Source organism: Chelonia mydas, chromosome 25, assembly GCF_015237465.2.
Source record: "Chelonia mydas isolate rCheMyd1 chromosome 25, rCheMyd1.pri.v2, whole genome shotgun sequence".
In the NCBI taxonomy this organism is placed as follows: Eukaryota; Metazoa; Chordata; order Testudines; family Cheloniidae; genus Chelonia; species Chelonia mydas.
This window is the reverse complement of record NC_057858.1, coordinates 6351023-6421215: the sequence shown is the minus strand read 5'-3', so window position 1 is coordinate 6421215 and position 70193 is coordinate 6351023. Positions and strand designations below refer to the sequence as shown.

At 46.5% G+C, this 70193-nt stretch overlaps 2 protein-coding genes across 2 annotated transcripts; both read right to left on the bottom strand.

Moving 5' to 3' along the window:
- Nucleotides 1–12304: 12304 nt before the first annotated feature.
- Nucleotides 12305–34256, bottom strand: LOC102939947 (mucin-16). Its single transcript, XM_043535980.1, has 23 exons — nt 31893–34256; nt 30249–30596; nt 27725–28186; nt 25786–25928; nt 25625–25692; nt 25059–25231; nt 24767–24793; nt 23061–23203; nt 22900–22967; nt 22333–22505; nt 21631–21657; nt 21314–21456; nt 21120–21187; nt 20544–20713; nt 20027–20190; nt 19221–19288; nt 17993–18147; nt 17317–17477; nt 17094–17161; nt 16204–16379; nt 16036–16080; nt 14901–14980; nt 12305–13575 (listed from the first exon to the last, which is right to left on the bottom strand). The coding sequence occupies exons 1-23, from the start codon at nt 34216–34218 to the stop codon at nt 13477–13479; spliced, it is 5355 nt and encodes a 1784-aa protein (XP_043391915.1). The 5' UTR covers nt 34219–34256; the 3' UTR covers nt 12305–13476.
- Nucleotides 34257–52657: 18401 nt separating this feature from the next.
- LOC122463847 (mucin-19-like) lies at nt 52658–67705 on the bottom strand. Its single transcript, XM_043536152.1, has 6 exons — nt 65680–67705; nt 61703–64504; nt 60876–61049; nt 56639–59437; nt 53083–55463; nt 52658–52732 (listed from the first exon to the last, which is right to left on the bottom strand). The coding sequence occupies exons 1-6, from the start codon at nt 67703–67705 to the stop codon at nt 52658–52660; spliced, it is 10257 nt and encodes a 3418-aa protein (XP_043392087.1).
- Nucleotides 67706–70193: the final 2488 nt, after the last annotated feature.

The following is a 70193-nucleotide window of genomic DNA, read 5'->3' as shown; positions in this document are numbered from 1 at the left end:
AGTGCAGAGCTAGGGCTCGGGGGCGAATCCATCCATTGAAACAGCTGTGTGTATAAACCTGGCTCTCCCCTATGTTGTCTGTCCCCACCGGTCACCCAGTCCCAGCGCCTTTAGGTGCTGCCGCGGGCCCGACATGGAGCGAGCCGGGACCTATAGGGCGCTTGGGGTGAAAACGCCAGCTAGAATGGCATGGTTGGAATGTATGGCTGAATAAAACAGCCTCTTGCCCCTGGACTCACTGGGCCAGATCCTGGTGTAACTCGCTGGGGTGGGGTGGGAGGGTTAATGGGTGTTAATTGTTTCCAACAGCAGAGGAGCTGGCCCTTTAATCCAGTTAATTAGTCCACAGCCTCCCTTCTTCACCCCCAGGCTGCAGGGCCATGAGCTATGGTTACACCTGGAGCTAATGAAAAGTCCGTCCACTGCATTCCCCGCTCTGAGGGTCTGAACGTCCCGGGCTCTTTCAATACCAGGCTGCTGTAACAGCAGTGACTGCCCAGAGGGCTCTGAGGGGGTGACGTGGGAGGCGACAGGAGGGAGGCAAGGGTGGGGAAAAGCAAGCACCCCATTGCAAAACCCCTCCTACGCTGAGGGCCCAGCTTTCTGACCTGTGAAGGCTGCGGTACGTTGAAGGCAGACTCAGAGCTGGCCAACGTGGCACAGAGGCACGGTGAAGGCTGCTAGGTTATCCTCATGTCCAACCATCCGTGCAAGAGGCACGCCCAGGAAAAAGAAGGCAAGGCCAGGGCACCGCTGTGCTCCCGGGGCTGCCCCAGAAATGCCCTCTGCTAACATCTCCGCCTTTACCACAGCAACTGCCCTGGGGCCCTGATGTCATACCCAGAGCCCCGGAGCCAGTCGCAGAGGCCAGGCTCGGAGCGTCCTGCCAAACCGGTCAGGCTGGAGCAGGGGAATGTGTTGCTTTCGCCTTCTTCGTGGCTCCACAGCCATGCTCCTTCTCAGCCCCTTGGCTGCGTCGCAGACTTATCCTGGTGACGCTGGGGAGGGGAATGCAAGAGCTGATCTCCTGGAGCGCTGTCCTAGCACCACCCTCTGCCCCCTCTAAGCAGCCTGCTGGAGCTCAGCCCCCATGGGCTCCTGCTCCGACTGGGTGCTGTTCCCCCGAGCTACCTCCCTCGTTCAGTTGCGCAGCGAATACCTCCGGAAGGGGGACTCTGCTCTGTTGTCCTCAGTGACACGCTGCAGCTTCTATTTACCCTTCCCACCCTCCCGCCGCTCCAGGGGCAGCCACTGTTCCCTGAGGACCTGGCAGCCCTAAGGCCATCCGGCGTTGTGTGTTGGCTGGCTGGCTCGTCCCCCATCCCGCTCAGAGGCACAGAATGTCACTCTTCACAGCTCAGGGCCTGGAGGACGTCCGCTCAAGGTGGCTGGCCGGAATGTGCCCCAGGCTGGGAGTAAGTTGTCTTCTGAGGAGCTACAGGAAACTGCAGGGGACTGGACTAGATGACCTCTCGAGGTCCCTTCCGGTCCTATGATTCTATGATGGTTTGAGTGGCGTGCCTCGTAGGCATCCTTGTCACAAGAGTCACCACTGCACATGGCCCTACCAGACCCCTTTTGCTGGAAGCCTTAGCAGAAGGCGAGGGGAGGGCATTCCAGGAAGAATGGGCCCGAGGCCTGGGTCCCTCCAGAGCCACTTTGGCTGGAGGGGACATGGAAAAGCTTATCTGTTCTGTGGATAAAGTGAGGCTCTGAGTCTCCAGGCATCTCTCGCCAGCTGTGTATCCCCATCCCAGTGCTTAATTTGTAATGAAAGAGGTGCCAGGGCTCAAGCCATTCTTCTGCATTCATAACTGATGCACCAATCCCAGAGGGGCTAGGAACTGCCAGGCCTAGAGGTGCCGGGGTTGGGAACTGCCAGGCCTAGAGGTGCGGGGGCTCAGCTCTGGCAGCCCTGGCACAAATTAAACACTGTCCCATCCCATCAACTTTTAATTGAAGTGGCGTAGTGGAGAGAGAGGAGAAGCCCCACTGAAGTGAGGTAGAGTTCAGAGTGGGTGCCCGGGCAAGGGAATGGGTCCAAACTCGATGCCAAGCTGATGAAACACAAAGTGGTGGTCGGAAAGGGAGAAAGGACCGAGTGGGAGGGAGGGGGATGGGATTGCTGGTGTTTCGGCGAATAGAGTGTGAAAACGAAACCTAGGAACTAGAGAGCATGTGGCCGGGGCTCTGTCTTGGTATGTGACACACCTGCCTCTGGATACAGCTCTCGCCCCAGGGGTGGTGTGACTCAAATGGCTGCTCAGAGACCTAGATTCTATTTTCACCCCGTGCCCTTTGCTGCTGACGTCAACTGAAAAAGTCAAAAATGTTAGAACAGACAGAGAAATAGAAACCTTCCCACCCCTGCACATCAGACCTCCCTGCCCCCTCGGCCAGACATGCTGGCCCACAGACACTGTGCATTAGCCCAGAAATGACCACCCAGGAGCCTTTCCAGTACCATGTGCTCTCCACGACAGTACTGCTCACTGGTGTTCATAGATGTCTTGATTATCTGTAGTCTGGTATATAAATAGCCCAAGACTGGGGCCCTTGGCATTAGTCCCTGCCCCAAAGAGCTTCCAGTCTGAAAGGATTGAGAGACAAAGGGTAGGAGTGGAAACAAAGGACTCATTTAAGGTCACAGTCAGGAATAGAGTTGAGGTCTCCTGCATCCCAGTGCAATCCAGTCCCTCAGCCGGGGCCCTCTTTGGTGCTTTGAGCCTGTAACACGGGGTGATATTGCCGGTGAGTTGTTCCCAAAGTGCTGGGCACGTCCTAAGGCTCTGGTGCGTGTAACGTGACCTGCGCTGCTCTGCCCCATGGGAATTATGGTAGGGCCTCGATTGCTGAGCGTGGGAGTCCTGGCAATTCTATTGAAATCACTGGACCCTCTCCTCCCACAGCGCCCGAAAGGTCTGCACACACCACTGCCAGCCTCTTTCGCAAGCAGCTGTAAAAACACGGTACGCTTTGGTAGCTGACACCGTGTTGGGTGTTGAAAACCTTGTTTGTCTGTTATGGATCAAGCAAGCGGGTTTATAATCCTCTGCCTGTAATGTTCAAATCTCCATTTAGAAACCAGCCCCAGGAGCTGAATGGGAGCCAAGCTGCTGCTGTCCGCTAGTTTGGCTCCAAGGCTGTCAGGGAGGTTTGATCTGCCAGGGGAAAACATTAGCTCTGAGGGAAAGATTCAAGCCCATTATATCACGGTTGCATTGGTGCTAATGCTTCCGTTCCCAGTGGAGCGGAGCGTTCATTTAGTGATCGTATCACACCATTACACAGAGCCAGGGGCGGGGGAAGCTTCCTTTTCCCATCGGTGTGGGGCCACCGGCACCCGAACCGTAGCCCTGCCCCGCCCCTTCCCCCCTGAGGCCTTGCCCCCGCACTGCCCCCTTTCCCTGAGGCGCCCCCGTGCTGCCCTTTGCTCCCTGAGACCCCATCCCCTCCCCCCCCGTCTCTCAACCTTAGGACCAATAACAAGTGGAAGGGCATAGTCCTCCCTCTTTTAAAAGTGGGGAGGCCCATGGCCCGCAGACCCCCCTCACGCCCATCCCGTTCCGGCGCCCCTGCACAGAGCCCTGGCTTGAATTCATTTTCCTCCCAGCTGCATCGGCTGTGGTAAAACCCCACCCTTCCGTGAAGCCGTCATCGGGAGGGGGAAAAGCATGTTTCATTTCTAGTAATGATCACGCTTCAAATTTGGAAAGTGCATCCAGGAAGAGCTCTGGAATCTTGCTTGGCTTTTCACAGGAAACTTTATACATCCCATTCAGGGATAGATTCACATCCCAGTCAGGCTCCCACCCAAGCGCTCTGCTCCCAATGTGACATGAAGGGGCAGATCTTCACATGGGCTCAGCACCCATCCTGGACCTAACATGCCCAGATGGAAAATCTTTGGAAACTCTGGACCCAACGGTGCATGCTGAGCACCTGAAAATTCAGTCCTGAGCTCTCTGGAATATCTGGTTCACAGACCACAATGCAAATGAGTGACAGGCCCAGACAGGAGCTCTCTAGGTATCTACTGCCGCATGGATCTGGATCTGTCAATTACCCTTAGATGCTGACCATCGGAGGATGTCCCTGGTATCTGGGGGTCAAAGATCAGATGCAGGAGGGCTGTGCATAAATCTATTATGATTTGGTGTGGCAGTTCAAATACAAGACAGCACAGAGCTTTAAGCAAGCAAGCGAGCTGGTCTGCCAACGGACTTCTGCCTGTCAGCTTTCCACCTTCCCCTTTATTCTTTCTCTCCCCCTGCGCATTACATTCTCCAACAGATAAAAGCAATACACTGGCTTTGTTTAACATTCTTATTTACCAATTTCTATCTACCGCATTCCTTGCTCTCGGGCCTTGAGCCCAGTCCTGGGAGGCTTCCCACGGTTCATGTCATCTGGGCGAGATTCCAAGGTTCATGCCCTTGAGAGGAGCTGTGTGTGCACAGCTCCTACACAACACTCCGGGTGTGCCCTGAATGTTGCCAAGTGCATGAACCCTGTATGAATCCTACAATTTGGAATGAAAATTGTTGCAAGGTTTGACTCAGGTGAAAGCAAAGAGTTTTTCCATCTTTCTGACCATCTCGCCGAGCTGTGTCTGTGGAGGACCCAAAGGATCAGAAGATCCTTCAGTGTTTCAGAAGGTTTATCTACTCCTTGCCTGGAAGCCTTGTTTCATTTAAGCCCTGGATGGAGCACAGGGAAACTGCCAGGCGCGAATGACTTTGTAATGGGTTTTCAGGCTTGCTGCATGGATGAACTCTGTGTTCAACTCATGGCTTTGTGCGTGCGCCTGGCTGTGAGAGAGAGAGATTGCGCGTGGGTGTTGCAACCCCTTGGCCTAAAAGGTGTGAGTTAAGGAAAAACCTGTCAAGTCTTAATGAATTGTGGCTCAACATTGGCTAAACTGTATAAAATAATAATAATGATTTGATTTTTACTATGTTTTTTGCCTAGTACCTTACCCTGCAAAAAGCCCCACTAACTTGAGTAGGACTGCTTGAATAAGGCGCTTCTCATAGAGTATAGTGGCAGAATCAAGCTCGGATATTTGATCTTTACCCAATGTGTTTCAGCCCGAAGGATCCCAGGCTCACCCTGGAAATGGAGCATGGCAGTAGAGATATGGCACGCCGTGACACTCGGAAGTGAAGAGTGCTGTGAACAATTCAAACTGCACGGGGGAATTTAGAGAGGCAAGAGGTGGTGACCCCAACTGGAATTTGACCAGGACAATGAGGGGAAAGCTCCTTCTTCAGGAAAGACTCAAGGGATCTTCATGCCCAGAAAAATGCAGGATTTGACTTTTAGATGCCCTCTGAAGCATGGCCCCTTCAGAAGCATAGTGCCCCTAATGCCCTGCTGGGGCACTGGCCAGAAGTGATTCAGACAGAAGCCCTCTTCTGAATCCACAGCTTTCTGAATCACCAATACCTGTCATGTGATTGATCCATGAATGAAGATGTCTTTAACTAGCCTTGACAGATGGAGCTGTTTCAGCCCGCTGTGTCACTGAGGAGTGTCTAAGCAGGTCTTACACAATCCCCTTCGCTGGCCCATGGCACGAGAGACTCACTTTGAAATTACTATTATAAATCCTGGTTATTACAGTATTGCCTCAGAGCCAACTAAAAACGGGGCCCCGTTGTGCCAGGTGCTGTACTAATGTACTAGTGGACAGTCCCCGCCCTGAAGAGCTAGACCTTCTGCCACAGGGATGGTGGAAGGGGTTAACCAACAGTGGTTTGTGCTCTTCCCTGCTCCGAATTGCTAGGCTTGGTCATTCACTCTGAGGTTTGCATCCCTCTGAAATTCAAGTTCACTATCATTCCCAGTTACCATGTGTTTAAACCCTTTGTGGTGTCGATTCTTCACTGAAAGCTGGGACCTTTCTGAGGTAAAGAGCAACTCTACGGCCCTCTCTGTGTCGCCATCTTGGATTGCGCCTTACTCTTCAATGCTGCCAGGCCCCAGGTACAGATGAAGGGAGCGTGTGTGGGGAGATCTTACCCTGGATGGTGGCTCAGCTCAGAGCTCCATGGCACCAAAATGCCACAGCCGAAGCATAGCTGCTTTGGGAGGAACGACACCGTCAGTCCGCACCCCACCCAGGTGGCTTTCTGAGGGTGTTAGTGAAAAGGTCAATGGCAGAGGACAAGCCTTTGCTTATCAGTAAATATGTGACGAAAGAGCCTTGCCTGCTTACTTAGCTGGTTGGAATCTGGCCTAAGCCAGTAGTGACTGAGAGCAGTTACCATTTGATGGCCATTCAGAGGACTCTTTGCAATAAGCTGGGGGTCTTGCTCCAGCTCTTGTTGGATAGGTGACTATCTCCATAGCTGCCTCCCGCTATTGTTCCTAAGCTACTCAGAGAGCTCTTCTGGCCTCCCTGTGGTCTCTCCAGATGGCAGCTAGTAACCAAGCATTGACTCAAGTGAAGGTGGATAAAGTCCACCACCGTGATAACGTAAGAACGGCCATACTGGGTCAGACCAAAGGTCCATCTAGCCCAGTGTTCTGTCTTCTGACAGACGCCAATGCCAGGTGCTTCAGGGCAGTGGCTCTCAACCTTTCCAGACTGATGTACCCCTTTCAGGAGTCTGATTTGTCTTGTGTAGCCCCAGGTTTCACCTCACTTAAAAACTACTTGCTTACAAAATCAGACATAAAAATACAGAAGTGTCCCAGCATGCTGTTATTGAAAAATTGCTGACTTTCTCATTTTGTCTGTATGAAATTTTAGTTTGTTCTGACTTTGCTAGTGTTTTTGATGTAGCCTGTTGTAAAACTAGGCAAATATCTAGGTGAGTTGATGTATCCCCAGGAAGACCTCTGTGTACCCCCAGTGGTACATGTACTCTTGGTTGAGAACCACTGCTTCAGAGGGAATGAACAGAACAGGTAATTATCAAGTGATCTATGCCCTTTCACCCATTCCCAGCTTCTGGCAAACAGAGGCTAGGGACACCATCCCTGCCCACCCAGGCTAATAGCCATTAATGGACCTATCCATGCATTTATCTAGTTTTTTTTTTTTAACTCTATTATACTCTTGGCCTTCACAAAATCCTCTGACAAAGAGTTCCACAGATTGACTGTGCGTTGTGTGAAGAAATACTTCCTTTTGTTTGTTTTAAACCTGCTGCCTATTAATTTCATTTGGTGACCCCTGGTTATGAGGAGTAAGTAACACTGCCTTCTTTACTTTCTCTACATTAGTCCTGATTTTACAGTCCTCCATCATATCCCCCCTTAGTCGTCTCTTTTCCAAGATGAAAAGTTGCAGTTTTATTCATCTCTCCTCATATGGAAGCTGTTCCATCCCCCTCATCATTTTTGTTGCCCCTTTCTGAACCTTTTCCAATTCCAATATATCTTTTTTGAGATGGGCCAACCACGTCTGCACGCAGTATTCAAGATGTGAGTGCACCATGGATTTATATAGAGGCAACATGATATTTTCTGCCTTATTATCCGTCCCTTTCTTAATGATTCCCAACATTCGGTTAGTTTTTGTGACTGCCGCTGGACATCGAGTGGATGTTTTCAGAGAACGATCCACAGACTCCAAGATCTCTTTCTTGAGTGGTAACAGCTAATTTAGACCCCATCATTGTATATGTATAGTTGGGATGATGTTTTCCAATGTTCATTACTTTGCATTTATCAGCATTGAATTTCACCTGCCATTTTGTTGCCCAGTCACCCAGTTTTGTGAGATCTCTTTGTAGCTCTTCGCAGTCTGCCTGGGTCTTAACTATCTTGAGTAGTTTTGTATCATCTGTGAATTTTACCCCCTCACTGTTTACCCCTTTTTTCCAGATCATTTATGAAGACGTTGAATAGGACTGATCCCAGTACAGACCCATGGGGGACACCACTATTTACCTCTCTCCTGATCTGATCCTGATCTGCCTGTTTATCATTAACTAAATATCTTTCACTCCCCCTCTCTCTGTGCAGGGCAAGCTGAGGGACTGGGAAAGTGAGCCTGAGGCTTGTTTTATAAGGAGTCATTTTTAATCCTGTCTCAGCACTTGGGGCTGGATTAGAGGACCTCTTGAGGTCCCTTCCAGCCGTCTATGTCTATGATTCTGTACTTGCTACCTAACCAACAGGTGTGAGAGGCGCTGCTTGGCCCTTAGCAAAAGTAAAAACCTCCCCAAGCCAGTCAGCTGTTAGCTCTGTATCTCCCCAGGAGGATCATTGAGAACATGTTGTAATTTCTACCCTTTCCTATTACATATTATTATTCATCATGTGAGAGCACCTTTGGGCCCCAGTTGTGGCCCAGCACCCCATTGTCCTTGGTGCTGTACAAACACAGAACAAAAAGGCAATCCCAGACCATACGTACGTTCCCTCTAAGGAAATAGCTCTTAGGTGACAAACCTTCCCTGGAATATGAAGCACTGTGGTGACTGTTTTCTGTGCGTTGCCATGCCTGAAAGGCGTGTGGGTGGCCCCAGGCTCAGCCAGCTCCCGTAAGATCGGCATAGGCAGGTGCGATGGGATGGGATGGGGCTGTGAGACATTATAGAAAAGCACAGGCCAGGTGTTTCAACCCCAAGAATAGAAAAATCTGCCATCACGTGGCTTCTGATTTGCATTTGCTCCCTATAGCAGCCAGGGATTGCCAGGGCGTAGGGACACATTAGAAGGGTTGCCACTTTTGGTTGGATGTATTCCTGGAGGTTTCATCACATGACCTAATCTTTCATTAAAGAGTAATCTTTAATTCCTGGAGACTCCCGGTCAATCCTGGAGTGTTGACAACCCTATGACTCTAGCCCTGGCCTTAGGCATGCCCACTGCTCTGTCGTCCTTTCCCCTGGCCACATGCACTGTCCCAGCAGCTGTGTGCTACCCAAGGGTCCATGTACGTAGGGGAGACCCTCCTGTGCTCAGATGAGCTGGCTTTAGCTCACCTTTGTGTCCACGGCAGGATGCAAAGCTGTCCTAAGTTACCAGAGGATCTGGCCCAATATTTTCACCTCCACATTTAGGAGCGAGATCAAATCTCTGCCTCTTGGAGTCTCTATCCCTTGCAGCAGACATAGCAGCCCATAGCTCCAAGGGTTGCAAATTGGATGTTATTTGTCACACTGGATTCTGCAATATGAGCTTGCACATATTTGTTTGTTGTTTAACCTAGGTGCTTGTAAGGCTACTGACCTGTTTCCCTAGCCCCAGAAGGACTAAGCACCTTGCCCAGAGTCTGTCCAGGCCCTTCCTTCGAGATACAGTTTATTCTTCAAACAAAACCTCACAAAATAACATGAAAAACAAGCTACTCCCCTAACCAAAGCAGGCTACAGGGGCCCCCTAACAGGCCAAACCATCCTGATATGGCACTGCTTTTATTCCTGGAGGTTGAGGCCAGAAGAGACCATTAGAACCTCTAGTCTGATCTCTTGTATATCACAGGTCATTACATTTCTTCCAGTTACTCCTGTACTGAGCCCAATAACTTGAGTTTGGTTAAATCGTCTCTTCGAAAAAGGCATCTCGTCTGGATATGAAGACCTCGAGGAATGGCGAATCCACCACCGCCCTTAGTAGTTTGTTCCAGTGGTAATCACCCTCAAAGTTTAAAAATTTGTGTCTACATTTCGAATTTGAATTTGTCTGGCTTCAGCTTCCAAGTGTTGGTTCTTGCTCTGCCTTTCTCCACTAACGAGCCATTGAGTACCCGGTATTCACTCCGCCTGAAGGTACTTGTACGCTGTAATCCAGTCACTATTGACAACTACTTTTGAGATCTGTCACTTAGCTAACTCTTAACCCTACCGTGTGCTTTAGTGATATTGTGTAGTGCTATTTTTTTAATCAGAATGTCAAATGCCTTACGAAAGTCTGAGTATATTGTATTTACACAGTTAACTCTATCAGCCAAACTTGTAATCTCATCAAAGAATGAAATCAGATTTGTTTGACAGGTCCTACTTTCCATAAAACCACATTGACTGACCTTAATTATATTCCTATCCTTTAGTTCTTTATTGATTAAATCTCCTATCAGCTTTTCCATTGTTTTGCTCAGGACTGATGTTAGGCTAACTGGCCTATAATTACCCAGATCATCCCGCTTGTCCTTTTTTTCAGTATTGGCATAGTATCAGCACTCTACAAGTCTTCTGGAATTTTCTCAGTATTCCAAGAGTTATTGAAAATTAATACTAGTGGGCTAGAGATCTCCTCATCCAGCTCTTTTAGGAATCTTGAATGCAAGTTTTACAGGCCTGCTGATCTAAAAACATTTGTCCTTAGTACACGATGTTTAACATCCTCCTTAGTTACTAACGGACTGGAATGTAGTACATCATCCTCATGCCATACAAGAATTTCATCCTTCTTCTTTCCAAATACAGTATACAGAACAGAAATATTTATTGAACACTTCTGCCTTTTCTGCATCATTATTAAGTTTTACCATTTCCATCTAGCAATGGGCCTAAACTAGAACTTCTTTTGTTCCTAATATACTTAAACTCCTCCTTTTTGTCCTTAACCGTGTCAGCTATGGATTATTCCCTCATATCTTTAGCTTCCCTTATCAATTTTATACACTCCATAACTTCTAATGTATACCGATTGCTATCTTATTTCCCCCTTTTTTCAATCACATTTTTCCAGCAAAATTTTTCATCACAATCAATTTCATTCATAGTTTTCCACAGCTTTGGGAGATTAGCCCTTTTGAAGCCAGATGTGTGCATGTGTGTATAAAATATTACTGGTTGGGCCTGTCTTGTTTGCTCACATTGAATATAACCAGATCTGGGGTGCCATTTTCAATTTCTCAGACAGCCCTGTTTTATTATTAAAGGTGGCTTTCTATAGAAGGAAAAATCCAATTTAATAGTCTACTTGCCATTTTAATGTCTGCTGTGCAGAAGGGGTTGTTTGATGACCTGCAAGCTGGCCGTTTGTTTGATGTTTGCAGTGTTGTTGTAGCCGAGGTGATCCCAGGATATGAGAGTGACAGGGTAGGTGAGGTAATATTTTTTATTGGATCTTTATTTGCTTGAAGTTAGTTCTGAAAGACTCAGCTGATTTTCTGTTTCCCTAGATTTTGATCAGTCAGTGGCACCGGAGAAAATTTTGGGTGTAAAATGCTCCCAGCAGGGAATGGCAGCAGCTCACACTCACGTTGGGCTGCTGTGAATGGCTGCACTCGGTACAGGGCAATGGAGAATCAGGACCTCAAAGTTACAAGTAAAGAGGTGACCACGGGTCGGCCTGTTTAATCCAATTGTACAAATATAGTGGCCAGCTCCCTATTGATTAAAGTGTACTGTATGAGGTGTGTGCTAGTCAAAGGAGCAACAGCCCCGGGGCTAGGGCACTAGCCTAGGAGGTGGGAGACCCTCCTCTGCCACAAACTTTCTGTGTGACCTTGGGCCTTTACAAATCTGGTTGGAGTTCTGTGTCTCAATCCCCTTCCTGTAAAATGGGGATAATCGCACTTCCTTGGCTCACAGCCAAACCCGCTTTATCCAACTTAATTGGGACCGGGGCCAGACTGGATAATCCAGAGGATGGGAAAGTGCAAGGCTGCAACGCTCTCTTGCAGTTGCAGGAGAGATCGCCTCTGATCTGGGTCAGCTGATGGAGGGTCAGATAAACGGGATCCTACTGTATTAAAAATTGTGAGAAGCTCAGATACGACAGTGATGGGGCCATATAAGTACCTCGGATGGATCATCCAGGGCACTCAGGAGAGCCATGGCCTTTGGCTCTCGGGGCGCTCTGACGGTGGCGGAGGAGAAGAGCAGCAGCCGAATGACAGAGGCGCTTCGGGAAGGTTGGGGAGAATTGGTTTAATTGTAACGGACTTGTTCTAAACATGGGAATAACCCCAGACCTATTCAGCGAAACACACAGCCTCTTCCCTCTGGGATTTCAGCACATGTGCCCAAGTACTTTGCTGAATCGAGGCCTTTGGGGGAGGTGGGGGGTCTGAAGTGGGTGGCCCCACAGAGGGAAAGTGAGACATGCTCCTCCTCATGAAAGCAGGGTTGCATTCGGTGAAGTGCTAACAGCCTCTGCTTCCATTGTTTGCAAGTGTTCTCAGCCCAGTTCCTTTTTCATGGCCTATAATGATTGTGTCTGTCGTTTGCTGCCCCCGGGTTTATTTTGTAGCAGATTCTATGAAAGGTGTACCTGCAGGGACAATGCTTTTGGAAGCAGACTTTCATATGTGAATTTCAGGCTGATGAAAAGGTATCAGATCAACAGTCCTGGAGTGGAGACTGTTTATCCACAGAACAGAGATAGTGTGAATGACAGCCAGGCTGGTTTCCCCCCATCTTGCCCTGGCCTGTGTGCCTCAATCTTGTTCTGCCAAGATTACCTCTGAGAGGTGAGAGAAGAATCCAGTCTCCATGATACGGTCAGTCCCTGGCTTCTCCACTGAGACTGCCAGCAAAAGGGAACAATACTGCTAATTTGAAGGTGATTTTTGAAGGGAACAATGTAAGTCACATAGACCAAAAAACAGCTCTCAGATAGTATCAGCATTCAGCCACTGCTGACTTGGGCTTGCGATCCTGGGAAAATGCTAGTCACTCTCTTGTTAATAACAATCTCCCCTGGAAGGACCAAACTGATTTAATTTATTTCAAGGCTTCTTTAGGGCCAAACTTAGACATCTTTTCTTTGATCCCACCCCAAAGACTACTCTGCCTCTTCGGCACCCAGCCAAAAGCAAAGAGAACCTCACAAAGGGATTTTTTTAGATGCTGAATAAAATAAACTCCCAGCCTTATTGGAATGATTTCTGATACTTTATTTCTGAATTGCAGTCTGTGTTGCAGTATCTATCCTGAGTGACATGGGACAACAGTCTCACAAATTCACAAAGAAGTATCTTTAACAATGCATCTTTAACCAAAAAAAAAAAAAAAAAATCTCCTGGCATCATTTAAAATATAAAATTTCTCATTTGTTTAAAAGACATACACATATAATTTCTTTTTAATTATAAAGCAGAAAAAAACCCAAAGTAGAATTAAAGTGCTTTTTTCTTGGTTTTGTTCATTTCCAAGTCAGAACCTAAACACCACAAATGAGCATAATTTTAATCTCCCCCTTCAGAAAAACTACAGAACACTGTAGACTGCATACATCTCGTGTTCACTTCATTTTCTGTTTTATTTTTTTGGATGTGTAACATTTGCTCAAAATCTCACCGTGCATAAAAAAATAAATATCTGTCCCCAACACATCTTCATTGCTGGCAGTTTTTCCACAGTACAAGATAATTCCTGGGATCAGTGCAAAGATTTTCTATCTCAAGGCCACAAGGAAAGATGTGTCCCAAGCTAATCATAATTTACTAAGGGAAAAATAGAACATTCTTTACAGCAGTTGTAAACATTTTTTCTCTCTTGGTGGATGAATGAGTCAGTGAGAAGAGACACTTTGGAGTGCAAGGAGTTCGTCTCAGCAATGTGTTCGTCAGTGCATTTTTCTCATGTCCAGATGTGGGAAATAGACCCCGTATACGCTCTGTTGGACGTCGTACCCGCCTCCCTTTCTTCTCAGGCAAAAGGCAATCTGGTGGGAAGAAAGCAATGTTAATGCGAGAAATGTGAGCCTTTGTATCACCTTTCCTCTGAGGGCCTAAGAGTGCTTTACCAGGTCGGTAAATATTATCCTCATTTTACAGATGATGTGACTCAGAGGCAGAGGTAAAATGACTGACCCAAGGCCACAAAGCCAGTCCCTGGTAGAGCCTCCAGTTTCAGGCCCTAAGGGCTTGTCTCCACTTACTGGGGGATCAACGCACAGCAATTGATCCACTAAGGATCGATTTAGCGGGCCTAGTGAAGACCTGCTAAATTGACCATCGATCACTCTCTCGTCAACTCCGGTACTCCACCGGAACGAGAAGCATAAGGTAAGTCGATGGGAGAGTTTCTCCCATCAACCCAGCGCAGTGTCGACCTAAGGTACGTCGACTCCAGCTACATTATTCACGTAGCTGGAGTTGCGTAACTTAGGTCAATTTAGCCCCGTAGCGTAGACCTGCCCTAAGTCTCTCTCCTTTCCAAAGTTCCTTGTTCAGAATGGCCAGCTGTTTCCTTCTTGAACATCTGAGTACAATTAACCAGTTTTCTCTTTGCAACCTTTGTTGGCCTATCTGGAAAGCATAATACAGAACTTGGGTTGTGAGAGCCCTGGGAATAGAGGACACTAAAAAGGAGCAGCTTTCCCCCCTACCCTCAGGTCCCCGGTAGTGTCCCTGCTGGGAGATTAGAAGAGGATCCACCCATCCACATCCTGTGTAGCAGAGATGCAGCTCGAGTCTGACCCTGGAAGGGGACTTCAGCTTTCTTCCTATTGCTAAGAAGTTGGAATGGGAAGTATTCAGTGTGATTCCTGAAGCTGGTAATTTGTATAAAGGTATTGAACCTTCTGCACTCTGTAGCTCTGTGTCCCCACCATTCTGCTGAGATTTAGGGATGGGAGAGTGTTTGGGAAGAGCAAGAAAAAGAAGCCACTGGTCTTTTTTGGGGTTGACCTTACCTCCACTTTCCTGGTTTTCTCCATATCCCTCCTTTATGCTCTTCAACCTTCTTCCTTAATTACGTGTTCAATGGGCCACATTCCTCTCCTCACTCATGTGAGCAGTCCCAATGGAAGTCACACGAGTAAAGCAGGGAGGATTTGGCCCAAAATGCTTATTGTTTTTCCATGTGTGTTGCCAGCCCGCTTGTGTTCCCTATTTGCTCCTAGCTTACTAGTTCATTGGTAGGATTTACCTTCAATGTGTCTAAATCAGACAGGATGCCCAATTCCCTAATTCCCCTCTTTCCACTCACTGGGCCACAAGGGTACCTGTGAATCTGAGGAGGCAGGAGAGCAGAGTGGCCACTTACCAAGAAGCACAGGAGGAGAAGGAGAATCAAGCCAAGCAACACCGAGAGGCAGATGAGGATTATCGCCCAGAATGGGAGCTCTGGAAGGACAAAAGGACGAATTACAGATCTCTAAATTCACAGTCATTTTGGTCTGAAACAAGATTACACACAAGGCCCGGCTGGTGATTTGGCAGAATTCTTGCTACGGCCAAATTTCAAGGGCACTTCTCAACTTAAAGGGGAGGTCTGAAAATGTGGGAAGGGGAAAAAGCTGGATGTTAAACGCTCCCTATGTCTTTTCAAGTTTACTTCTCTTTATTTAAGTGCCGTAATCAAGGGATGGATGTGCAGTGGCCTGTGAGTTTCTAGTGTGAAAATGTCCATGTCAGTAAAACACCGCTACAGCGGGCAGTAATTGGGCTCTCTATTGGCAGCTGCAGCGGAGAGGCCCAGGACTGAATGGTTCCTGGATAGCAAACTCCCCTCTTAGCCACTGATCAGGTCTCTCGGTGCATCTCCATCCTTCCTGTTCTCTGCCTGTGGCATATAGTAGGTTAGTCTCCTGAGGCCTGTAACGCTTGGATCTAATTCTGGCTGGTGGGCATGGTGGGGGGTAGCTGGCCGGGGAGGAAGGGGGGCTGGTGGCCTGTGATGTACAGGCAGTCAGACTAGCTGGTCCCTTCTGGCTTCAAACTCTGACCCTCTATAGGTCTGAGGAGAAGCCTGGTGTGCAGGGGAAGCAGGTGCTACTGCTCTGTTCGGTGGATAAGCTGCAGTGCTGGGTGGATAATGCCAGGATTTCCCATGAGTTCCACATGTGTAATGGATTCACCATGGCCAGGCTTGTTGCTCGTTTGCATTTGTTTGCTGCCAGTATTGGCGAGGTCAAGTTTGACGGGCCCAAATGGTGACTGGAACCACTGTCAGAGTTGTGCTCTCCCCAGGGTATCTGTACCTGCTACTCACCCGTGACTCTAACTGCCCCTGCTTGAGTGCTGGCTCCCTGCTGGGAGAGCCAGTTCTCTGCGCTCTTGTCCCCGAAGCCATGGAGACGTCAGTCTAAACCCATGTCTGTGCATGTTCCGTATTAACTTCCTGACGCTTAACGTCTGGTCAGTACCTTTAATGCGGATTGCGTCTCAAAAACACTTACCCGATCTCCCCGGCTCTCCTGCCGTTGTGTTGAGAGGAGAATAATCTGGAAAGAAAAGAGGAACGTGTGAAGAAAAGGAGAACAGCAAGAAAGCAGGTTCCAAAATTCCAGCAAAACCTCAACCGCAGCAACTTGCTCAAGGTTCCAGGGCTCTGCCCTGCCACTCACCATTAACAAGCAAGCTATCCTTGTCTAGAGTGTAGCTGTTCCCGAGCTGAGTGACTCCGTTGGTGAGACGTTTAAACTCCTCATACACTTCTTCTCTTTGAAAGGCCCTGGAGGTGCTGTCCAGCGTAAATTTGCAGACGGCATTAATACCAGTGTACATTTTTCTGGAGATGGGCCTGGAAAATGCAAACCACAAGCCATTGATGTAGGGGGAGGAACACAACAGAGCATGCCGAAATGTACTGAGTGAGATAGACCAGGAGGGTGAAACAAGGATGAAAGTCAATTGAAAGAGTGATGAACAGGTCAGGGCGGTGTTCATGCTCAGCTCTCAGAGCAATCTTCGTTAGCACGCAGGCCGGTTTTCACCTTTAAGTTACCTCTCTTTTTAGAAAAAAAGGAGGAGCTGGACAAGTCACTTTTCTGCTGGACAAGTCAAACTCATGCCTTCTCCCCCCTACCCACCTATTATCATCCGGGATTGTGGAGAAGGGTGGGTTAGTGGGTTTTGTAGTCTGGGCTGGTCAGTTTTCATTATGCTTTTGCAAAGCTGCTTAATTTCACCCACATCTATATTATCTGTTTTTGCCTAGAGATCAGTTGTGCATGAAAATGACTTTCCCAGCACAAATAAAAGCCCTTTTCTTTGCATTTGTAGAAACATTTGAGGCAAGGCAAAAAAACGAGCAAGTGTGAATGTGATTTTCTTTTCCCTCCAGCGAAAACCCTCCATGCATCTCACTGAGGTTAGGGCTAGGGCAGACAGACGAACGCAGTACCCTCAAATTACAGGAACCAGCATAGGCTCCTGAGTGAGACTTTCAATAAACATTTCATTGGAAGTTAAAGAATAACAATTCTCGTGTGACAGCCCGTGAGAAGAGACATACCTAAAGCTTTCAACTGAACAGCCAGTGAAGTATTTCTGGATGCTGCTATTTCTGAAAATATTGTCAAGCTGGGTGGAAAAGGAAAAAAGAATTATTGCCATGTGGGCACAAACAGAAGCGTATCAAATTATGTTTGAACAAGAGAAAGGAATGCTAGTGAAACAAAGAGCAAAATTCCCGGGGGACCAGGATCGGGCCCCGTTGCAGACCCTTAGAACTTTACCGCTTTCTCAATCTTCTGCTTGTTCAGTCGATGAGAATTTGAATTGGGTTGTTTCAGTTCTGACGAGTAGAAGAGGTTAGTGATGGTGAAGTTTAACCTGAAAGTCTCTTGCTCAGCACTGACGGGAGGCTGAGTCACCGGCTTAATAACTGGCCACAAAACTGAGAAGAAAGAAAAGAAACCAGTCAAAAATACAGTGAAGAGAAGCAGGCAAAGTCCCATTGGACCAGAGCTGTCCTGGTTTAAGATGGGGAGACAGGAAGGAGCCTTGAGGCATTAGCTGAATTTGAATTTCAGTGGGATTTGGGTGCCAAACTCTCTCAATCCACTTGAAAGCCCCAGTCTTCCTGTCATTTCTTGGGGATTTTGCATATCAGTTTTTTAATTCAAAACATCCAAACTTTCTGAAATCCCAATGAATGGTTCCAATTAACCCTCCCCTTGTCTAATGATGAAAGGCTGAGCGTGTCACTGGGGACCCGACATGTTGGATTGAGCCAAACATGATGGGCCAGGAAATGGGCACATGCACTCTGGGAATTCACCGGCTCAGAGCAGGGAGGTAGAGACGTCTTGGTGGAAGAGAAGAAAGGCAGAGACTTTCTCATCAGCTGTGGAGATTTGGATTAACCAGAATGAAAGTTGGGCAGCCAGCTCTTCTGTACGGCTTACATACCATTCACCCTGGCTCCCTGCAGCTGGTACCTGTCCCCCAGCCATTGTGCGCTTGCATTCTTCGTTCCATCCTGAAATGTGCTTAGAACGGTCTCCTCGCTGCGATTGGGGGCTGACTTGAAGTAGCACTGGCAGTCGACCACTACAGAGCCAATCCTGGGGGCGGAGAGGTCAAGGCTCTTAAACAAATCGGCCCTCAGAGGATCATCTTTTTATGGGCCATGCTGCTATTTGAAATGTTAATGGAGGTTTTACAGGAAGATGGTGCTGCGTACAGCCCTGGAGACACGAAATCGCTCTTTAGCCATAGACCAGCCACCTGCTCCCCTTACAAAGTCCCACACCAGAGTTCCTAAACCGGTAGAGGCCAGCTCTGTGGGGGCTAAAAGAAAGGAGGGGTTTTATCGGTATGATCCATTCCAACCTTGTCCCCTGCTGAGATTGCCAACAAGCGCTGGGATTTTCAAAGGGGCCCTAAAGGTACTCAAATCCCCATGAAAGTCAATGGGAGTCGGATGCTTAACTCCCTTTGAAAATCCTAGTCAAGGATACCTGGTGGGGTGGGGGAGGGAAAGGTTTGATGTGGACACTTGTCTAGTGGGAACTAGAGTAAGAACCACCCAACTCATTCCCCATGGACCACCGACCCTCCATGGAATACAAATGACTTTTGGTCCCCCACCAACCTGGGACAGATTCAGACCGGTTCCCTGGAGGTGAGGGTGGGGGGTCTCGTGACCCAGCCCCTGAGTCTCCCTACGACCCCGGTTTTGTGAAGAATGCTAATTGCATGAAATGCCAAGTAAGGAAACAGGTAGTTTGGTGACAGTTCTGTTGGCATGAGCAGCACTTCCAGGGGCCAGCAGAGCTGAGCCCAGGCATGTCCTTGGAGGGCAGTCCGTCTCCAGCTCATCTGTCCCTTAACAGCCAGAGTTCATGACTCGCTCTCAGAAGTAGAGTCTGACCCCTTGGGAGATCAGCTACAGCATGGTGCACGGCCTCAAGCCTTTTACTGAGTTTAATCCCTGATATTTAAACCCTGGGCATGTGCGTGAGAACGAAGAGGTAAGGGAGTGGCTCCTGTGAGTTATTCAGACAGGGCATGAACTAAACTGCACGTCACACTTGGAGCAGAGAGGAATTCTGCAAAGAGCAAGGGAGCAGGGTACACAGGGAAAGGCATGAGCATCCATGCCCTTTAATAAACCAAACTGAATCGTAGCACAAACCTCAAGCCTGTGACGCTGCAGAACAGGAATCTGCCTTGAAGTTTACTCTTTTTGTACAGCTGGTTAATCTGAAAGAAAGACACCATTAGATATTTCCAGTAGTAAGGGGTGACCTCATGCCTGATGCTTTAGGGCAATAGAAAGACCCGACCATGGTTGAAGATGTGACTGATTTTATATTTGAAATCTGCATCGTGTGGTAAGTGTTCTCATGGTTCCAACCTGACTTTGAGCGTGGCAGCCCTTCTCATTTTATCCCATCACCAACAGAGATTATCACTGGCTGCCATCTTAGTTAACACTCCAGCCATTGAATGGGCAACCTGCAGAGCTAAGAGCATCAATTGCTTTTTCTCTAGATAGTGGTGTAACAGACTCATGTACTCTGTGGGTCAGGCCTGGAGGAGGACCTGTTACACACTCACCGGTGGGTTACACCTGCAGATGTTGGGATCAGTTTGTGCCTACTCCTAAATTTGGTCATTAAGGTACAGGTGCCAACAGGCTGGGTTTAATAGATGGCCTCCACCTTGTCTCTTTTAGAGGTGATCAAGTCCTGTGATTGCTCTGAAGCATGGAGACCCCCCTCTAACGTAACAAATCCTGCCGCTTCTCAAGAATTATGTTACACAATGCACAGGCTCTATCGGGACTGGCAGCAGCGGAGCTGGTTGAAATTTGAAAGCTTGACATTTCTTTGTCCACATTTTGAAGGTCAACAATTAAAACTCATCAAACTGTTCATGGAAGTTGGTGTGAAAATCAGATGGAATAGCCAAGACGGCTTCTGAAAGGTGGCATCTCACCTTATCCGCAATGTCTTTCTGTAATAGTTGGTAGGCCAAAGACTTCGGATCTGTGTTGGTTAGGTTTACATTGATTATTTTGAAGTTGAGCAGATACCCCACGTTCTCTGGAGCCACCGTGGGAGGAGGTTTTGTAGTAGTAGCTATGTCTGAAAGGCGGAAGCCTAAATAAATAAATTTGAAAAAAAGGGTTAAGGGTGGTTTTTGACAGCAGTTTTATCCACCTAACCAATGGCAATCAGAGTGGGTCCTTGTTTGATTTCGATGAAGACAGCAGTAAGCTTTTTAATGTAGCTATTAGCTAAATGAAGAACCTCCGTGACAGCCCCAACACGCTGGACTGGCTTAGTCCTGGTGCCAAAGCCTGTGGACTGCCATAAACTGGAAATCATCGTCGACGGAAGGGGAAGCTCATCATGTGCTACTAAAGAGCTCAAGCCCCGACGAAGAGAAAGCAGGAATTAAAGTCTCCCGGTGACCCCTAAGGCAACTTCGGATGTTCTCTCTGGATGTTTACCGTTCACATAAAGGCTGTTACTCTCCAGGATGTAGGGTCCTAGCTTGGTGATGCCCTTTGTCATGCCACTCAGCTCATGATAAAGCGTCACTCTGTCAAACGTGGCGACTGCGGGGTTGTTTTTGTAGCTGCAGACAGCATCGATCCTGGTGTCCCTGTTATTCACAGACCTGGAGAGTCACAGATGGGCTTTAGAACACGTCTGACATGGACAGAAAATCACCGGCCTTATTTATGTTACTGCAAAAGCTGACGATTGAGAAACCCAGTGACAATCAGTCTTCATTCACAATCACAGCAACTGTATTGCACAGTTAGGGGGTTTTAATTCACAGACCCAATAATGAAATGAAATCATGAAAGGGAGTGACTTGGACTGACTTTCCAAATTGCAATATGAACATTAATAGACACGAAACAAGGGAGGAAGAATTAAGTCATAAGGTTACATGGGCAGATCTCAGTTGGGGGAAACGTGGGTTATAAAAAATTATGCTGCTTTACAACCTGCCGGGGGCCTTGGCCCAATTAGTGTCTGTCAAAACAATGGAACCACCCACACAACAGAGCTCTTACCTAAATGCCATCGCTTTGCATCCAGTGTAGACAGGGCCAATGCTGCTGTTTCTGAGCAGAGGCTCAATCTGTCAAAGAAAAGATCATTTCCTGAGTCTGACACGAGTGTGGGGGGAGAAGGGGGTGTGCAAAGAGGGAGAGCACAAGAGCCAACAAATGAAACAGGCCGGGCAGCGTGTGTCTGTCAGACTTACATAATACAGTATTGTTTTCTCTGTAGAATTGAATTTGAGGGAACCCGGTGTCCCCACGGCTGTGGTGTAGCGGAGGTTGGTTAAGGTGAAGTTCAGTGTGAAATGCACAGCTGTTGGACTTTGTGGGCTAGTTAGACTCAGAGCTGTGATATCGGAGAGAAAGGATAATAACATAGCAACATACAAAGCCTTCTTCACCCGCAAAGACACCCTCAATCCCAACAGAACTCTACACTTCTACAGGGCTTTCAAGAATTCGTTCTCCACTAATTTTCCTTTGACAGCTTTAATATGAATTAATTTGGTAAAACACTTACTCGGTCCAAGAAGTGCTTCATTGTATTCTGGAAAGGAACAGAGATTATCATTAAGAAGCACAGCTAGGGACAGAGAGAATAAAAAATGAAAGAGGATCATAAAACAGATAACTCAGGAATGGACCAACAGAAGAGCTGTAAATGTGTATCTATCAAATAAGTAACCCTGTTGCTTAAGAACGGGTGTATTTTACTATAATCTCAAAGAACTGGAACTCGGAGATAAAAGCTATGTGTACTATTTGAATAAAAAGCTCAAAAATACCTAATTGATTTAGAAGACTAAATCCCATTAATTGTCACTGGGACGTAGTCTCCTACATCGCTCAAGTCACTGCACATGCATTACGGAACAGTGCTCATTTGGTGACTGTCTTGCTATAAACGTGCAGTAAGAGGGTTCACACATCCCCAGAGTGCAGGGCCCTCAGATACAATGTTCCAGTTCAGCCCCATCTCTCTTTATTATATGATGATCCAATTTAAACAAGATTGACCAGTGAGCTTCAAGATGCACCCAACTGAAGTCAGATCAGGAAGATGTTTCATACTCTTCAGATTCCAATGGTGCTCCATAGCTCTTGGGAATTTCTTGGTGTGTCCATTTATTGGTGTGTCGATCAAATATATGGTGTCTCTATTGTTACAGCAGTGCAAAGAATTACGTGGAATGGACAAGCTGTTAAGAAATCAGCTGGTTACCATTGACACAGAGGCTGTCCTTGTCCAGGGTGTAAGGGCCCAGCGTGGTGATACCATTTGTCTTGTTGCTGATTTCATGGTAAACACCCACTCTGTCAAAGGGGGGAGCAGTGGAGTCGCGCCTATAGGTGCAGATGGCATCTACACCGGTGCCATTCCCAGCTCTCACCGGTCTAGAACAGAAAAGCCAATGCCAGATTTGATCACATGTTTAAATTGTTTGCTAATTTTGAAGTTAGATGTTTCATTCTGGGACCTCATTGTTACCATAACATGGTAATTCATAAGTAAACCCATTGATGGAATGTAAAATACTCCCCTTAACAACATTCTATCAATCAAGAATGCAAACAGGCCATTTATAAAGCTCTAACCATTCAGTGTCCCCTGGAAATCTCTGCTGACATTAACACGTTCCCTTCTTCCATCCACAGTGACAGAAGTATCGTAGGGCTTAATTATGCAAGAGGGAAATATTTACACTTCATTATGATGGCAAATCAATTGATGAGAAATATGTGCTCAGACTGTAGTGTTATAAATAAATATCAGTGCCTGGATCCTTACCTGTAAGCCGTCACTTCACATCTTATATAAGCTGGCCCGATGCTGCTGTTCTCAAATATTGGGTTGAGCTGAGAAAGAGAGGACGTCATTAGTCTGTCGTACTGCCGATAGCACCCGATATCCCAAACTGCCCGGGAAGGCTGTGAGTCAGTCACACTTACCAAAGAGATCAAGACTTTCTCAGTAGCATTGAACCTGGTAGAATGAGGAGTTCCCAGTTTTGAATCATATTGGAGATTGGTTATGGTGAAGTTCACTGTGAAATGTTCAATTGCTGGAGTGGGGGTTGAGGTTGGCAAAACAGCTGTAAAAAAAAGAAAGAACACAATGAAATATCAATAAACTCACCCCTACAGACATACTGAAACACATCTCTAATTCCATAGATGGAGCTTTATGCAAATTCCAAATGGGTTTTTATTCCCGCCTCAAGGGAATGGCGGACAGTTCTCCTTCGAGGGCTAATTCCATTCCATTCCTGGACATTACAGTGCTAATAAGCGATGGTCACATAAACACCACCTTATACCGGAAACCTACTGACCGCTATGCCTACCTACATGCCTCCAGCTTTCATCCAGACCACACCACACAATCCATTGTCTACAGCCAAGCTCTACGATACTACCGCATTTGCTCCAACCCCTCAGACAAACACAAGATCTCTATCAAGCATTCTTACAACTACAATACCCACCTGCTGAAGTGAAGAAACAGATTGACAGAGTCAGAAGAGTACCCAGAACTTACCTACTACAGGACCGGCCCAACAAAGAAAATAACAGAACGCCACTAGCCATCACCTTCAGCCCCCAACTAAAACCTCTCCAACGCATCATCAAAGATCTACAACCTATCCTGAAGGACGACGCATCACTCTCACAGATCTTGAGAGACAGGCCAGTCCTTGCTTACAGACAGCCCCCCAACCTGAAGCAAATATTCACCAGCAACCACACACCACACAACAGAACCACTAACCCAGGAACCTATCCTTGCAACAAAGCCCGTTGCCAACTGTGTCCACATACGTATTCAGGGGACACCATCATAGGGCCTAATCACATCAGCCACACTATCAGAGGCTCGTTCACCTGCACATCTACCAATATGATATATGCCATCATGTGTCGGCAATGCCCCTCTGCCATGTACATTGGCCAAACTGGACAGTCTCTACGTAAAAGAATAAACGGACACAAATCAGACGTCAAGAATTATAACATTCAAAAACCAGTCGGAGAACACTTCAATCTCTTTGGTCACTTGATTACAGACCTAAAAGTGGCAATTCTTCAACAAAAAAACTTCAAAAACAGACTCCAACGAGAGACTGCTGAATTGGAATTAATTTGCACTGGATACAATTAACTTAGGCTTGAATAAAGACGGGGAGTGGATGGGTCATTATACAAAGTAAAACGATTTCCCTATGTTTAGCCTCCCCTCCCCGCCCCCGGCTGTTCCTCAGACGTTCTTGTCAACTGCTGGAAATGGCCCAACTTGATTATCACTACAAAAGGTTCCCCCCACCCCCCGCCCTGCTCTCCTGCTGGTAATAGCTCATCTTAAGTGATCACTCTTGTTACAGTGTGTATGGTAACACCCATTTTTTCATGTTCTCTATGTATATAAATCTCCCCACTGTATTTTCCACTACATGCATCCGATGATGTGAGCTGTAGCTCACGAAAGCTCATGCTCAAATAAATTTGTTAGTCTCTAAGGTGCCACAGGTACTCCTTTTCTTATTGTGAGCAGAGTCACAGTTCTACACAAGCACTATTCACCACCTGTCTTCTATTACATTTTGAAAGTTTGTATCTTTCCAATTTTTTCAGTAAGGATCATTCTGAACTATACTCACTTGGCAGCGCTGGTGCTTCGTTATAGCCTGGAATGAGAAGGGAAAATGATGAGAGGGCAACTGGAGAGGTGGGGAGGGAAGAAAGTGACAGGTAGAAGCAAGGATGGTCCAGAAAGAGCAGTAGGGCATAACACAGTCACTGACTCTCTATGGTCTGTGACTCTTCTGGGGCTGGGACTCTTTCTTGCTATATGTGATCTTAAACGTCCATCAAATATATGGTGTCTCTATTGTTACAGCAGTGCAAAGAATTACGTGGAATGGACAAGCTGTTAAGAAATCAGCTGGTTACCATTGACACAGAGGCTGTCCTTGTCCAGGGTGTAGGGGCCCAGCATGGTGATACCGTTTGTCTTGTTGCTGATTTCATGGTAAACACCAACTCTGTCAAAGGGGGGAGCAGTGGAGTCGCGCCTGTGGGTGCAGATGGCATCTACACCGGTGCCATTCCCAGCTCTCACCGGTCTAGAACAGAAAAGCCAATGCCAGATTTGATCACATGTTTAAATTGTTTGCTAATTTTGAAGTTAGATGTTTCATTCTGGGATCTCATTGTTACCATAACATGGTAATTCATAAGTAAACCCATTGATGGAATGTAAAATAATCCCCTAAACGACGTTCTATCAATCAAGAATGCAAACAGGCCATTTATGAAGCTCTAACCATTTAGTGTCCCCTGGAAATCTCTGCTGACATTAACACGTTCCCTTCTTCCATCCACAGTGACAGAAGTATCGTAGGGCTTAACTATGCAGAGGGAAATATTTACGCTTCATTATGATGCCAAATCAATTGAGGGGAAATACGTGCTCAGACTGTAGTGTTATAAATAAATATCAGTGCCTGGATCCTTACCTGTAAGCCGTCACTTCGCATCTTATATAAGCTGGCCCGATGCTGCTGTTCTCAAATATTGGGTTGAGCTGAGAAAGAGAGGACGTCATTAGTCTGTCGTACTGCCGATAGCACCCGATATCCCAAACTGCCCGGGAAGGCTGTGAGTCAGTCACACTTACCAAAGAGATCAAGACTTTCTCAGTAGCATTGAACCTGGTAGAATGAGGAGATCCCAGTTCTGAATCATATCGGAGATTGGCTATGGTGAAGTTCACTGTGAAATGTTCAATTGCTGGAGCGGGGGTTGAGGTTGGCAAAACAGCTGCAAGAAATGAAAGAACAGAATGAAAAACCAGTGAACTCCCCCATGATGACAGTAATAATATGTAGCTGGTAAAACAGATGCAGTTATGTTGGATCAAAAAGTATCTTTTATTTTCCTAAAGGAACCACGAATCCATTATCATTAGACTGCCAGTTGCATTGGAATATCAGACTCTCTCGAGCTCTGCAAAATAACAAAGTGCACCACTTTTTTCATACTGTTTGGAAGCTTCGTACACTGTGCTCTGCCCACGATGACATTGATAGCTTTTCACTGGCAGATTAAATCTAATCAAAGAACTGTTCCTTCTATTACTAGGGTTGGCAGAATTTGATTTTAATATTTTGTAATTTTGACAGATTATATAGATGTTAATTTTTAAGCATTTTTAATGTTTTTATTGATTTAAATGTTCACATTTCTGAAAATTGAGTTTTAAGCTTTTAATTTTTTTATTAGCGGGTTGTCAGTGTGGGGTGTCAGACAATACTTATTTAAATCAAACTCTGAGAAGTTCTAAGTCAGCATTTTTCTGACTTTGCATATCTGTATATTTCCTTTATTATCAATGGAAATATTGTTTCCTCAGTTTGTGTGTGTACAGTGGAAGTGACGTTTACTGACATAAAAATCTCATCCTTCCAAGCCTATGTATTACTTAGCAATTGCCTGTGTTTAATTTCATCTGACATCATGTTCCTAACATCCAATGGACCAGATTCTGCCATGCTTGGTCTGGCAGAATAATCCCTTACTCTAAGTATATTCCATTGACGTCAAATGAGACTAGTCAGTGAGTAAAATACTGTTCACCATGACTAAGGGTAGCGTGAAGCTCACATCACCTGTATATTTCCCAAGTAATGCAGCATTGTGTGGGTGGCTTGTGAAAGTGAAATTGACCCCAAGACACACACAGAGGGGGCACAGGATGCCATTCACCCTGCAGCCCCTTTACACCATTTGCACTAGAACTGGTCAAGATGTTTTGAATTTTTGAAGATTTTTGAGCACAAAACATTAATGAAAAATTTCCATCTGGCGGGGGGGGGCAATTCCCCCCCCCCTCCATTTTCCCACTGGCCTTAATTTCCACAGCATGTAGGGACCACTAGATCCATGTAAATCTGGATCTCATGGCCTCTTCCTTGGCCTTCCCCATCTGTGCCCTCCAGGCTGTGCTGTGCAGAGCTGGCTCAGAGATCTCCTCCATGCACACTCCTGGAAGGCTGTACGACCTTCACTCTCACACAGCCAAGGAGTGGAACTTAGCCCCAAGGAGTCTGCATTCTAACTCATCCCAACAAACAATAGCAACATTTGAACATGGAGAGTTACATTTTCAGAAGCATCTAAGTGATTATGTCCTACTGAAAATCTGGACATACCTTAGGTGCTTTTGGAAATGATATCTTTCAAAGACCAAAGCCTCCCTATAAGCATTTTTTGGTCCTGTCTAAAGAAGCTAGCCCAAGAAAAGGTCTTGCTTGTTGGCTGGGAAGTGGTGGCTGGGAAGAAGGAAGTTGTCATCTGAAGGGAAGTCAGTACGTAGAGTGGGTTGTGGTACTTTTGAGGATGCCACCTCTAAGTTGGGCAAAACAACTGGCTGACACGAGTACTACTTCTAATATGAATAATGGCAAAACCCTGTAAAATATAAATCTATAGTAAAAAGCAGGGGGTTACCATTACCTATCCGTCTCTCTAGGCATTCATACCTGAAGTAAGCATTGGAGAAACTCATTCAGTTTCCCACTCTGCTGTAGAGGTACTAATTACTACTGTAGTCTCACCTGGGAAAGTGGTCTCTAGAGGAGATGTGGATGTTTCTGCTGTTGCAGAGGTGGCTGCAACGGTCATAACAGATGTTGAACTAGCAGGAAGAGCAATTGTGGTTGGCTCTGATGTGGAAGTGCTAATTAGTGATGTGGGCTCACCTAGGGAGGAGGTTGGACGAGCAGAAGTGGATGTCTCTGCTAACGGAGAGGTAGCTGCATGTTTAGTCTCAGCAGTGGAAGTGGTCACTGGGGCTGCGGTGATGGATTCTGCTTCTGTTGTGAGATACGTTGCTGTGGTCCCAGGTTTGTTTGGGATCACAGGAGCTGCTGCTTTGGTGGTATTCTCTAATGTTGCACTTTTGGTGGTCGTATTGGTTTTAACCACAGGAGTTGTCTGTGTAGTTGTGACATTATTATCTTTATTTTGTTCCACTGGCTTAATGGTCTTCTGGTAGATTATTTCAGTTATTTCACGATCTGTGTGGAGAAATGTATGTCCATTATACTATTTTACATCAGGGCTTATACCACATATTGAGTGCGAATCCACGGAATATGCATCTCAATAATATGTGGTCATTGTGAATATACAGGGTGTTGGTTTTAGCTTAAACATTCCAACATTTTTTCCCCAGTTGTGATTTTTTTCCATCTATGTTTTAAAAATTTACAAATAGAATGCATAAGAGACTCACTCTGCAGTTCCCTCTGGAATACATTTTTGGATTCACTAGGCCTCTTTCCTGATTACACTAAATGCCCCATACACTGCTCCAACAGTGGCTGTAACTATAATTTGCACTCTCTTCAAGGCCCCCATATTCATAGATTCCATGGCCGGAGGGAACAACTGTGGTCATCCAGTCTGACCTCCTGTAAGCCATAGAACTTCCCGAGAATAACCCCTTTTGAATTCGAGCATATTTTAAGCAACCTTGATTTTAAAATTACCAGTATTGGAGAATCCACGTCAACCCTTGGTACATTGTTCCAATGGTTAATTATTCTCACTTTTAAAAATTAACACTTTTTTCCCAGCTGAATGTGTCTAGCTTCAACTTCCAGGTATTCAGTCTTGTAATACTTTTGTTTGCAATATTAAAGAAGCTATTATCAAATATTTCTTCCTAAGACCGGTCCTTACAGATTGTTATCAAGTCACCCCTTAACCTGCTCTTTGTTAAGCTAAATAAATAGAGCTCCTTGAGTGCATCACACGAATGCATGATTCTAATCATTAAATCATTCTCTGCTGGGCTCTTCTCTGAAACCTCTCCCATTTATCAACATCCTTCTTGAACTGTGCCCACCAGAGCTGGACACAATATTCCAGCAGAACTTCCACCACTGCCCAATACAGAGGTAAAATAACCTGAGCATGCCTCCCAGAGCAGGCCACTGAGGTCAGTTCACCCAAAACAGCTTCAGAAGGACAGGAGGAGGAAGAAGAGGTCCTCCCTCATAACTTTTAGCCCAGTGGTTCGGGTCCTTACTTGGGATGTGGAAGACTGACTGTTGCACTGTGGATAAACAATAAAAGAATCGTTTGTGCAGGGGATCTGGGTCCTGAATCTCCCACATCCCGGGTGAGTGCTCTCATGAAAGAGATACAGAATCACTCTTACACATTCTCTCTCTCTCTCCTCCTATCCCTGCACACTCATTGTGTAGGAGCCTAGGTGTCTAACTGAGGCTTCGTGAATCACACTGATCTTCCAGCTGCCTAGAAGAGCATCACAGCACCACAGCTCCATTTGTGCATTCAGGCTTTAACTTTTTAAGTTTGAACTTTTCAGTGCCGCTGACTTCAATGAGACTGCTCAGTTGCTTGAATGCTTTGCTGAAAAGAGAAAAGGAGTACTGGTGGCACCTTAGAGACTAACCAATTTATTTGAGCATAAGCTTTCATGAGCTACAGCTCACTTCATCGGATGCATCTTGCTGAAAAGAGACTAACTTAGTCCTATGCTGAATGTTAAGCACGTGCTCAAGGACCTAAATATTTTACTGAATTGGGGCCTTGGTACTTAATGTTTCCATTTCAGGCTTTCAAGATAGTTTTGCAAATGGGAAATAACTACCAAGAAAAATTCAGAGAATTCCTGTTTCAATACCGTTTTTGTCAGTTTGTATCCCCCTTCCTCCCATATTTCTTTATGTTCATTAATAACTTTCAAGAAGATTATTTGACTTCAGTTAAGCAGGCAACATTATTATAATAAGAAACTCCCATATATTCTCTTAATTCTTTCTTTTATGTTCATATCTCCCTTGTTTTCTATACCTATGGAAAGTCTACATTTTGCCACCTATATCCCAAATAATATCCAATTACTCTAGGTAGCATGAAACCTTCATTTTTTTATCCAAAAAATATCTTCATTCTAATTCCATAAACACTAAGAAAAATGGTTTCTTTTAATATATGACTTCAAAAGGATGACAACCCAGACTCCTCCTGCTTAAAATAGGCCTGGACTCACGGAGAAGCAAATTCTGCAATGACAAAGGATACGCAAGATGAAAACAATGCCCTTACTTGTCAAAGCAGTTGTGGTAGGTGAAAGCGATGTTGTGGTTGTCACAGAGATGGCTGTTGTTGTCTCCCCTCTGAGATGGACGCCCAAAGCGGTTGTGGTCTCAGCTGGGGAAGTGGTCACTGGGGCTGCGGTGATGGATTCTGCTCCTGTTGTGAGATACGTTGCTGTGGTCCCAGGTTTGTTTGGGATCACAGGAGCTGCTGCTTTGGTGGTACTCTCTAATGTTGTACCTTTGGTGGTGGTGGTTTTAACCACAGGAGTTGTCTGTGTAGTTGTGACATTATTATCTTTATTTTGTTCCACTGGCTTAACGGTCTTCTGGTAGATTATTTCAGTTATTTCACGGTCTGTGAAGAGAAATGTATTTCCATTAACGTATTTTACATAGGTGCTAATACCACATATTGAGTGCAAATCTACAGAATATGCATATCAATAATATATTGTCATTGTGAATATACACACTGTTTTAGCTGAAACATTCCAACAATTTTTTCCCAGTTGTGAATATCTTCTATCTATGCTTATCACAATTTACATATAGAATGCAGGAGAGATTCACTGCAGAGGTAAAATAACCTGAGCATGCCTCCCAGAGCAGGCCACTCAGGTCAGTTCATCCAAAACAGCTTTGGGAGGAGAGGAGGAGGAAGAGGAGGTCCTCCCTCATAACTTTTAGCCCAGTGGTTCGGGTCCTCACTTGGGATGTGGAAGACTGACTGTTGCACTGTGGATAAATAATAAAAGAATCATTTGTGCAGGGGATCTGGGTCCTGAATCTCCCACATCCCGGGTGAGTGCTCTAATGAAAAAGATATAGAATCACTCTTGCGCATTCTCTCTCTCTCCTCCTATCCTGCACACTCATTGTGTTGGAGCCTAGGTGTCTAACTGAGGCTTCGTGAATCACTCCGGTCTTCTATCTGCCTAGAAGAGCATCAGAGCACCACAGCTCCCTTTGTGCATTCAGGCTTTAACTTTTTAAGTTTGAACTTTTCAGTGCCGCTGACTTCAGTGAGACTGCTCAGTTGCTTAAATGCTTTGCTGAAAAGAGACTAACTTAGTCCTATGCTGAATGTTAAGCACGTGCTCCAGGAACTAAATATTTTGCTGAATTGGGGCCATAGTACTTAATGTTTCCATTTCAGGCTTTCAGGATAGTCTTGTAAATGGGAAATAACTACCAAGAAAAATTCAGAGAATTTCTGTTTTAATACCTTTTTTGTTAGTTTGTATCCGCTTTCCTCCAATATTTATTTATGTTCATTAATAACTTTCAAGAAGATTATTTAACTTCAGTTAAGCAGGTAACATTATTATAATAAGACACTCCCATATGTTCTCTTTATTCTTTCTTTTATGTTCATATCTCCCTTGTTTCCTATACCCATGGAAAGTCTACATTTTGCCACCTCTATCTCAAATAATATCCAATTACTCTAGGCAGCATAAAACCTTAGTATTTTTTATCCTCAAAATATCTCCATTTTAATTCCACAGACACTAAGAAAAATGGTTTCTTTTAATGTGTTACTTCAAAACTATGACAACGCAGACCCCTCCTGCTTAAAATGGGTCTGGACTCACGGGGAAGCAAATTCTGCAACTACAAAGGATACGCAAGATGAAAACAATGCCCTTACTTGTCAAAGCAGCTGTGGTAGGTGACAGCGATGTTGTGGTTGTCACAGAGATGGCTGCTGTTGTCGCCCCTCTGATAGGGACACCCAAAGCGGTTGTGGTCTCAGCTGGGGAAGTTGTAAAAAGGGCAGGTGTGGTTGTTCCCTGTCTGGTAGTGGAGGTGTAAGTTGTTGTGGTCTCAGCAGGGGTCGTGGTGATCGGAGCCGCTGTGCTTCTCTCCGCTGCTGTAGCAGTGGGTGAGGTTTTAGTAGTCCCGGCTAGAACAGCGGTGACAGGGGATGCAGTGAGTCTCCCCCGTTCTGTGGTGTTGCCCAAAGCTGCTGGGATCTCAGCTGAGGAACTGGTCTCCAGAGCAGATGTGGATGTTTTACGACCTGCTGCGGTGGGAGTCAGTGTCCCTGTGGTCTCCGCTGGAGAAGTCACCGTAACAGCAACTGTGGCTGTTTCTGCTACAGAGGAGGTGACTGCACTTGTGGTCGCAGTGGGATAAGTGACAAGAAGGGCAGCTGTGGTTGTCTCAACTTCTCTAGAGGCGCTGGGAATTCTTGTGGGCTCAGAGGACAAACTTGTCTCAAGACGGACCGTGGATGTCAACGGTAAAATAGACGTGACTCTAGTTGCCGTCTCAGTGAGGGATGTGGCCACAGGGGCTGGTGTGGTGATAGCCAGAGTGGTGGTTGTTTCAACGGGGGAAGTAGTAGGGAAGGCAAGTGTGGCAGTAGTTCCTGCTGTCATCTCTGAGGGCCCGGTCTGTAAAGGAAATGTGAATGTTTCTGCTCTGGTAGAAGTGGTTATAGCTGTGCTCTTATGGGTTGAAGTGGTGGGAAGCGCAGCCGTGGTTGTCTCTTCTGCTGTAGTCGTAGTAGTTATCACTGTAGTCTCAGCCAGGGACGGGGACTCCCGAGCCGCTGTGGAGATCTCGCGAATAAGAGAAGAGGCTACTGTTGTGCTTTCAGGAAGAGAAGTGGTAGGAAAGGCAACTGTGCTCGTCTCTTCTAGTGCAGTGGCATTCGCTTTTGCTGCAGTCTCAGCTAGGGAAGTGGTCTCTCGAAGGGCTGTGGGGGTCTTTTGAATAACGGAAGTGGTGGAAGCAGTAATCCCAGGCAGTGAAGCAGTAGGAAACGGAACTGTGGTTGTCTCTTCTGCTGTGCTGGTACTAGGTATTTCTGTAGTCTGAGCTGCAGAAGTGGTCTCTACAGGAGAGGTGGAGGTCTCTGGTACACTCGAGGTGGCTATAACTTTGCTTTCATAGGGTGAAGTAGTAGGAAGAGTAATTGTGGTTGTCTCGCCTACCGCAGTGGTACCAGTTACTGCTGTAGTCTCCTTTGGGGAAGAGGTCTCCAGAGCAGCAGTGGAGGTCTCTGAAGTAGTAGAGGTGGCTGCCGCTGTGGTCCTAAGAAGTGTAGTGGTAGGAAGAGGTGGTGGTGTTGTCTCTTCTACTCTAGTGCTACTAGTTATTGCTGTCGTTTCAGCTGTAGAAGTCATCTCTAGAGGAGAGGTAGATGTTTCGCCAGTGGTTCTGGTGGATACAGCTGTGCTTTCAGGTTGTGAAATTGTAGAAACGGAAACTGTGGTAGTCTCCTTGATTGTCGTAGTACTAATCATTGCTGTCGTCTCAGCTGGGGATGTGGTCTGTAGAGGACCCGTAGAGGTCACTGGTGGAGCAGAAGTGACTGCAGCTGTGGTCTCATAGAGTGAACTGCTCGGGAGGACAATTGTGGTTCTGTCCTTGATTGAGTTAGTAGCTATTGCTGTTGTCTCCGCTGGAGAAGTGGTCTCTGGAGGAAATGTGGACGTCTCTTCCCTAGCAGAGGTGGCTGCAGCTGTGCTCTGAGGTAGTGAAGTGGTAGGATGCACAACAATGGTTGTCCCCTCGACTGTCCTGTTACTAGGCAACGCTGTAGTCTCACTTGGGAAATTGGTCTCTAGAGGAGATGTGGACGTTTCTGCTGTTGCAGAGGTGGCTGCAACGGTCATGACAGACGTTGAACTAGCAGGAAGAGCAATTGTGGTTGGCTCTGATGTGGAAGTGCTAATTAGTGATCTGGGCTCAGCTAGGGAGGAGGTTGGACGAGCAGAAGTGGATGTTTCTGCTAACGGAGAGGTAGCTGCATGTTTAGTCTCAGCTGTGGAAGTGGTCACTGGGGCTGCGGTGATGAATTCTGCTCCTGTTGTGAGATACGTTGCCGTGGTCCCAGGTTTGTTTGGGATCACAGGAGCTGCTGCTTTGGTGGTACTCTCTAATGCTGTACTTTTCGTAGTGGTGGTGGTGGTCTTAACCACAGGAGTTGTCTGTGTAGTTGTGACATTATCTTTATTTTGTTCCATTGGCTTAATGGTCTTCTGGTAGATTATTTCAGTTATTTCAGGATCTGTGTGGAGAAATGTATGTCCATTATACTATTTTACATCGGGGTTTATACCACATATTGAGTACAAATCCACAGAATATGCATATCAATAATATATGGTGATTGTGAATATACACAGTGTTTTAGCTTCAACATTCTAACATATTTGCCCAGTTGTGAATTTTTTCTATGTTTATCACAATTTACATATAGAATGCAGGAGAGATTCACTGCAGAGGTAAAATAGCCTGAGCATGCCTCCCAGAGCAGGCTACTCAGGTCAGTTCACCCAAAACAGCTTCGGGGGGAGAGGAGGAGAAAGAGGAGGTCCTCCCTCATAACTTTTAGCCCAGTGGTTCGGGTCCTCACTTGGGATGTGGAAGATTGACTGTTGCACTGTGGATAAACAATAAAAGAATCATTTGTGCAGGGGATCTGGGTCCTGAATCTCCCACGTCCCGAGTGAGTGCTCTGAGGAAAAATATTTAGAATCACTCTTACGCATTCTCTCTCTCTCTCTCTTCCTATCCCTGCACACTCATTGTGTCGGAGCCTATGTTTCTAACTGAGGCTTCGTGAATCACACTGATCTTCTAACAGCCTAGAAGAACATCACAGCACCACAGCTCCCTTTGTGCATTCAGGCTTTAACGTTTTAAGTTTGAACTTTTCAGTGCTGCTGACTTCAGTGGGACTGCTTAGTTGCTTGAATGCTTTGCTGAAAAGAGACTAACTTTAGTCCTATGCTGAATGTTAAGCATATGTTCCAGGACCTAAATATTTTACTGAATTGGGGCCTTAGTACTAAATGTTTCCATTTCAGGCTTTCAGGATAGTCTTGTAAATGGGAAATAACTACCAAGAAAAATTCAGAGAATTCCTGTTTCAATACCATTTTTCTCAGTTTGTGTCCCCTTTCCTCCAATATTTATTTATGTTCATTAATAACTTCCAAGAAGATTATTTAACTTCAGTTAAGCAGGCAACATTATTATAAGAAGACATTCCCATAGCTTCTATTATTCTTTCTTTTATGTTCATATCTCCCTTGTTTCCTATACCCATGGAAAGTCTATATTGCGCCACCTCTATCCCAAATAGTATCCAATTACTCTAGGTAGCATGAAACCTTCGTATTTTTTTATCCTCAAAATATCTCCATTCTAATTCCATCAACACTAAGAAAAATGGTTTCTTTTAATGTGTGACTTCAAAACTATGACAACGCCGACCCCTCCTGCTTAAAATGGGTCTGGACTCACGGGGAAGCAAATTCTGCCACTACAAAGGATACGCAAGATGAAAACAATGCCCTTACTTGTCAAAGCAGCTGTGTTAGGTGACAGCGATGTTGTGGTTGTCACAGAGATGGCTGCTGTTGTTGCCCCTCTGATAGGGACACCCAAAGCGGTTGTGGTCTCAGCTGGGGAAGTTGTAAAAAGGGCAGGTGTGGTTGTTCCCTGTCTGGTAGTGGAGGTGTAACTTGTTGTGGTCTCAGCAGGGGTCGTGGTGATCGGAGCTGCTGTGCTTCTCTCCGCTGCTGTAGCAATGGGTGAGGTTTTAGTAGACTCGGCTAGAATAGCGGTGACAGGGGATGCTGGGAGTGTCCCCCGTTCTGTGGTGGTGCCCAAAGCTGCTGGGATCTCAGCTGAGGAACTGGTCTCCAGAGCAGATGTGGATGTTTCAGGACCTGCTGTGGTGGGAGTCAGTGTCCCTGTGGTCTCCGCTGGAGAAGTCACCGTAACAGCAACTGTGGCTGTCTCTGCTACAGAGGAGGTGACTGCACTTGTGGTCGCGGTGGGATAAGTGACAGGAAGGGCAGCTGTGGTTGTCTCAACTTCTGTAGAGGCGCTGGGAATTCTTGTGGGCTCAGAGGGCAAACTTGTCTCAAGACGGACCGTGGATGTCAACGGTAAAATAGACGTGACTCCAGTTGCCGTCTCAGTGAGGGATGTGGCCGCAGGGGCTGGTGTGGTGAGAGTGGTGGTTGTTTCAACTGGGGAAGTAGTAGGAAAAGCAACTGTGGCAGTAGTTCCTGCTGTCATCTCTGCGGAACCGGTCTGTAAAGGAAATGTGAATGTTTCTGCTCTGGTAGAAGTGGTTATAGCTGTGCTCTTATGGGTTGAAGTGGTGGGAGGTGCAGCCGTGGTTGTCTCTTCTGCTGTAGTCGTACTAGTTATCGCTGTAGTCTCAGCCAGGGACGGGGACTCCCGAGCAGCTGTGGAGATCTCGCGAATAAGAGAAGAGGCTACTGTTGTGCTTTCAGGAAGAGAAGTGGTAGGAAAGGCAACTGTGCTCGTCTCTTCTAGTGCAGTGGCATTCCCTTTTGCTGCAGTCTCAGCTAGGGAAGTGGTCTCTTGAAGGGCTGTGGGGCTCTTTTGAATAACAGAAGTGGTGGAAGCAGTAATCCCAGCCAGTGAAGGAGTAGGAAACGGAACTGTGGTTGTCTCTTCTGCTGTGCTGGTACTAGGTATTTCTGTAGTCTTAGCTGCAGAAGTGGTCTCTACAGGAGAGGTGGAGGTCTCTGGAATACTCGAGGTGGCTATAACTTTGCTTTCATAGGGTGAAGTAGTAGGAAGAGTAATTGTGGTTGTCTCGCCTACTGCAGTGGTACCAGTTACTGCTGTAGTCTCCTTTGGGGAAGAGGTCTCCAGAGCACCAGTGGAGGTCTCTGAAGTAGTAGAGGTGGCTGCCGCTGTGGTCCTAAGAAGTGTAGTGGTAGGAAGAGGAGGTGGTGTTGACTCTTCTACTCTAGTGCTACTAGTTATTGCTGTCGTTTCAGCTGCAGAAGTCATCTCTAGAGGAGAGGTGGATGTTTCGCCAATGGTTCTGGTGGATACAACTGTGCTTTCAGGTTGTGAAATTGTAGAAATGGAAAGTGTGGTTGTCTCCTCGATTGTCGTAGCACTAATTATTGCTGTCGTCTCAGCTGGGGATGTGGTCTCTAGCAGAGCTGTGGAGGTCTCTGGAATAGTTGAGGAGGCTCTAGCTGCGTTCCCAGGTAGCACACTCGTAGAAAGAGTTACTGCGCTTGTCCCCTCTGTTGTAGTCGTACTAGTCATTGCTGTAGTTTCAGCTGCAGAAGTTGTCTCTGGAGGAGAGGTGGATGCTTCTCCTTCGGTAGAGGTGGCTGCAGCTGTGCTTTCAGGTAGTGAACTTGCAGAAAGGGGAAGTCTCCTTGTCTCTTCAGTTGCAGTGGTACTAGTTATTGCTGGAGACATGGACTCTACAGGGGATGTGGACGTCTCTAGTATACTGGAGGTGGCTCCAGCTGTGCTCCCTGGTGTTGTAATAGGAGGAAGAGGAATTGTGCTTGTCTTTTCTACTGAAGTGGTGGTCATTATTGCTGTAGTCTCAGCTGGGGATGTGGTCTGTAGAGGACCCGTAGAGGTCACTGGTGGAGCAGTAGTGACTGCAGCTGTGGTCTCATAGAGTGAACTGCTTGGGAGGACAATTGTGGTTCCCTCCTTGACTGAGTTAGTAGCTATTGCTGTTGTCTCCGCTGGAGAAGTGGTCTCTGGAGGAAATGTGGATGTCTCTTCCCTAGCAGAGGTGGCTGCAGCTGTGCTCTGAGGTAGTGAAGTGGTCAGAGGCGCAACAATGGTTGTCCCCTCGACTGTCCTGTTACTAGGCAACGCTGTAGTCTCACCTGGGAAATTGGTCTCTAGAGGAGATGTGGACGTTTCTGCTGTTGCAGAGGTGGCTGCAACGGTCATAACTGACGCTGAACTAGCAGGAAGAGCAATTGTGGTTGGCTCTGATGTGGAAGTGCTGATTAGTGATGTGGGCTCAGTTAGGGAGGAGGTTGGATGAGCAGAAGCGGATGTCTCTGCTAACTTAGAGGTAGCTGCAGTTTTAGACTCAGCTGTAGAAGTGGTCATTGGGGCTGCGGTGATGGATTCTGCTCCTGTTGTGGGATACGTTGCTGTGGTCCCAGGTTTGTTTGGGATCACAGGAGCTGCTGCTTTGGTGGTACTCTCTAATGTTGTACTTTTCGTCGTGGTGGTGGTGGTTTTAACCACTGGAGTTGTCTGTGTTGTTGTGACATTATTATCTTTATTTTGTTCCACTGCCTTAACGGTCTTCTGGTAGATTATTTCAGTTATTTCACGATCTGTGTAGAGAAATGTATAACCATTAAGGTATTTTACATAGGTGCTTTTACCACATATTGAGTGCAAATCCACAGAATATGCATAACAATAATATATGGTCATTGTGAATATACACAGTGTTTTAGCTGAAACATTCCAACATTTTTCCCCAGTTGTGAATTTTTTCTAACTTAACTTCTTAACTTTTCTGTCTTAACTTCTGTCTTTAACTTTTAGCCCAGTGGTTCGGGTCCTCACTTGGGATGTGGAAGACTGACTGTTGCACTGTGGATAAACAATAAAAGAATCACTTGTGCAGGGGATCTGGGTCCTGAATCTCCCACGTCCCGAGTGAGTGCTCTCATGAAAGAGATGTAGAATCACTCTTACGCGTTCTCTCTGTCTCCTCCTATCTCTGCACACTCATTGTGTAGGAGCCTAGGTGTCTAACTGAGGCTTCGTGAATCACACTGATCTTCTGACTGCCTAGAAGAGCGTCACAGCACCACAGCTCCCTTTGTGCATTCAGGCTTTAACTTTTTAAGTTTGAACATTTCAGTGCCGCTGACTTCAGTGAGACTGCTCAGTTGCTTGAATGCTTTGCTGAAAAGAGACTAACTATGCCGAATGTTAAGCACGTGCTCAAAGACCTAAATATTTTACTGAATTGGGGCGTTAGTACTTAATGTTTCCCTTTCAGGCTTTCAAGATAGTTTTGCAAATGTGAAATAACTACCAAGCAAAATTCAGAGAATTCCTGTTTCAATACCGTTTTTGTCAGTTTCTATCCCCTTTCCTCCAATATTTATTTATGTTCATTAATAACTTTCAAGAAGATTATTTAACTTCAGTTAAGCAGGCAACATTATTATAAGAAGACATTCCCATAGCTTCTATTATTCTTTCTTTTATGTTCATATCTCCCTTGTTTCCTATAGCCATGGAAAGTCTACATTTCGCCACCTCTATCCCAAATAGTTTCCAATTACTCTAGGTAGCATGAAACCTTCGTATTTTTTTATCCTCAAAATATCTCCATTCTAATTCCATCAACACTAAAAAAAATGGTTTCTTCTAATGTGTGACTTCAAAAGGATGACAACGCCGACCCCTCCTGCTTAAAATGGGTCTGGACTCACGGGGAAGCAAATTCTGCCACTACAAAGGATACGCAAGATGAAAACAAGGCCCTTACTTGTCAAAGCAGCTGTGTTAGGTGACAGCGATGTTGTGGTTGTCACAGAGATGGCTGCTGTTGTTGCCCCTCTGATAGGGACACCCAAAGCGGTTGTGGTCTCAGCTGGGGAAGTTGTAAAAAGGGCAGGTGTGGTTGTTCCCTGTCTGGTAGTGGAGGTGTAACTTGTTGTGGTCTCAGCAGGGGTCGTGGTGACTGGAGCCGCTGTGCTTCTCTCTGCTGCTGTAGCAATGGGTGAGGTTTTAGTAGTCTGGGCTAGAACAGTGGTGACAGGGGATGCTGGGAGTGTCCCCCGTTCTGTGGTGGTGCCCAAAGCTGCTGGGATCTCAGCTGAGGAACTGGTCTCCAGAGCAGATGTGGATGTTTTAGGACCTGCTGTGGTGGGAGTCAGTGTCCCTGTGGTCTCCACTGGAGAAGTCACCGTAACAGCAACTGTAGCTGTCTCTGCTACAGAGGAGGTGACTGCACTTGTGGTCGCGGTGGGATAAGTGACAGGAAGGGCAGCTGTGGTTGTCTCAACTTCTGTAGAGGCGCTGGGAATTCTTGTGGTCTCAGAGGGAACACTTGTCTCAAGACGGACCGTGGATTTCAACGGTAAAATGGAAGTGACTCCAGTTGCCGTCTCAGTGAGGGATGTGACCGCAGGGGCTGGTGTGGTGATAGCCGGAATGGTGGTTGTTTCAACTGGAGAAGTAGTGGGAAAGGCAACTGTGGCAGTAGTTCCTGCTGTCATCTCTGCGGGACCGGTCTGTAAAGGAAATGTGAATGTTTCTGCTCTGGTAGAAGTGGTTATAGCTGTGCTCTTATGGGTTGAAGTGGTGGGAAGCGCAGCCGTGGTTGTCTCTTCTGCCGTAGTCGTACGAGTTATCGCTGTAGTCTCAGCCAGGGACGGGGACTCCCGAGCAGCTGTGGAGATCTCGCGAATAAGAGAAGAGGCTACTGTTGTGCTTTCGCGAAGAGAAGTGGTAGGAATGGCAACTGTGCTCGTCTCTTCTAGTGCAGTGGCATTCGCTTTTGCTGCAGTCTCAGCTAGGGAAGTGGTCTCTCGAAGGGCTGTGGGGGTCTTTTGAAGAACAGACGTGGCGGAAGCAGTAATCCCAGGCAGTGAAGCAGTAGGAAACGGAACTGTGGTTGTCTCTTCTGCTGTGCTGGTACTAGGTATTTCTGTAGTCTGAGCTGCAGAAGTGGTCTCTACAGGAGAGGTGGAGGTCTCTGGTATACTCGAGGTGGCTATAACTTTGCTTTCATAGGGTGAAGTAGTAGGAAGAGTAATTGTGGTTGTCTCGCCTACTGCAGTGGTACCAGTTACTGCTGTAGTCTCCTTTGGGGAAGAGGTCTCCAGAGCACCAGTGGAGGTCTCTGAAGTAGTAGAGGTGGCTGCCGCTGTGGTCCTAAGAAGTGTAGTGGTAGGAAGAGGAGGTGGTGTTGACTCTTCTACTCTAGTGCTACTAGTTATTGCTGTCGTTTCAGCTGCAGAAGTCATCTCTAGAGGAGAGGTGGATGTTTCGCCAATGGTTCTGGTGGATACAACTGTGCTTTCAGGTTGTGAAATTGTAGAAATGGAAAGTGTGGTTGTCTTCTCGATTGTCGTAGCACTAATTATTGCTGTCGTCTCAGTTGGGGATGTGGTCTCTAGCAGAGCTGTGGAGGTCTCTGGAATAGTTGAGGAGGCTCTAGCTGTGCTCCCAGGTAGCGCACTCGTAGAAAGAGGTACTGCGCTTGTCCCCTCTGTTGTAGTGGTACTAGTCATTGCTGTAGTTTCAGCTGCAGAAGTTGTCTCTGGAGGAGAGGTGGATGTTTCTCCTTCGGTAGAGGTGGCTGCAGCTGTGCTTTCAGGTAGTGAACTTGCAGAAAGGGGAAGTCTCCTTGTCTCTTCAGTTGCAGTGGTACTAGTTATTGCTGGAGACATGGACTCTACAGGGGATGTGGACGTCTCTAGTATACTGGAGGTGGCTCCAGCTGTGCTCCCTGGTGTTGTAATAGGAGGAAGAGGAATTGTGCTTGTCTTTTCTACTGAAGTGGTGGTCATTATTGCTGTAGTCTCAGCTGGGGATGTGGTCTGTAGAGGACCCGTAGAGGTCACTGGTGGAGCAGAAGTGACTGCAGCTGTGTTCTCATAGAGTGAACTGCTTGGGAGGACAATTGTGGTTCCCTCCTTGACTGAGTTAGTAGCTATTGCTGTTGTCTCCGCTGGAGAAGTGGTCTCTGGAGGAAATGTGGACGTCTCTTCCCTAGCAGAGGTGGCTGCAGCTGTGCTCTGAGGTAGTGAAGTGGTAGGATGCACAACAATGGTTGTCCCCTCGACTGTCCTGTTACTAGGCAACGCTGTAGTCTCACTTGGGAAATTGGTCTCTAGAGGAGATGTGGACGTTTCTGCTGTTGCAGAGGTGGCTGCAACGGTCATGACAGACGTTGAACTAGCAGGAAGAGCAATTGTGGTTGGCTCTGATGTGGAAGTGCTAATTAGTGATCTGGGCTCAGCTAGGGAGGAGGTTGGACGAGCAGAAGTGGATGTTTCTGCTAACGGAGAGGTAGCTGCATGTTTAGTCTCAGCTGTGGAAGTGGTCACTGGGGCTGCGGTGATGAATTCTGCTCCTGTTGTGAGATACGTTGCCGTGGTCCCAGGTTTGTTTGGGATCACAGGAGCTGCTGCTTTGGTGGTACTCTCTAATGCTGTACTTTTCGTAGTGGTGGTGGTGGTCTTAACCACAGGAGTTGTCTGTGTAGTTGTGACATTATCTTTATTTTGTTCCATTGGCTTAATGGTCTTCTGGTAGATTATTTCAGTTATTTCAGGATCTGTGTGGAGAAATGTATGTCCATTATACTATTTTACATCGGGGTTTATACCACATATTGAGTACAAATCCACAGAATATGCATATCAATAATATATGGTGATTGTGAATATACACAGTGTTTTAGCTTCAACATTCTAACATATTTGCCCAGTTGTGAATTTTTTCTATGTTTATCACAATTTACATATAGAATGCAGGAGAGATTCACTGCAGAGGTAAAATAGCCTGAGCATGCCTCCCAGAGCAGGCCACTCAGGTCAGTTCACCCAAAACAGCTTCGGGGGGAGAGGAGGAGAAAGAGGAGGTCCTCCCTCATAACTTTTAGCCCAGTGGTTCGGGTCCTCACTTGGGATGTGGAAGATTGACTGTTGCACTGTGGATAAACAATAAAAGAATCATTTGTGCAGGGGATCTGGGTCCTGAATCTCCCACGTCCCGAGTGAGTGCTCTGAGGAAAAATATTTAGAATCACTCTTACGCATTCTCTCTCTCTCTCTCTTCCTATCCCTGCACACTCATTGTGTCGGAGCCTATGTTTCTAACTGAGGCTTCGTGAATCACACTGATCTTCTAACAGCCTAGAAGAACATCACAGCACCACAGCTCCCTTTGTGCATTCAGGCTTTAACGTTTTAAGTTTGAACTTTTCAGTGCTGCTGACTTCAGTGGGACTGCTTAGTTGCTTGAATGCTTTGCTGAAAAGAGACTAACTTTAGTCCTATGCTGAATGTTAAGCATATGTTCCAGGACCTAAATATTTTACTGAATTGGGGCCTTAGTACTAAATGTTTCCATTTCAGGCTTTCAGGATAGTCTTGTAAATGGGAAATAACTACCAAGAAAAATTCAGAGAATTCCTGTTTCAATACCATTTTTCTCAGTTTGTGTCCCCTTTCCTCCAATATTTATTTATGTTCATTAATAACTTCCAAGAAGATTATTTAACTTCAGTTAAGCAGGCAACATTATTATAAGAAGACATTCCCATAGCTTCTATTATTCTTTCTTTTATGTTCATATCTCCCTTGTTTCCTATACCCATGGAAAGTCTATATTGCGCCACCTCTATCCCAAATAGTATCCAATTACTCTAGGTAGCATGAAACCTTCGTATTTTTTTATCCTCAAAATATCTCCATTCTAATTCCATCAACACTAAGAAAAATGGTTTCTTTTAATGTGTGACTTCAAAACTATGACAACGCCGACCCCTCCTGCTTAAAATGGGTCTGGACTCACGGGGAAGCAAATTCTGCCACTACAAAGGATACGCAAGATGAAAACAATGCCCTTACTTGTCAAAGCAGCTGTGTTAGGTGACAGCGATGTTGTGGTTGTCACAGAGATGGCTGCTGTTGTTGCCCCTCTGATAGGGACACCCAAAGCGGTTGTGGTCTCAGCTGGGGAAGTTGTAAAAAGGGCAGGTGTGGTTGTTCCCTGTCTGGTAGTGGAGGTGTAACTTGTTGTGGTCTCAGCAGGGGTCGTGGTGATCGGAGCTGCTGTGCTTCTCTCCGCTGCTGTAGCAATGGGTGAGGTTTTAGTAGACTCGGCTAGAATAGCGGTGACAGGGGATGCTGGGAGTGTCCCCCGTTCTGTGGTGGTGCCCAAAGCTGCTGGGATCTCAGCTGAGGAACTGGTCTCCAGAGCAGATGTGGATGTTTCAGGACCTGCTGTGGTGGGAGTCAGTGTCCCTGTGGTCTCCGCTGGAGAAGTCACCGTAACAGCAACTGTGGCTGTCTCTGCTACAGAGGAGGTGACTGCACTTGTGGTCGCGGTGGGATAAGTGACAGGAAGGGCAGCTGTGGTTGTCTCAACTTCTGTAGAGGCGCTGGGAATTCTTGTGGGCTCAGAGGGCAAACTTGTCTCAAGACGGACCGTGGATGTCAACGGTAAAATAGACGTGACTCCAGTTGCCGTCTCAGTGAGGGATGTGGCCGCAGGGGCTGGTGTGGTGAGAGTGGTGGTTGTTTCAACTGGGGAAGTAGTAGGAAAAGCAACTGTGGCAGTAGTTCCTGCTGTCATCTCTGCGGAACCGGTCTGTAAAGGAAATGTGAATGTTTCTGCTCTGGTAGAAGTGGTTATAGCTGTGCTCTTATGGGTTGAAGTGGTGGGAGGTGCAGCCGTGGTTGTCTCTTCTGCTGTAGTCGTACTAGTTATCGCTGTAGTCTCAGCCAGGGACGGGGACTCCCGAGCAGCTGTGGAGATCTCGCGAATAAGAGAAGAGGCTACTGTTGTGCTTTCAGGAAGAGAAGTGGTAGGAAAGGCAACTGTGCTCGTCTCTTCTAGTGCAGTGGCATTCCCTTTTGCTGCAGTCTCAGCTAGGGAAGTGGTCTCTTGAAGGGCTGTGGGGCTCTTTTGAATAACAGAAGTGGTGGAAGCAGTAATCCCAGCCAGTGAAGGAGTAGGAAACGGAACTGTGGTTGTCTCTTCTGCTGTGCTGGTACTAGGTATTTCTGTAGTCTTAGCTGCAGAAGTGGTCTCTACAGGAGAGGTGGAGGTCTCTGGAATACTCGAGGTGGCTATAACTTTGCTTTCATAGGGTGAAGTAGTAGGAAGAGTAATTGTGGTTGTCTCGCCTACTGCAGTGGTACCAGTTACTGCTGTAGTCTCCTTTGGGGAAGAGGTCTCCAGAGCACCAGTGGAGGTCTCTGAAGTAGTAGAGGTGGCTGCCGCTGTGGTCCTAAGAAGTGTAGTGGTAGGAAGAGGAGGTGGTGTTGACTCTTCTACTCTAGTGCTACTAGTTATTGCTGTCGTTTCAGCTGCAGAAGTCATCTCTAGAGGAGAGGTGGATGTTTCGCCAATGGTTCTGGTGGATACAACTGTGCTTTCAGGTTGTGAAATTGTAGAAATGGAAAGTGTGGTTGTCTCCTCGATTGTCGTAGCACTAATTATTGCTGTCGTCTCAGCTGGGGATGTGGTCTCTAGCAGAGCTGTGGAGGTCTCTGGAATAGTTGAGGAGGCTCTAGCTGCGTTCCCAGGTAGCACACTCGTAGAAAGAGTTACTGCGCTTGTCCCCTCTGTTGTAGTCGTACTAGTCATTGCTGTAGTTTCAGCTGCAGAAGTTGTCTCTGGAGGAGAGGTGGATGCTTCTCCTTCGGTAGAGGTGGCTGCAGCTGTGCTTTCAGGTAGTGAACTTGCAGAAAGGGGAAGTCTCCTTGTCTCTTCAGTTGCAGTGGTACTAGTTATTGCTGGAGACATGGACTCTACAGGGGATGTGGACGTCTCTAGTATACTGGAGGTGGCTCCAGCTGTGCTCCCTCGTGTTGTAATAGGAGGAAGAGGAATTGTGCTTGTCTTTTCTACTGAAGTGGTGGTCATTATTGCTGTAGTCTCAGCTGGGGATGTGGTCTGTAGAGGACCCGTAGAGGTCACTGGTGGAGCAGTAGTGACTGCAGCTGTGGTCTCATAGAGTGAACTGCTTGGGAGGACAATTGTGGTTCCCTCCTTGACTGAGTTAGTAGCTATTGCTGTTGTCTCCGCTGGAGAAGTGGTCTCTGGAGGAAATGTGGATGTCTCTTCCCAAGCGGAGGTGGCTGCAGCTGTGCTCTGAGGTAGTGAAGTGGTCAGAGGCGCAACAATGGTTGTCCCCTCGACTGTCCTGTTACTAGGCAACGCTGTAGTCTCACCTGGGAAATTGGTCTCTAGAGGAGATGTGGACGTTTCTGCTGTTGCAGAGGTGGCTGCAACGGTCATAACTGATGCTGAACTAGCAGGAAGAGCAATTGTGGTTGGCTCTGATGTGGAAGTGCTGATTAGTGATGTGGGCTCAGTTAGGGAGGAGGTTGGACGAGCAGAAGTGGATGTCTCTGCTAACGTAGAGGTAGCTGCAGTTTTAGTCTCAGCTGTGGAAGTGGTCACTGGGGCTGCGGTGATGGATTCTGCTCCTGTTGTGGGATACGTTGCTGTGGTCCCAGGTTTGTTTGGGATCACAGGAGCTGCTGCTTTGGTGGTACTCTCTAATGTTGTACTTTTCGTCGTGGTGGTGGTGGTTTTAACCACTGGAGTTGTCTGTGTTGTTGTGACATTATTATCTTTATTTTGTTCCACTGCCTTAACGGTCTTCTGGTAGATTATTTCAGTTATTTCACGATCTGTGTAGAGAAATGTATAACCATTAAGGTATTTTACATAGGTGCTTTTACCACATATTGAGTGCAAATCCACAGAATATGCATAACAATAATATATGGTCATTGTGAATATACACAGTGTTTTAGCTGAAACATTCCAACATTTTTCCCCAGTTGTGAATTTTTTCTAACTTAACTTCTTAACTTTTCTGTCTTAACTTCTGTCTTTAACTTTTAGCCCAGTGGTTCGGGTCCTCACTTGGGATGTGGAAGACTGACTGTTGCACTGTGGATAAACAATAAAAGAATCACTTGTGCAGGGGATCTGGGTCCTGAATCTCCCACGTCCCGAGTGAGTGCTCTCATGAAAGAGATGTAGAATCACTCTTACGCGTTCTCTCTGTCTCCTCCTATCTCTGCACACTCATTGTGTAGGAGCCTAGGTGTCTAACTGAGGCTTCGTGAATCACACTGATCTTCTGACTGCCTAGAAGAGCGTCACAGCACCACAGCTCCCTTTGTGCATTCAGGCTTTAACTTTTTAAGTTTGAACATTTCAGTGCCGCTGACTTCAGTGAGACTGCTCAGTTGCTTGAATGCTTTGCTGAAAAGAGACTAACTATGCCGAATGTTAAGCACGTGCTCAAAGACCTAAATATTTTACTGAATTGGGGCGTTAGTACTTAATGTTTCCCTTTCAGGCTTTCAAGATAGTTTTGCAAATGTGAAATAACTACCAAGCAAAATTCAGAGAATTCCTGTTTCAATACCGTTTTTGTCAGTTTCTATCCCCTTTCCTCCAATATTTATTTATGTTCATTAATAACTTTCAAGAAGATTATTTAACTTCAGTTAAGCAGGCAACATTATTATAAGAAGACATTCCCATAGCTTCTATTATTCTTTCTTTTATGTTCATATCTCCCTTGTTTCCTATAGCCATGGAAAGTCTACATTTCGCCACCTCTATCCCAAATAGTATCCAATTACTCTAGGTAGCATGAAACCTTCGTATTTTTTTATCCTCAAAATATCTCCATTCTAATTCCATCAACACTAAAAAAAATGGTTTCTTCTAATGTGTGACTTCAAAAGGATGACAACGCCGACCCCTCCTGCTTAAAATGGGTCTGGACTCACGGGGAAGCAAATTCTGCCACTACAAAGGATACGCAAGATGAAAACAAGGCCCTTACTTGTCAAAGCAGCTGTGTTAGGTGACAGCGATGTTGTGGTTGTCACAGAGATGGCTGCTGTCGCCCCTCTGATAGGGACACCCAAAGCGGTTGTGGTCTCAGCTGGGGAAGTTGTAAAAAGGGCAGGTGTGGTTGTTCCCTGTCTGGTAGTGGAGGTGTAAGTTGTTGTGGTCTCAGCAGGGGTCGTGGTGACTGGAGCCGCTGTGCTTCTCTCTGCTGCTGTAGCAATGGGTGAGGTTTTAGTAGTCTGGGCTAGAACAGTGGTGACAGGGGATGCTGGGAGTGTCCCCCGTTCTGTGGTGGTGCCCAAAGCTGCTGGGATCTCAGCTGAGGAACTGGTCTCCAGAGCAGATGTGGATGTTTTAGGACCTGCTGTGGTGGGAGTCAGTGTCCCTGTGGTCTCCACTGGAGAAGTCACCGTAACAGCAACTGTAGCTGTCTCTGCTACAGAGGAGGTGACTGCACTTGTGGTCGCGGTGGGATAAGTGACAGGAAGGGCAGCTGTGGTTGTCTCAACTTCTGTAGAGGCGCTGGGAATTCTTGTGGTCTCAGAGGGAACACTTGTCTCAAGACGGACCGTGGATTTCAACGGTAAAATGGAAGTGACTCCAGTTGCCGTCTCAGTGAGGGATGTGACCGCAGGGGCTGGTGTGGTGATAGCCGGAATGGTGGTTGTTTCAACTGGAGAAGTAGTGGGAAAGGCAACTGTGGCAGTAGTTCCTGCTGTCATCTCTGCGGGACCGGTCTGTAAAGGAAATGTGAATGTTTCTGCTCTGGTAGAAGTGGTTATAGCTGTGCTCTTATGGGTTGAAGTGGTGGGAAGCGCAGCCGTGGTTGTCTCTTCTGCCGTAGTCGTACGAGTTATCGCTGTAGTCTCAGCCAGGGACGGGGACTCCCGAGCAGCTGTGGAGATCTCGCGAATAAGAGAAGAGGCTACTGTTGTGCTTTCGCGAAGAGAAGTGGTAGGAATGGCAACTGTGCTCGTCTCTTCTAGTGCAGTGGCATTCGCTTTTGCTGCAGTCTCAGCTAGGGAAGTTGTCTCTCGAAGGGCTGTGGGGGTCTTTTGAAGAACAGACGTGGCGGAAGCAGTAATCCCAGGCAGTGAAGCAGTAGGAAACGGAACTGTGGTTGTCTCTTCTGCTGTGCTGGTACTAGGTATTTCTGTAGTCTGAGCTGCAGAAGTGGTCTCTACAGGAGAGGTGGAGGTCTCTGGTATACTCGAGGTGGCTATAACTTTGCTTTCATAGGGTGAAGTAGTAGGAAGAGTAATTGTGGTTGTCTCGCCTACTGCAGTGGTACCAGTTACTGCTGTAGTCTCCTTTGGGGAAGAGGTCTCCAGAGCACCAGTGGAGGTCTCTGAAGTAGTAGAGGTGGCTGCCGCTGTGGTCCTAAGAAGTGTAGTGGTAGGAAGAGGAGGTGGTGTTGACTCTTCTACTCTAGTGCTACTAGTTATTGCTGTCGTTTCAGCTGCAGAAGTCATCTCTAGAGGAGAGGTGGATGTTTCGCCAATGGTTCTGGTGGATACAACTGTGCTTTCAGGTTGTGAAATTGTAGAAATGGAAAGTGTGGTTGTCTTCTCGATTGTCGTAGCACTAATTATTGCTGTCGTCTCAGTTGGGGATGTGGTCTCTAGCAGAGCTGTGGAGGTCTCTGGAATAGTTGAGGAGGCTCTAGCTGTGCTCCCAGGTAGCGCACTCGTAGAAAGAGGTACTGCGCTTGTCCCCTCTGTTGTAGTGGTACTAGTCATTGCTGTAGTTTCAGCTGCAGAAGTTGTCTCTGGAGGAGAGGTGGATGTTTCTCCTTCGGTAGAGGTGGCTGCAGCTGTGCTTTCAGGTAGTGAACTTGCAGAAAGGGGAAGTCTCCTTGTCTCTTCAGTTGCAGTGGTACTAGTTATTGCTGGAGACATGGACTCTACAGGGGATGTGGACGTCTCTAGTATACTGGAGGTGGCTCCAGCTGTGCTCCCTGGTGTTGTAATAGGAGGAAGAGGAATTGTGCTTGTCTTTTCTACTGAAGTGGTGGTCATTATTGCTGTAGTCTCAGCTGGGGATGTGGTCTGTAGAGGACCCGTAGAGGTCACTGGTGGAGCAGAAGTGACTGCAGCTGTGTTCTCATAGAGTGAACTGCTTGGGAGGACAATTGTGGTTCCCTCCTTGACTGAGTTAGTAGCTATTGCTGTTGTCTCCGCTGGAGAAGTGGTCTCTGGAGGAAATGTGGACGTCTCTTCCCTAGCAGAGGTGGCTGCAGCTGTGCTCTGAGGTAGTGAAGTGGTAGGATGCACAACAATGGTTGTCCCCTCGACTGTCCTGTTACTAGGCAACGCTGTAGTCTCACCTGGGAAATTGGTCTCTAGAGGAGATGTGGACGTTTCTACTGTTGCAGAGGTGGCTGCAATGGTCATAACAGATGCTGAACTAGCAGGAAGAGCAATTGTGGTTGGCTCTGATGTGGAAGTGCTAATTAGTGATCTGGGCTCAGCTAGGGAGGAGGTTGGACGAGCAGAAGTGGATGTTTCTGCTAACGGAGAGGTAGCGGCATGTTTAGTCTCAGCTGTGGAAGTGGTCACTGGGGCTGCGGTGATGGATTCTGCTCCTGTTGTGAGATACGTTGCTGTGGTTCCAGGTTTGTTTGGGATCACAGGAGCTGCTGCTTTGGTGGTACTCCCTAATGCTGTACTTTTCGTAGTGGTGGTGGTGGTCTTAACCACAGGAGTTGTCTGTGTAGTTGTGACATTGTTATCTTTATTTTGTTCCATTGGCTTAATGGTCTTCTGGTAGATTATTTCAGTTATTTCAGGATCTGTGTGGAGAAATGTATGTCCATTATACTATTTTACATAGGTGCTTATACCACATATTGAGTGCAAATCCACAGAACATGCATATCAATAATATATGGTCATTGTGAATATACACAGTGTTTTAGCTGAAACACTCCAACATTTTTCCCCAGTTGTGAATTTTTTCTATGTTTATCACAATTTACATATAGAATGCAGGAGAGATTCACTGCAGAGGTAAAATAGCCTGAGCATGCCTCCCAGAGCAGGCCACTCAGGTCAGTTCACCCAAAACAGCTTCGGGTGGAGAGGAGGAGGAAGAGGAGGTCCTGCCTCATAACTTTTAGCCCAGTGGTTCGGGTCCTCACTTGGGATGTGGAAGACTGACTGTTGCACTGTGGATAAACAATAAAAGAATCATTTGTGCAGGGGATCTGGGTCCTGAATCCCCCACGCCCCGGGTGAATGCTCTGAGGAAAAATATTTAGAATCACTCTTACGCATTCTCTCTCTCTCCTCCTATCCCTGCACACTCATTCTGTAGGAGCCTAGGTGTCTAACTGAGGCTTCGTGAATCACACTGATCTTCTAACAGCCTAGAAGAGCATCACAGCCCCACAGCTCCCTTTGTGTATTCAGGCTTTAACTTTTTAAGTTTGAACTTTTCAGTGTTGCTGATTTCAGTGAGACTGCTCAGTTGCTTGAATGCTTTGCTGAAAGGAGACTAACTTAGTCCTATGCTGAATGTTAAGCACGTGCTCCAGGAACTAAATATTTTAATGAATTTGGGCCTGAATGCTTAATGATTCCATTTCAGGCTTTCAAGATAGTTTTGCAAATGGGAAATAACTACCAAGAAAAATTCAGAGAATTCCTGTTTCAATACTGTTTTTGTCAGTTTGTGTCCCCTTTCTCCAGTATTTATTTATGTTCATTAATAACTTTCAAGAAGATCATTTAACTTCAGTTAAGCAGGCAACATTATTATAATAAGACTCTCCCATATGTTCTCTTTATTCTTTCTTTTATGTTCACATCTCCCTTGTTTCCTATACCCATGGAAAGTCTACATTTTGCCACCTCTATCCAAATAATATCCAATTACTCTAGGTAGCATGAAACCTTTGTAATTTTTTATCCTCAAAATATCTCAATTCTAATTCCATAAACACGAAGAAAAATGGTTTCTTTTAACATGTGACTTCAAAAGTATGAGAACCCAGACCCCTCCTGCTTAAAATGGGTCTGGACACATGGGGAAGCAAATTCTGCAACTACAAAGGATACGTAAGATGAAAAAAATGTCCTTACTTGTCAAAGCAGCTGTGGTAGGTGAAAGCGATGTTGTGGTTGTCACAGAGATGGCTGCAGCTGTGCTCTGAGGTAGTGAAGTGGTAGGATGCGCAACAATGGTTGTCCCCTCGACTGTCCTGTTACTGAGTAATGCTGTAGTCTCACCCGGGAAATTGGTCTGTAAAGGAGATGTGGACATTTCTGCTGTTGCAGAGGCGGTCGTAGTGGTGGTGGTGGTCTTAACCACAGGACTTGTCTGTGTAGTTGTGACATTGTTATCTTTATTTTGTTCCATTGGCTTAATGGTCTTCTGGTAAATTATTTCAGTTATTTCAGGATCTGTGTGGAGAAATGTATGTCCATTATACTATTTTACATCAGGGCTTATACCACATATTGAGTGCAAATCCACAGAATATGCATATCAATAATATATGGTCATTGTGAATATACACAGTGTTTTAGCTTCAACATTCCAGCATTTTTGCCCAGTTGTGAACTTTTAAATAGGAAATAACTACCAAGAAAAATTCAGAGAATTCCTGTTTCAATACCAGTTTATTTGAGCATGAGCTTTCGTGAGCTACAGCTCACTTCATCGGATGCATAGCATATCGTGGAAATATGCTATGCATAATATGAAATATCATAAGCGGGCAACATTATTATAAGAAGACATTCCCATATCTTCTATTATTCTTTCTTTTATGTTTATATCTCCCTTGTTTCCTACACCCATGGAAAGTCTACATTTCGCCACCTCTATCCCAAATAGTATCCAATTACTCTAGGTAGCATGAAACCTTCGTATTTTTTTATCCTCAAAATATCTCCATTCTAATTCCATCAACACTAAGAAAAATGGTTTCTTCTAATGTGTGACTTCAAAACTATGACAACGCAGACCCCTCCTGCTTAAAATGGGTCTGGACTCACGGGGAAGCAAATTCTGCCACTACAAAGGATACGCAAGATGAAAACAATGCCCTTACTTGTCAAAGCAGCTGTGGTAGGTGACAGCGATGTTGTGGTTGTCACAGAGATGGCTGCTGTTCTCGCCCCTCTGATAGGGACACCCAAAGCGGTTGTGGTCTCAGCTGGGGAAGTTGTAAAAAGGGCAGGTGTGGTTGTTCCCTGTCTGGTAGTGGAGGTGTAAGTTGTTGTGGTCTCAGCAGGGGTCGTGGTGACTGGAGCCGCTGTGCTTCTCTCTGCTGCTGTAGCAATGGGTGAGGTTTTAGTAGTCTGGGCTAGAACAGTGGTGACAGGGGATGCTGGGAGTGTCCCCCGTTCTGTGGTGGTGCCCAAAGCTGCTGGGATCTCAGCTGAGGAACTGGTCTCCAGAGCAGATGTGGATGTTTTAGGACCTGCTGTGGTGGGAGTCAGTGTCCCTGTGGTCTCCGCTGGAGAAGTCACCGTAACAGCAACTGTAGCTGTCTCTGCTACAGAGGAGGTGACTGCACTTGTGGTCGCGGTGGGATAAGTGACAGGAAGGGCAGCTGTGGTTGTCTCAACTTCTGTAGAGGCGCTGGGAATTCTTGTGGTCTCAGAGGGAACACTTGTCTCAAGACGGACCGTGGATTTCAACGGTAAAATGGAAGTGACTCCAGTTGCCGTCTCAGTGAGGGATGTGACCGCAGGGGCTGGTGTGGTGATAGCCGGAATGGTGGTTGTTTCAACTGGAGAAGTAGTGGGAAAGGCAACTGTGGCAGTAGTTCCTGCTGTCATCTCTGCGGGACCGGTCTGTAAAGGAGATGTGAATGTTTCTGCTCTGGTAGACGTGGTTATAGCTGTGCTCTTATGGGTTGAAGTAGTGGGAGGCGCAATCGTGGTTGTCTCTTCTGCCGTAGTCGTACTAGTTATCGCTGTAGTCTCAGCCAGGGACGTGGACTCCCGAGCAGCTGTGGAGATCTCGCGAATAAGAGAAGAGGCTACTGTTGTGCTTTCAGGAAGAGAAGTGGTAGGAATGGCAACTGTGCTCGTCTCTTCTAGTGCAGTGGCATTCGCTTTTGCTGCAGTCTCAGCTAGGGAAGTGGTCTCTCGAAGGGCTGTGGGGGTCTTTTGAATAACAGAAGTGGTGGAAGCAGTAATCCCAGGCAGTGAAGCAGTAGGAAACGGAACTGTGGTTGTCTCTTCTGCTGTGCTGGTACTAGGTATTTCTGTAGTCTGAGCTGCAGAAGTGGTCTCTACAGGAGAGGTGGAGGTCTCTGGTATACTCGAGGTGGCTATAACTTTGCTTTCATAGGGTGAAGTAGTAGGAAGAGTAATTGTGGTTGTCTCGCCTACTGCAGTGGTACCAGTTACTGCTGTAGTCTCCTTTGGGGAAGAGGTCTCCAGAGCACCAGTGGAGGTCTCTGAAGTAGTAGAGGTGGCTGCCGCTGTGGTCCTAAGAAGTGTAGTGGTAGGAAGAGGAGGTGGTGTTGACTCTTCTACTCTAGTGCTACTAGTTATTGCTGTCGTTTCTGCTGCAGAAGTCATCTCTAGAGGAGAGGTGGATGTTTCGCCAATGGTTCTGGTGGATACAACTGTGCTTTCAGGTTGTGAAATTGTAGAAATGGAAAGTGTGGTTGTCTCCTCGATTGTCGTAGCACTAATCATTGCTGTCGTCTCAGCTGGGGATGTGGTCTCTAGCAGAGCTGTGGAGGTCTCTGGAATAGTTGAGGAGGCTCTAGCTGTGCTCCCAGGTAGCGCACTCGTAGACAGAGGTACTGCGCTTGTCCCCTCTGTTGTAGTGGTACTAGTCATTGCTGTAGTTTCAGCTGCAGAAGTTGTCTCTGGAGGAGAGGTGGATGTTTCTCCTTCGGTAGAGGTGGCTGCAGCTGTGCTTTCAGGTAGTGAACTTGCAGAAAGGGGAAGTCTCGTTGTCTCTTCAGTTGCACTGGTACTAGATATTGCTGGAGACATGGACTCTACAGGGGATGTGGACGTCTCTAGTATACTGGAGGTGGCTGCAGCTGTGCTCCCTGGTGTTGTAATGGGAGGAAGAGGAATTGTGCTTGTCTTTTCTACTGTAGTGCTACTAATTATTGCTGTAGTCTCAGCTGGGGATGTGGTCTGTAGAGGACCCGTAGAGGTCACTGGTGGAGCAGTAGTGACTGCAGCTGTGGTCTCATAGAGTGAACTGCTTGGGAGGACAATTGTGGTTCCCTCCTTGACTGAGTTAGTAGCTATTGCTGTTGTCTCCGCTGGAGAAGTGGTCTCTGGAGGAAATGTGGATGTCTCTTCCCAAGCGGAGGTGGCTGCAGCTGTGCTCTGAGGTAGTGAAGTGGTCAGAGGCGCAACAATGGTTGTCCCCTCGACTGTCCTGTTACTAGGCAACGCTGTAGTCTCACCTGGGAAATTGGTCTCTAGAGGAGATGTGGACGTTTCTGCTGTTGCAGAGGTGGCTGCAACGGTCATAACTGACGCTGAACTAGCAGGAAGAGCAATTGTGGTTGGCTCTGATGTGGAAGTGCTGATTAGTGATGTGGGCTCAGTTAGGGAGGAGGTTGGATGAGCAGAAGCGGATGTCTCTGCTAACGTAGAGGTAGCTGCAGTTTTAGACTCAGCTGTAGAAGTGGTCATTGGAACTGCGGTGATGGATTCTGCTCCTGTTGTGGGATACGTTGCTGTGGTCCCAGGTTTGTTTGGGATCACAGGAGCTGCTGCTTTGGTGGTACTCTCTAATGTTGTACTTTTCGTCGTGGTGGTGGTGGTTTTAACCACTGGAGTTGTCTGTGTTGTTGTGACATTATTATCTTTATTTTGTTCCACTGCCTTAACGGTCTTCTGGTAGATTATTTCAGTTATTTCACGATCTGTGTAGAGAAATGTATAACCATTAAGGTATTTTACATAGGTGCTTTTACCACATATTGAGTGCAAATCCACAGAATATGCATAACAATAATATATGGTCATTGTGAATATACACAGTGTTTTAGCTGAAACATTCCAACATTTTTCCCCAGTTGTGAATTTTTTCTAACTTAACTTCTTAACTTTTCTGTCTTAACTTCTGTCTTTAACTTTTAGCCCAGTGGTTCGGGTCCTCACTTGGGATGTGGAAGACTGACTGTTGCACTGTGGATAAACAATAAAAGAATCACTTGTGCAGGGGATCTGGGTCCTGAATCTCCCACGTCCCGAGTGAGTGCTCTCATGAAAGAGATGTAGAATCACTCTTACGCGTTCTCTCTGTCTCCTCCTATCTCTGCACACTCATTGTGTAGGAGCCTAGGTGTCTAACTGAGGCTTCGTGAATCACACTGATCTTCTGACTGCCTAGAAGAGCGTCACAGCACCACAGCTCCCTTTGTGCATTCAGGCTTTAACTTTTTAAGTTTGAACATTTCAGTGCCGCTGACTTCAGTGAGACTGCTCAGTTGCTTGAATGCTTTGCTGAAAAGAGACTAACTATGCCGAATGTTAAGCACGTGCTCAAAGACCTAAATATTTTACTGAATTGGGGCGTTAGTACTTAATGTTTCCCTTTCAGGCTTTCAAGATAGTTTTGCAAATGTGAAATAACTACCAAGCAAAATTCAGAGAATTCCTGTTTCAATACCGTTTTTGTCAGTTTCTATCCCCTTTCCTCCAATATTTATTTATGTTCATTAATAACTTTCAAGAAGATTATTTAACTTCAGTTAAGCAGGCAACATTATTATAAGAAGACATTCCCATAGCTTCTATTATTCTTTCTTTTATGTTCATATCTCCCTTGTTTCCTATAGCCATGGAAAGTCTACATTTCGCCACCTCTATCCCAAATAGTATCCAATTACTCTAGGTAGCATGAAACCTTCGTATTTTTTTATCCTCAAAATATCTCCATTCTAATTCCATCAACACTAAAAAAAATGGTTTCTTCTAATGTGTGACTTCAAAAGGATGACAACGCCGACCCCTCCTGCTTAAAATGGGTCTGGACTCACGGGGAAGCAAATTCTGCCACTACAAAGGATACGCAAGATGAAAACAATGCCCTTACTTGTCAAAGCAGCTGTGTTAGGTGACAGCGATGTTGTGGTTGTCACAGAGATGGCTGCTGTCGCCCCTCTGATAGGGACACCCAAAGCGGTTGTGGTCTCAGCTGGGGAAGTTGTAAAAAGGGCAGGTGTGGTTGTTCCCTGTCTGGTAGTGGAGGTGTAAGTTGTTGTGGTCTCAGCAGGGGTCGTGGTGACTGGAGCCGCTGTGCTTCTCTCTGCTGCTGTAGCAATGGGTGAGGTTTTAGTAGTCTGGGCTAGAACAGTGGTGACAGGGGATGCTGGGAGTGTCCCCCGTTCTGTGGTGGTGCCCAAAGCTGCTGGGATCTCAGCTGAAGAACTGGTCTCCAGAGCAGATGTGGATGTTTTAGGACCTGCTGTGGTGGGAGTCAGTGTCCCTGTGGTCTGCACTGGAGAAGTCACCGTAACAGCAACTGTAGCTGTCTCTGCTACAGAGGAGGTGACTGCACTTGTGGTCGCGGTGGGATAAGTGACAGGAAGGGCAGCTGTGGTTGTCTCAACTTCTGTAGAGGTGCTGGGAATTCTTGTGGTCTCAGAGGGAACACTTGTCTCAAGACGGACCGTGGATTTCAACGGTAAAATGGAAGTGACTCCAGTTGCCGTCTCAGTGAGGGATGTGACCGCAGGGGCTGGTGTGGTGATAGCCGGAATGGTGGTTGTTTCAACTGGAGAAGTAGTGGGAAAGGCAACTGTGGCAGTAGTTCCTGCTGTCATCTCTGCGGGACCGGTCTGTAAAGGAAATGTGAATGTTTCTGCTCTGGTAGAAGTGGTTATAGCTGTGCTCTTATGGGTTGAAGTGGTGGGAAGCGCAGCCGTGGTTGTCTCTTCTGCCGTAGTCGTACGAGTTATCGCTGTAGTCTCAGCCAGGGACGGGGACTCCCGAGCAGCTGTGGAGATCTCGCGAATAAGAGAAGAGGCTACTGTTGTGCTTTCGCGAAGAGAAGTGGTAGGAATGGCAACTGTGCTCGTCTCTTCTAGTGCAGTGGCATTCGCTTTTGCTGCAGTCTCAGCTAGGGAAGTGGTCTCTCGAAGGGCTGTGGGGGTCTTTTGAAGAACAGACGTGGCGGAAGCAGTAATCCCAGGCAGTGAAGCAGTAGGAAACGGAACTGTGGTTGTCTCTTCTGCTGTGCTGGTACTAGGTATTTCTGTAGTCTGAGCTGCAGAAGTGGTCTCTACAGGAGAGGTGGAGGTCTCTGGTATACTCGAGGTGGCTATAACTTTGCTTTCATAGGGTGAAGTAGTAGGAAGAGTAATTGTGGTTGTCTCGCCTACTGCAGTGGTACCAGTTACTGCTGTAGTCTCCTTTGGGGAAGAGGTCTCCAGAGCACCAGTGGAGGTCTCTGAAGTAGTAGAGGTGGCTGCCGCTGTGGTCCTAAGAAGTGTAGTGGTAGGAAGAGGAGGTGGTGTTGACTCTTCTACTCTAGTGCTACTAGTTATTGCTGTCGTTTCAGCTGCAGAAGTCATCTCTAGAGGAGAGGTGGATGTTTCGCCAATGGTTCTGGTGGATACAACTGTGCTTTCAGGTTGTGAAATTGTAGAAATGGAAAGTGTGGTTGTCTTCTCGATTGTCGTAGCACTAATTATTGCTGTCGTCTCAGTTGGGGATGTGGTCTCTAGCAGAGCTGTGGAGGTCTCTGGAATAGTTGAGGAGGCTCTAGCTGTGCTCCCAGGTAGCGCACTCGTAGAAAGAGGTACTGCGCTTGTCCCCTCTGTTGTAGTGGTACTAGTCATTGCTGTAGTTTCAGCTGCAGAAGTTGTCTCTGGAGGAGAGGTGGATGTTTCTCCTTCGGTAGAGGTGGCTGCAGCTGTGCTTTCAGGTAGTGAACTTGCAGAAAGGGGAAGTCTCCTTGTCTCTTCAGTTGCAGTGGTACTAGTTATTGCTGGAGACATGGACTCTACAGGGGATGTGGACGTCTCTAGTATACTGGAGGTGGCTCCAGCTGTGCTCCCTGGTGTTGTAATAGGAGGAAGAGGAATTGTGCTTGTCTTTTCTACTGAAGTGGTGGTCATTATTGCTGTAGTCTCAGCTGGGGATGTGGTCTGTAGAGGACCCGTAGAGGTCACTGGTGGAGCAGAAGTGACTGCAGCTGTGTTCTCATAGAGTGAACTGCTTGGGAGGACAATTGTGGTTCCCTCCTTGACTGAGTTAGTAGCTATTGCTGTTGTCTCCGCTGGAGAAGTGGTCTCTGGAGGAAATGTGGACGTCTCTTCCCTAGCAGAGGTGGCTGCAGCTGTGCTCTGAGGTAGTGAAGTGGTAGGATGCACAACAATGGTTGTCCCCTCGACTGTCCTGTTACTAGGCAACGCTGTAGTCTCACCTGGGAAATTGGTCTCTAGAGGAGATGTGGACGTTTCTACTGTTGCAGAGGTGGCTGCAATGGTCATAACAGATGCTGAACTAGCAGGAAGAGCAATTGTGGTTGGCTCTGATGTGGAAGTGCTAATTAGTGATCTGGGCTCAGCTAGGGAGGAGGTTGGACGAGCAGAAGTGGATGTTTCTGCTAACGGAGAGGTAGCTGCATGTTTAGTCTCAGCTGTGGAAGTGGTCACTGGGGCTGCGGTGATGGATTCTGCTCCTGTTGTGAGATACGTTGCTGTGGTTCCAGGTTTGTTTGGGATCACAGGAGCTGCTGCTTTGGTGGTACTCCCTAATGCTGTACTTTTCGTAGTGGTGGTGGTGGTCTTAACCACAGGAGTTGTCTGTGTAGTTGTGACATTGTTATCTTTATTTTGTTCCATTGGCTTAATGGTCTTCTGGTAGATTATTTCAGTTATTTCAGGATCTGTGTGGAGAAATGTATGTCCATTATACTATTTTACATAGGTGCTTATACCACATATTGAGTGCAAATCCACAGAACATGCATATCAATAATATATGGTCATTGTGAATATATACAGTGTTTTAGCTGAAACACTCCAACATTTTTCCCCAGTTGTGAATTTTTTCTATGTTTATCACAATTTACATATAGAATGCAGGAGAGATTCACTGCAGAGGTAAAATATCCTGAGCATGCCTCCCAGAGCAGGCCACTCAGGTCAGTTCACCCAAAACAGCTTCGGGGGGAGAGGAGGAGGAAGAGGAGGTCCTGCCTCATAACTTTTAGCCCAGTGGTTCGGGTCCTCACTTGGGATGTGGAAGACTGACTGTTGCACTGTGGATAAACAATAAAAGAATCATTTGTGCAGGGGATCTGGGTCCTGAATCCCCCACGCCCCGGGTGAATGCTCTGAGGAAAAATATTTAGAATCACTCTTACGCATTCTCTCTCTCTCCTCCTATCCCTGCACACTCATTCTGTAGGAGCCTAGGTGTCTAACTGAGGCTTCGTGAATCACACTGATCTTCTAACAGCCTAGAAGAGCATCACAGCCCCACAGCTCCCTTTGTGTATTCAGGCTTTAACTTTTTAAGTTTGAACTTTTCAGTGTTGCTGATTTCAGTGAGACTGCTCAGTTGCTTGAATGCTTTGCTGAAAGGAGACTAACTTAGTCCTATGCTGAATGTTAAGCACGTGCTCCAGGAACTAAATATTTTAATGAATTTGGGCCTGAATGCTTAATGATTCCATTTCAGGCTTTCAAGATAGTTTTGCAAATGGGAAATAACTACCAAGAAAAATTCAGAGAATTCCTGTTTCAATACTGTTTTTGTCAGTTTGTGTCCCCTTTCTCCAGTATTTATTTATGTTCATTAATAACTTTCAAGAAGATCATTTAACTTCAGTTAAGCAGGCAACATTATTATAATAAGACTCTCCCATATGTTCTCTTTATTCTTTCTTTTATGTTCACATCTCCCTTGTTTCCTATACCCATGGAAAGTCTACATTTTGCCACCTCTATCCAAATAATATCCAATTACTCTAGGTAGCATGAAACCTTTGTAATTTTTTATCCTCAAAATATCTCAATTCTAATTCCATAAACACGAAGAAAAATGGTTTCTTTTAACATGTGACTTCAAAAGTATGAGAACCCAGACCCCTCCTGCTTAAAATGGGTCTGGACACATGGGGAAGCAAATTCTGCAACTACAAAGGATACGTAAGATGAAAAAAATGTCCTTACTTGTCAAAGCAGCTGTGGTAGGTGAAAGTGATGTTGTGGTTGTCACAGAGATGGCTGCAGCTGTGCTCTGAGGTAGTGAAGTGGTAGGATGCGCAACAATGGTTGTCCCCTCGACTGTCCTGTTACTGAGTAATGCTGTAGTCTCACCCGGGAAATTGGTCTGTAAAGGAGATGTGGACATTTCTGCTGTTGCAGAGGCGGTCGTAGTGGTGGTGGTGGTCTTAACCACAGGACTTGTCTGTGTAGTTGTGACATTGTTATCTTTATTTTGTTCCATTGGCTTAATGGTCTTCTGGTAAATTATTTCAGTTATTTCAGGATCTGTGTGGAGAAATGTATGTCCATTATACTATTTTACATCAGGGCTTATACCACATATTGAGTGCAAATCCACAGAATATGCATATCAATAATATATGGTCATTGTGAATATACACAGTGTTTTAGCTTCAACATTCCAGCATTTTTGCCCAGTTGTGAACTTTTAAATAGGAAATAACTACCAAGAAAAATTCAGAGAATTCCTGTTTCAATACCAGTTTATTTGAGCATGAGCTTTCGTGAGCTACAGCTCACTTCATCGGATGCATAGCATATCGTGGAAATATGCTATGCATAATATGAAATATCATAAGCGGGCAACATTATTATAAGAAGACATTCCCATATCTTCTATTATTCTTTCTTTTATGTTTATATCTCCCTTGTTTCCTACACCCATGGAAAGTCTACATTTCGCCACCTCTATCCCAAATAGTATCCAATTACTCTAGGTAGCATGAAACCTTCGTATTTTTTTATCCTCAAAATATCTCCATTCTAATTCCATCAACACTAAGAAAAATGGTTTCTTCTAATGTGTGACTTCAAAACTATGACAACGCAGACCCCTCCTGCTTAAAATGGGTCTGGACTCACGGGGAAGCAAATTCTGCCACTACAAAGGATACGCAAGATGAAAACAATGCCCTTACTTGTCAAAGCAGCTGTGGTAGGTGACAGCGATGTTGTGGTTGTCACAGAGATGGCTGCTGTTCTCGCCCCTCTGATAGGGACACCCAAAGCGGTTGTGGTCTCAGCTGGGGAAGTTGTAAAAAGGGCAGGTGTGGTTGTTCCCTGTCTGGTAGTGGAGGTGTAAGTTGTTGTGGTCTCAGCAGGGGTCGTGGTGACTGGAGCCGCTGTGCTTCTCTCTGCTGCTGTAGCAATGGGTGAGGTTTTAGTAGTCTGGGCTAGAACAGTGGTGACAGGGGATGCTGGGAGTGTCCCCCGTTCTGTGGTGGTGCCCAAAGCTGCTGGGATCTCAGCTGAGGAACTGGTCTCCAGAGCAGATGTGGATGTTTTAGGACCTGCTGTGGTGGGAGTCAGTGTCCCTGTGGTCTCCGCTGGAGAAGTCACCGTAACAGCAACTGTAGCTGTCTCTGCTACAGAGGAGGTGACTGCACTTGTGGTCGCGGTGGGATAAGTGACAGGAAGGGCAGCTGTGGTTGTCTCAACTTCTGTAGAGGCGCTGGGAATTCTTGTGGTCTCAGAGGGAACACTTGTCTCAAGACGGACCGTGGATTTCAACGGTAAAATGGAAGTGACTCCAGTTGCCGTCTCAGTGAGGGATGTGACCGCAGGGGCTGGTGTGGTGATAGCCGGAATGGTGGTTGTTTCAACTGGAGAAGTAGTGGGAAAGGCAACTGTGGCAGTAGTTCCTGCTGTCATCTCTGCGGGACCGGTCTGTAAAGGAGATGTGAATGTTTCTGCTCTGGTAGAAGTGGTTATAGCTGTGCTCTTATGGGTTGAAGTAGTGGGAGGCGCAATCGTGGTTGTCTCTTCTGCCGTAGTCGTACTAGTTATCGCTGTAGTCTCAGCCAGGGACGTGGACTCCCGAGCAGCTGTGGAGATCTCGCGAATAAGAGAAGAGGCTACTGTTGTGCTTTCAGGAAGAGAAGTGGTAGGAATGGCAACTGTGCTCGTCTCTTCTAGTGCAGTGGCATTCGCTTTTGCTGCAGTCTCAGCTAGGGAAGTGGTCTCTCGAAGGGCTGTGGGGGTCTTTTGAATAACAGAAGTGGTGGAAGCAGTAATCCCAGGCAGTGAAGCAGTAGGAAACGGAACTGTGGTTGTCTCTTCTGCTGTGCTGGTACTAGGTATTTCTGTAGTCTGAGCTGCAGAAGTGGTCTCTACAGGAGAGGTGGAGGTCTCTGGTATACTCGAGGTGGCTATAACTTTGCTTTCATAGGGTGAAGTAGTAGGAAGAGTAATTGTGGTTGTCTCGCCTACTGCAGTGGTACCAGTTACTGCTGTAGTCTCCTTTGGGGAAGAGGTCTCCAGAGCACCAGTGGAGGTCTCTGAAGTAGTAGAGGTGGCTGCCGCTGTGGTCCTAAGAAGTGTAGTGGTAGGAAGAGGAGGTGGTGTTGACTCTTCTACTCTAGTGCTACTAGTTATTGCTGTCGTTTCTGCTGCAGAAGTCATCTCTAGAGGAGAGGTGGATGTTTCGCCAATGGTTCTGGTGGATACAACTGTGCTTTCAGGTTGTGAAATTGTAGAAATGGAAAGTGTGGTTGTCTCCTCGATTGTCGTAGCACTAATCATTGCTGTCGTCTCAGCTGGGGATGTGGTCTCTAGCAGAGCTGTGGAGGTCTCTGGAATAGTTGAGGAGGCTCTAGCTGTGCTCCCAGGTAGCGCACTCGTAGACAGAGGTACTGCGCTTGTCCCCTCTGTTGTAGTGGTACTAGTCATTGCTGTAGTTTCAGCTGCAGAAGTTGTCTCTGGAGGAGAGGTGGATGTTTCTCCTTCGGTAGAGGTGGCTGCAGCTGTGCTTTCAGGTAGTGAACTTGCAGAAAGGGGAAGTCTCGTTGTCTCTTCAGTTGCACTGGTACTAGATATTGCTGGAGACATGGACTCTACAGGGGATGTGGACGTCTCTAGTATACTGGAGGTGGCTGCAGCTGTGCTCCCTGGTGTTGTAATGGGAGGAAGAGGAATTGTGCTTGTCTTTTCTACTGTAGTGCTACTAATTATTGCTGTAGTCTCAGCTGGGGATGTGGTCTGTAGAGGACCCGTAGAGGTCACTGGTGGAGCAGTAGTGACTGCAGCTGTGGTCTCATAGAGTGAACTGCTTGGGAGGACAATTGTGGTTCCCTCCTTGACTGAGTTAGTAGCTATTGCTGTTGTCTCCGCTGGAGAAGTGGTCTCTGGAGGAAATGTGGATGTCTCTTCCCAAGCGGAGGTGGCTGCAGCTGTGCTCTGAGGTAGTGAAGTGGTCAGAGGCGCAACAATGGTTGTCCCCTCGACTGTCCTGTTACTAGGCAACGCTGTAGTCTCACCTGGGAAATTGGTCTCTAGAGGAGATGTGGACGTTTCTGCTGTTGCAGAGGTGGCTGCAACGGTCATAACTGACGCTGAACTAGCAGGAAGAGCAATTGTGGTTGGCTCTGATGTGGAAGTGCTGATTAGTGATGTGGGCTCAGTTAGGGAGGAGGTTGGATGAGCAGAAGCGGATGTCTCTGCTAACGTAGAGGTAGCTGCAGTTTTAGACTCAGCTGTAGAAGTGGTCATTGGGGCTGCGGTGATGGATTCTGCTCCTGTTGTGGGATACGTTGCTGTGGTCCCAGGTTTGTTTGGGATCACAGGAGCTGCTGCTTTGGTGGTACTCTCTAATGTTGTACTTTTCGTCGTGGTGGTGGTGGTTTTAACCACTGGAGTTGTCTGTGTTGTTGTGACATTATTATCTTTATTTTGTTCCACTGCCTTAACGGTCTTCTGGTAGATTATTTCAGTTATTTCACGATCTGTGTAGAGAAATGTATAACCATTAAGGTATTTTACATAGGTGCTTTTACCACATATTGAGTGCAAATCCACAGAATATGCATAACAATAATATATGGTCATTGTGAATATACACAGTGTTTTAGCTGAAACATTCCAACATTTTTCCCCAGTTGTGAATTTTTTCTAACTTAACTTCTTAACTTTTCTGTCTTAACTTCTGTCTTTAACTTTTAGCCCAGTGGTTCGGGTCCTCACTTGGGATGTGGAAGACTGACTGTTGCACTGTGGATAAACAATAAAAGAATCACTTGTGCAGGGGATCTGGGTCCTGAATCTCCCACGTCCCGAGTGAGTGCTCTCATGAAAGAGATGTAGAATCACTCTTACGCGTTCTCTCTGTCTCCTCCTATCTCTGCACACTCATTGTGTAGGAGCCTAGGTGTCTAACTGAGGCTTCGTGAATCACACTGATCTTCTGACTGCCTAGAAGAGCGTCACAGCACCACAGCTCCCTTTGTGCATTCAGGCTTTAACTTTTTAAGTTTGAACATTTCAGTGCCGCTGACTTCAGTGAGACTGCTCAGTTGCTTGAATGCTTTGCTGAAAAGAGACTAACTATGCCGAATGTTAAGCACGTGCTCAAAGACCTAAATATTTTACTGAATTGGGGCGTTAGTACTTAATGTTTCCCTTTCAGGCTTTCAAGATAGTTTTGCAAATGTGAAATAACTACCAAGCAAAATTCAGAGAATTCCTGTTTCAATACCGTTTTTGTCAGTTTCTATCCCCTTTCCTCCAATATTTATTTATGTTCATTAATAACTTTCAAGAAGATTATTTAACTTCAGTTAAGCAGGCAACATTATTATAAGAAGACATTCCCATAGCTTCTATTATTCTTTCTTTTATGTTCATATCTCCCTTGTTTCCTATAGCCATGGAAAGTCTACATTTCGCCACCTCTATCCCAAATAGTATCCAATTACTCTAGGTAGCATGAAACCTTCGTATTTTTTTATCCTCAAAATATCTCCATTCTAATTCCATCAACACTAAAAAAAATGGTTTCTTCTAATGTGTGACTTCAAAAGGATGACAACGCCGACCCCTCCTGCTTAAAATGGGTCTGGACTCACGGGGAAGCAAATTCTGCCACTACAAAGGATACGCAAGATGAAAACAATGCCCTTACTTGTCAAAGCAGCTGTGTTAGGTGACAGCGATGTTGTGGTTGTCACAGAGATGGCTGCTGTCGCCCCTCTGATAGGGACACCCAAAGCGGTTGTGGTCTCAGCTGGGGAAGTTGTAAAAAGGGCAGGTGTGGTTGTTCCCTGTCTGGTAGTGGAGGTGTAAGTTGTTGTGGTCTCAGCAGGGGTCGTGGTGACTGGAGCCGCTGTGCTTCTCTCTGCTGCTGTAGCAATGGGTGAGGTTTTAGTAGTCTGGGCTAGAACAGTGGTGACAGGGGATGCTGGGAGTGTCCCCCGTTCTGTGGTGGTGCCCAAAGCTGCTGGGATCTCAGCTGAAGAACTGGTCTCCAGAGCAGATGTGGATGTTTTAGGACCTGCTGTGGTGGGAGTCAGTGTCCCTGTGGTCTCCACTGGAGAAGTCACCGTAACAGCAACTGTAGCTGTCTCTGCTACAGAGGAGGTGACTGCACTTGTGGTCGCGGTGGGATAAGTGACAGGAAGGGCAGCTGTGGTTGTCTCAACTTCTGTAGAGGCGCTGGGAATTCTTGTGGTCTCAGAGGGAACACTTGTCTCAAGACGGACCGTGGATTTCAACGGTAAAATGGAAGTGACTCCAGTTGCCGTCTCAGTGAGGGATGTGACCGCAGGGGCTGGTGTGGTGATAGCCGGAATGGTGGTTGTTTCAACTGGAGAAGTAGTGGGAAAGGCAACTGTGGCAGTAGTTCCTGCTGTCATCTCTGCGGGACCGGTCTGTAAAGGAAATGTGAATGTTTCTGCTCTGGTAGAAGTGGTTATAGCTGTGCTCTTATGGGTTGAAGTGGTGGGAAGCGCAGCCGTGGTTGTCTCTTCTGCCGTAGTCGTACGAGTTATCGCTGTAGTCTCAGCCAGGGACGGGGACTCCCGAGCAGCTGTGGAGATCTCGCGAATAAGAGAAGAGGCTACTGTTGTGCTTTCGCGAAGAGAAGTGGTAGGAATGGCAACTGTGCTCGTCTCTTCTAGTGCAGTGGCATTCGCTTTTGCTGCAGTCTCAGCTAGGGAAGTGGTCTCTCGAAGGGCTGTGGGGGTCTTTTGAAGAACAGACGTGGTGGAAGCAGTAATCCCAGGCAGTGAAGCAGTAGGAAACGGAACTGTGGTTGTCTCTTCTGCTGTGCTGGTACTAGGTATTTCTGTAGTCTGAGCTGCAGAAGTGGTCTCTACAGGAGAGGTGGAGGTCTCTGGTATACTCGAGGTGGCTATAACTTTGCTTTCATAGGGTGAAGTAGTAGGAAGAGTAATTGTGGTTGTCTCGCCTACTGCAGTGGTACCAGTTACTGCTGTAGTCTCCTTTGGGGAAGAGGTCTCCAGAGCACCAGTGGAGGTCTCTGAAGTAGTAGAGGTGGCTGCCGCTGTGGTCCTAAGAAGTGTAGTGGTAGGAAGAGGAGGTGGTGTTGACTCTTCTACTCTAGTGCTACTAGTTATTGCTGTCGTTTCAGCTGCAGAAGTCATCTCTAGAGGAGAGGTGGATGTTTCGCCAATGGTTCTGGTGGATACAACTGTGCTTTCAGGTTGTGAAATTGTAGAAATGGAAAGTGTGGTTGTCTTCTCGATTGTCGTAGCACTAATTATTGCTGTCGTCTCAGTTGGGGATGTGGTCTCTAGCAGAGCTGTGGAGGTCTCTGGAATAGTTGAGGAGGCTCTAGCTGTGCTCCCAGGTAGCGCACTCGTAGAAAGAGGTACTGCGCTTGTCCCCTCTGTTGTAGTGGTACTAGTCATTGCTGTAGTTTCAGCTGCAGAAGTTGTCTCTGGAGGAGAGGTGGATGTTTCTCCTTCGGTAGAGGTGGCTGCAGCTGTGCTTTCAGGTAGTGAACTTGCAGAAAGGGGAAGTCTCCTTGTCTCTTCAGTTGCAGTGGTACTAGTTATTGCTGGAGACATGGACTCTACAGGGGATGTGGACGTCTCTAGTATACTGGAGGTGGCTCCAGCTGTGCTCCCTGGTGTTGTAATAGGAGGAAGAGGAATTGTGCTTGTCTTTTCTACTGAAGTGGTGGTCATTATTGCTGTAGTCTCAGCTGGGGATGTGGTCTGTAGAGGACCCGTAGAGGTCACTGGTGGAGCAGAAGTGACTGCAGCTGTGTTCTCATAGAGTGAACTGCTTGGGAGGACAATTGTGGTTCCCTCCTTGACTGAGTTAGTAGCTATTGCTGTTGTCTCCGCTGGAGAAGTGGTCTCTGGAGGAAATGTGGACGTCTCTTCCCTAGCAGAGGTGGCTGCAGCTGTGCTCTGAGGTAGTGAAGTGGTAGGATGCACAACAATGGTTGTCCCCTCGACTGTCCTGTTACTAGGCAACGCTGTAGTCTCACCTGGGAAATTGGTCTCTAGAGGAGATGTGGACGTTTCTACTGTTGCAGAGGTGGCTGCAACGGTCATAACAGATGCTGAACTAGCAGGAAGAGCAATTGTGGTTGGCTCTGATGTGGAAGTGCTAATTAGTGATCTGGGCTCAGCTAGGGAGGAGGTTGGACGAGCAGAAGTGGATGTTTCTGCTAACGGAGAGGTAGCTGCATGTTTAGTCTCAGCTGTGGAAGTGGTCACTGGGGCTGCGGTGATGGATTCTGCTCCTGTTGTGAGATACGTTGCTGTGGTTCCAGGTTTGTTTGGGATCACAGGAGCTGCTGCTTTGGTGGTACTCCCTAATGCTGTACTTTTCGTAGTGGTGGTGGTGGTCTTAACCACAGGAGTTGTCTGTGTAGTTGTGACATTGTTATCTTTATTTTGTTCCATTGGCTTAATGGTCTTCTGGTAGATTATTTCAGTTATTTCAGGATCTGTGTGGAGAAATGTATGTCCATTATACTATTTTACATCGGGGCTTATACCACATATTGAGTGCAAATCCACAGAATATGCATATCAATAATATATGGTCATTGTGAATATACACAGTGTTTTAGCTTCAACATTCCAGCATTTTTGCCCAGTTGTGAATTTTTTCTATTTTTATCACAATTTACATATAGAATGCAGGAGAGATTCACTGCAGAGGTAAAATATCCTGAGCATGCCTCCCAGAGCAGGCCACTCAGGTCAGTTCACCCAAAACAGCTTCGGGTGGAGAGGAGGAGGAAGAGGAGGTCCTGCCTCATAACTTTTAGCCCAGTGGTTCGGGTCCTCACTTGGGATGTGGAAGACTGACTGTTGCACTGTGGATAAACAATAAAAGAATCATTTGTGCCGGGGATCTGGGTCCTGAATCTCCCACGTCCCGGGTGAGTGCTCTGAGGAAAAATATTTAGAATCACTCTTACGCATTCTCTCTCTCTCTCTCTCCTATCCCTGCACACTCATTGTGTCGGAGCCTATGTTTCTAACTGAGGCTTCGTGAATCACACTGATCTTCTAACAGCCTAGAAGAGCATCACAGCCCCACAGCTCCCTTTGTGCATTCAGGCTTTAACTTTTTAAGTTTGAACTTTTCAGTGCTGCTGACTTCAGTGGGACTGCTTAGTTGCTTGAATGCTTTGCTGAAAAGAGACTAACTTAGTCCTATGCTTAATGTTAAGCACATGTTCCAGGACCTAAATATTTTACTGAATTGGGGCCTTAGTACTAAATGTTTCCATTTCAGGCTTTCAGGATAGTCTTGTAAATGGGAAATAACTACCAAGAAAAATTCAGAGAATTCCTGTTTCAATAACTTTTTTGTCAGTTTGTATCCCCTTTCCTCCAATATTTATTTATGTTCATTAATAACTTTCAAGAAGATTATTTAACTTCAGTTAAGCAGGCAACATTATTATAAGAAGACATTCCCATATCTTCTATTATTCTTTCTTTTATGTTCATATCTCCCTTGTTTCCTATACCCATGGAAAGTCTACATTTCGCCACCTCTATCCCAAATAATCTCCAATTACTCTAGGTAGCATGAAACCTTTGTATTTTTTTATCCTCAAAATATCTCCATTCTAATTCCATAAACACAAAGAAAAATGGTTTCTTTTAATATGTGACTTCAAAACTATGACAACCCAGACCCCTCCTGCTTAAAATGGGGAAGCAAATTCTGCAACTACAAAGGATACGGAAGATGAAAATAATGCCCTTACTTGTCAAAGCAGCTGTGGTAGGTGAAAGCGATGTTCTGATTGTCACAGCTGCTGTTGTCTCTCCTCTGATCGGTATGCCTAGAGCGGTTGTGGTCTCAGCTAGGGAAGTTGTAAAAAGGGCAGGTGTGGTTGTTCCCTGTCTGGTAGTGGAGGTGTAAGTTGTTGTGGTCTCAGCAGGGGTCGTGGTGATCGGAGACGCTGTGCTTCTCTCCGCTGCTGTAGCAATGGGTGAGGTTTTAGTAGACTCGGCTAGAATAGCGGTGACAGGGGATGCTGGGAGTGTCCCCCGTTCTGTGGTAGTGCCCAAAGCTGCTGGGATCTCAGCTGAGGAACTGGTCTCCAGAGCAGATGTGGATGTTTTAGGACCTGCTGTGGTGGGAGTCAGTGTCCCTGTGGTCTCCGCTGGAGAAGTCACCGTCACAGCAACTGTGGAT

Bases quoted from the DNA above. Each gene is read 5' to 3' on its own strand.
- LOC102939947 (XM_043535980.1), bottom strand. From the start codon at position 34,218: ATGGAACAAAATAAAGATAATGTCACAACTACACAGACAACTCCTGTG. The intron at 28,187-30,248 runs GTAAGGGCATTG...TTCTCCACACAG, and splicing joins TACCACAACTGCTTTGACAA to ATCGTGAAATAACTGAAATA. The intron at 21,188-21,313 runs GTAAGTCTGACA...TTTCTTTGACAG, and splicing joins AGAAAACAATACTGTATTAT to ATTGAGCCTCTGCTCAGAAA.
- LOC122463847 (XM_043536152.1), bottom strand. From the start codon at position 67,705: ATGACCACCACTTCAGTAGAAAAGACAAGCACAATTCCTCTTCCTCCT. The intron at 55,464-56,638 runs GTAAGGGCATTG...TTCTCTACACAG, and splicing joins TAACACAGCTGCTTTGACAA to ATCGTGAAATAACTGAAATA. The intron at 52,733-53,082 runs GTGACTTCTCCA...TGTCCCTATCAG, and splicing joins CAGCTACAGTTGCTGTTACG to AGGGGCGAGAACAGCAGCCA.